The following is a 72,089-nucleotide window of genomic DNA, read 5'->3' as shown; positions in this document are numbered from 1 at the left end:
CTCCGTCTGCTCCTATGAAATAATTTTTTTTTTATTCTGTCCACTTTGGAAGATAACAATATTGACTGTCACAAAGTCTCAACGTGAATCATGGTTGGAATATTGTTATTGAATCCTGAAAAGATAAATTTAAAGAGATTACCCAAGTGTATGGATTTAATTTTGTTGTTTACACTTCAATGGTCCTTTCACCCAGCTTTCTACAGGGAAAATAACATCTGCAGCGATTTTAATATGATTTTTGTCATTTAATTTGGATTTGTATGCTATGGTATACTGGTGCTTATTAGAGCAGTACATTTCAGAGTAAGCCATAATGCAGCAGACTTCTCATTGTGTACGCCTTTTATGCACTGTATAATGCAAAACTGATTTTTTTTTTTACGTTTTCGAATTTGGACTAACATTTTTGGGGGTTTTACGCATTAAACCAAATTATCACGCGTTGCAATCATGATTTGTCGATTGATGCAAATGATCAGACATTGATAAATGTCATAACTTTTACTTATTAAAAAGTGTGGAATCACACAAATACTTATCATATCCGCTTCTGGTTTTTGTTATTCTCAGTTATATCGTTTTATATGAACAGCACCGTCATTAATCATCGCTGGTGTATTCCTTCACATTTTAGACAAAAAGTTGCACAATCGCTGGATAATGAAGTGTCAGGCAGGGAAAAAATTGCATGAATAGATAAAAGTTACATCAAGCACCACCTATACATCAGCATCAGCCACGATCTACTGCTGGATGAAGGTCTCCCCAAGCCGCTACTGCCTCTCATGTTCCTGCGACGCAACAATCCGCCTGGTGCCAGTACACCATCCGATTTATGTGCTCCATCTCCTCGATGGAAAACCTCTCAACATCATTTTTCTTCCATAAACACATTCCTGCGGAGAGAGCTGGTAGGAACGTTGGGTTGCTCGGTCAATGGCCAGGGTCAACGGCAGCGTGGTGTATTCCGCAAATATGGCCGACTGTGAGGGCGGGCACAAGCCGGCGTGAGTAGGTTAAACGTTGAGTTTTATAAGGGCACCACGGGGTGACCAGCCCCTCCCCACCCAGCCCCACCCCTCCCACCCCCACCTAGCCCCACCCTCCCCACCCAGCCCCTCCCCACCCAGCCCCTCCCCACCCTCCCCACCCAGCCCCTCCCCACCCTCCCCTCTCCACCCAGCCCCACCTCTCCCATTTTTGGATGCACGACGGACGGACACAATAATCCCCTGTGGGCTGGTGGAACCAGGTGGTTCCTACCAGTATAAAAAATGTTGAGTTACATCGCAAAAATACAAATGTGTCGTTAACCCACCATCACCCGACACAGCCAATCAATAAGGTTTGCCACGTAAACACATTTATATTTACGCGATCTCACCCAAAAAAAACGTTATTGTGGATATTGGTTGCGAAAGCCTACTTGTTAAACTGATCATTATTCTTGGCATTCGGCCATCCTGCTAGCAATTATGTCCCGACAAAGCCTACTTTTCTCGGCTGATATAATGATGTATTTCACCTGTCCATGTTCTTGAATCCACATGGTTGTCTGTCTCTCGGTCTAATTTTAACCTACTTTTCTCCATGCATCTTTGCACAACTTTTCAGTTTTTGAAAAATTTTCTCTGCTAATTATCACGTTTCATATCCGTATGTCATTGCAGATAATCTGCATTTATAAAAAAAAAAGTTTTCGTATCGTCGCATGAATATATTACTCATAATACAGCTTATAATGTGCACAGTTTCGTAAACCGAGGGTCATGACCCTTAACTTGAATGCGCAATCACCTGGTATTGAAAGGATTCAGAAAAACATCGCATTTATGTCACGATGTTTGAGTAATGCTGAATCTCATTTTTGCGTGCAGGGATTGTATAATGGGAGCAGCAATTATGATGCTTAAATACTGTGGCATGGTAACAATTCCCCCGATTGGTGATTCAAAGTTGAAATTAGATTTGAGTCGATAGTGACTTTTACATTCTCGTTGTGGTGAACGGTAGTGCCTGGAGTGGTGGCTGGGGTGGTGTCAAACCATTGAAGTCCATGCACCATTCTTAGTCGATATTTCCCATCCATGAATATATAGTAGCAATCCGTCACTGTTGGCAATGATATCCCACCCCTTGCTGGTGTTTTATGTCCTCCTTTTCACTCAGTTATAAAGCTTCCTCCACTCCATCAGTCCATATTTGTCTCGAGTCGTCCTCTCTCTCTGTTGCCATTGCTTTTTACTGGATTCCTTTTAGCTGGCATGCAACCCGTACAAATTGGAATGTGATAAAGTTTTACCCATGGCACACCACGGTATGGGGAGTAGAGTCGAGGATGTAATGGATGGAGAAGGGAACAAGGAATGGAAAACGGAAGCGAGAAGAGAAAGAATGTAAAATAAGAGGAAAACCATAGAAAGGGGATGGAAAAACTGAACCAAAGGGCGAGGAAAGATGTGGTGGGTAGCTAGTAAGAGGCTGCATAAGGGCCTCACGATAGATGATTCTAGATTTGAAGCTTTCGTGACTGCAAGGATTCATACTCTTAGTTCTTTCGGTAAAGTCACGTAGGTAAAAAATGAAATTAAAATTTATATATTTTTTAAATTAATTTTAATTTCATTTTTTACCTACGTGACTTTACCGAAAGAACTAAGAGTACGATAGATGATCTTGATAGTAGTCACTGCAGAGAATGGCTACACAAGGGCAGAAGTGAGCTGCATCGACTCGTGTGTGTGTGTGTGTTCGCAGGTGGCGTGGAGAGGGTGAGGGATTCAGAGTGGGGGTGGCAACACATACAAATTCACGTCATTTATGGGAGGCTTGAGCTGATTTAGAAATATAGATTATTATTATTTTTCATAATAAACGTTTTTGGGTTTAGATCGCGTTATTTATAAATGTGTCGTAAACCTCCACCACCCGACACGGCCAATCAGCAAGAAAGTGTCACGTTGACAAAAGACAAATAGTTCACTATTTTAGCCCACCGGTGTGTTGAAGCGTGAAACCACAACATTTACAATTTTTGAGTACGACGTTTCGCTGGTAATTGCATCCAGTCAATGTTAATAAACTACAAAAATAAATACTTGTTCACTCTGATTCACCTCCGAGTAGCTCGGTTGGCTATGTACGGTGCGAAAGAAGTTCAACGTACATACAAACACACAACGAAATGAGTAATATGTATTTTTTTCTTCTAGATTTGAAGCTTTCGTGACTGCAATGATTCATACTCTTAGTTCTTTCGGTAAAGTCACGTAGGTAAAAAATGAAATTAAAATGAATAAAAATAAAACAATAAAATCACGACGTTTCGGATGCAACACAAGTCTCCGTCATCAGGTGGGACCGTCACAGCCAGATTTGCTGCATCAAGTGAGGCAAGGATTCAAGATGATAAGCTCCCCCCCCTCTCCTCCCCCCCCAACTTGTATTTAAGGGCTTGCATCTTGAATCCTTGCCTCACTTGATGCAGCAAATCTGGCTGTGACGGTCCCACCTGATGACGGAGACTTGTGTTGCCTCCGAAACGTCGTGATTTTATTTTTTATTTTTATTAATTTTAATTTCATTTTTTACCTACGTGACTTCACCGAAAGAACTAAGAGTATGAATATGTATTTTGTTCATGATGCATTCCATCCCTATATTTCAACCCCCCTATGCAGAATATCAATAAATTTGCCACTTGTGTTAAATAGTGTACATTTGTTTAATTGACTTTAAGAGGGGGGGGGGGGGCTCACCCCTCCCAAGCGCCCCTGACGCTACAGGGCCGGCGTGTTACAAACCGAACATCTAAAGTCTTGCCGATACGCCAACCCTCTGGGCCGTCATGCTTGGTTGTATAAAACATTGTGCGTGTGTGGGTGTGCCATGTCAATAGTAGCCAAAGGCATTGCTGTGCATTTAATGTGTTTTTTTATTGCATTTTTATGATAATGTTGTGTTTTATTCATTTTCGCGTTAAAACTAGTCTACGCTTGTAAGTAAACGTCGCTTTGCATTGTGATAAAGAGTGGCATTTTTTATGCATCGTTGCAAATTTCACTAAACTGACACCAATTTGCTGTTTCACCAACTCGGTGCTTTAAATGTATGCTTTATTTTAATATATATTTTTTGCCACAGCGCCTACATTGTACAGGGCTCTTTTGTAGACATGTTGCATGTACGATGCGATGCCTTTCATCATTTATATAAATGCATCTCTGAAACATTTTATGCAAAAGTTATACGGGGAAATGGAAATGCAAGCTTCCATTGTTTTCATCATAACAACAGCAACTGATAACTGCATCAGAGGGGATGGTGGTGGGAAGGGACATTTCATTGTCCCATATTCTCAGGCTCTGATGTGGTTCGTAAACATTTTGAACTGATAAAAGAGCTTACTGACAAAAAACTGAGTTTTATTCAGAGGGCTTTTTTTAATCAACAGAAGCTTAGCATTTCAACAGATGGCAACAGCATCCAGGGAATTTGTAGGGCAAGGTATTTGGTTTTCTTGGCGGCATGAAGATTAAGCACCACATATAAATAAAATAACACTCTTAAACGGTCAGCGTACACTTTGCCAGAAATAAAAATAATAAGTGCGCCCAAACGGAATTGTTTTCTAAATTACTCTCGGAAGATAAGAGGCTTAAGTCTCTTCCATTCCAACTAAATGGTGTTGAGGATCGTAATTTTGATGTCCAATATGTCTGTTGCACTGTGTGCGATACTAAATTGTTATCGAAATTAGAATAAGGTTTGCGATATGTGACATCATCGCTACGATGTTGTTGCAATGAGCTAGGGTTGTGCTGAGCACCTTCTGAATGTGTTCAAAGTGCATGTTCACTCCGATTCACTGATATGTGAATTGTGCTTAAAGTAAATTTACAGTGAGCGTTTTGATATTTTTGAACGTCTGTTTTTTTTCTGTTTTAGCTTCAAATATTAGCAAATGTCACTTTGAAAATACAAGAAACCATTGCCCAACGTGTCATTATCGAACACGCGTTTCAGCCATACGCGGTTTAGCTCACGAGGTCTGTATTGCCGGAACACGGGGTGATGTTTCGGCTCTACTCGGTTTGACGCTGCCATGATTGTCATCTTCGCATCGAAAAATAGTGCCGTCAGACTGCTGCTTTCGTTAGAAGGTGTGAATGAATTGACTGTGAGAACGATGTATTTTCCGTGTATATTTCTGTCTATGTTTTGTGTGTGTGTGTGTGCCAGAGGTCGCAACCGGGTACCCGATACCCGTACTCTACCCGATACCCGGCTACCCTGGTGCGGCCGAGTACAGGTACCCGTTTGCGACCCTGGTGCGACCGGGTACGGGTACGGGTAGGCCGTGAGTCACTGGTGAGTAACCGTTTGTCACTCATTTCCCAACGTCTTGTCTCTTCTCACAATTCAAGTTCCTAGAATCAACCCACCCGCGCCTGCAACATGGCTTCATCCCAGAGGTAGCAATCAGGTACCCGATACCCGTACCCTACCCGTACCCGGCCGGGTACGTACGGGTAGGGTACGGCCGGGTACGGGTACCCGTTTGCGACCCTGGTGCGGCCGGGTACGGGTAAGGAATCAAAACCCGTTTGCGACCTCTGGTGTGTGCTAATATAACACATTCATCAACACGCACAACAACACAGGGGGCACACGTTCACCGATTGCCGCACGCATCTTAATATCATCCACTCGTCGAGGGCGTCAGTCAGCAGACGGACGCCGAGATGACGAATCACTGACGTTCAAGTGACAGTGTTAGGGACGAGCGCCTGGCAGGGAATTCAGTATCGGGGCCGTCGGGCATGAGTGCTGCAGTGCGGAAAGAGTAATGGAGACGGGGGTTCCGTGTTGAGATGATATTGAAAACTAAAGAGAGTACACACACACAATAAATGCAGTGCGTTGCATCATCCTCGAGTACAATAACAAGTGTGGAAATCATGTACGTTTTAATTAAACAAAGAGGGAGGTGGTGATAATTTTGGACCAAGGAACACAACCCTATGTTGTCCATCAGGTATATTATTTGTCGAACGCCGCTTTGCCCAAAAAGGCATTTTTTCCAGGAACTTAACTCCTGGATTCGGCGAGGTCTGCATGCATTGATCAGAGGCTTTCATGAAAATAATAAGTAATATTTAAAAATACTTTTTTGAAGACACGCTTTAATGAAATGTACCCTACTCGTAATAGCAGAACTCCACTACTGCAGGAAGTGGCCGCAAAGCTTGCCATAACGTAAGGGGCCGTGGTGATTTACAGCCAACGTCAGTTGAGCGTGGACAATTAGACCCAAGCCGAAACATAACATAAAAATGAATGTTTAAAAATACTTTTTTTTGATAGAATATAGTATTGTCATGACATAAGTATAGCAAGTTTGCAGTCGATACCACATTGGGAAGTGGGTTAAAATTGAGTTACAAGATTTGAGGATACGACAACAACAACAGAGTGAGTTAAATAAAAGCGTGTAATGATAAAAAAAAATAACCAAGAGACAAGCAGCCACGATGGGTTGTGTTTTTTTCCAAAATTGTATTTATATTAAAACCAATGAAGGCCCATTGCCTTGAATGTGTCACTTATTTTCAATCAATGTTTGAATCTTTTTTCTTGAATTTTTTTTTAATCAGTCAATAACCATTATTTTCTACCAAATGGGGTACATTTGATGTACCTGATCAGAATAAATCAGGTAGCATGGCAATATCTTTGTATGACAATATAGCTCCACTGCAACATTTTCACGGGATGAATTGCATTTAAAGATGGTAATTTGGCTTTTATACCGATTTCACTGACTTTTTTGTCACGGTCAAATATCAACTCTGTCTGTCGCCTGATGATGCTGGTTGTAATTACTAGAATTGTAAATGTTGTGGGTTTACTCTCCAACACACCGGTGTGCTGAACTAGTAACAAATTGTTGAGTTTGTTTACGTGACAACCCTTACTAATTGTCTGTGTCGGGTGGTGGTGAGTTTAACGACACGTTTATATTTACACAATCTAACCCCCCAAAAAACCCTCGATTATGGCTTTACTGCCTTGGTCTAATGCAGTGGTGCTTAACCTGGGTGCACGCATTCCCTGGGGGAGCGAGATGCCCTTTCTGGGGGTGCGAGACATGGCCACATTTATTTTTATAAGGTAACTCATCGAAAGACAAATTAAGCACGGGCACTTAAGTACAACTAATTTGTTTAATCAAATCCATGTATTCATTAACATGCATTTTTGTTTTACGATTGAGAACCAAAGGTTGGTTGCAAGGCTGCAGGAAAGGTTAAGGACCACTGGTGTAATGGTGAGTGCACTGGATCTGCAATGCAGGGCTGCATTCACTGGGACCCGTGGCTCTTTTGAACGGTGCCATCAGCAACGCCGAGAGCCCGGTTGATGGTGAGTGGCGTCACGCGGTTTATTGGTGCGCCTTAGAATTTGGCGGGGGTTTTGGAGGCGCTCACCTGACGCTCGGTGCCTGTTATAACGACGCGTTCTGGGCTACTAACAGACGGATCTTAAATCTTAACTTAAAGCTTTCGTGACTGCAGGAATTTATATTTTTTGGGTCTTTTGGTAAAGTCACGTAGGGTTCAAAGAAAATAACAAAAAACTACGACGTTTCAATCACAACACAAGCGGTCATCATCAGGAAAAGGGGGTTAGCTTCTCAAGGCAAATTGTTTAGAAAAGTTTGAAATGGGCGTAGCCCAAATGTCAGCAGCATGGGCGGCGCAGCAAATGTTAATGTAAGTGATGAACGGCGACCGCGAAGGTGGTGGGTTTTCCACAAATTAAAGGGCTGCCAAGTAAAAATTAGCATGTACACCTAGATCGGTGAGTGGCCTCCACGGCGAGCGCACTGAGATGGCTATGTTAATGTGAGAGATTAGCATGTTAATGTGAGAGATTAGCATGTTAATGTAAAATCGCAGAGCTGCTACCACGTCTAGGTCAGTGCGCGAAGGTGGCTGTGTTGGTGTGAGAAATTGAACCTGTTAATGTAAAATCGGAGAGCCGAAAATAACTAACATCGGAAGATGGCAGGACGGGAACATCACAGCCAGTTATCACTTAAACTGGTTGATAACGTCCTTCCAATGATTGCTAAGTTTGTACCCATCTTCTCTAGAGCTCGATGTATTTCCGACCATCATCACCTAGCCAGTGACTTAGAACACGTACACCAAGCTCTCAAGATGAATGGATATTCAGACTACACAACCCGTAAAGCTATCACCTCTACCGTCGGGAAAGAACCATCTGATGACCCAATCAAAACCATCACCTTGCCATACCTAGCAGGGGTCACCAAAAAGATTTCCAAAATCTTGAGCAAACATAAGATCCAGGTTCGATTTAACACAGTACATAAAATTTGTGATCTGATCCCATCTGTGAATAATGTGATCCCTAACATGCAATACCCCGGCGTCTACAAACGGAGCTGTGTCTGCGGCAGTGGTTACATTGGGGAAACTATGCGACATGTCTCGGACCGTGTTCGTGAACATAAGGCAGATCTGAAACACGGTATAACTCGGTCGTGGCTGATCATTGTTGATATGCGGTGGGCTCACGAAATTGATTTCTCTAACGTAAAGGTACTTTGCAAACCCACTGGCTATCAACAAAGATTCGTTCATGAAGCCATCCATATATACAGACACAGGCACAATTTTAGCCGCCCGCCACTCCACTAGTTGTTGAGAGCATCGCTCCTCTGCCCTCCATTGTTGTTTGAGGGCGATTGCCTCCAACTGCCCAGTAGCGTCATTCACGAGCCTCCTCCATAGAGGTTGAGCTTGACACCGCTGTTATCAGTCGTCGGCAAGTCCACTCAGCTCTACATCCTCATGTACTACATCAGTGCATCTCTTTTCCAGCCCGTGTCGTGCCCATTTAGCCCCCTCTATCCGGTCAAACAAAAGCTGCTTGGGCATGCGGTGGCTGGGCATGCGGGCTACATGACCCAGCCTTGTCCGCTAGAGGAGATCCCTGATGGGAATGTGTCCAGATATTTAAATGATATGTGAGCTCCTCACACAAACCAGGCTGGTTAAATTCAGGATGGATCGTAGGCAAGCCAACCTGAATGTTTCTAATCGGTGCAGAGAGCTCCACATTTCACAATCATAGATAAGGGTGAGCATGATTGTGGCTGAGAAGACCCAAAGCTTCGTGTGGAGCTACAGACCAGGTAACTTCCACAGCATTATGCAGCCGAGGAAAATATCATCTTGTCCGACTGATTTGGAGTGAGACCTCTGCTTTCAAACCGAAGCTAATCATGAGCACACTGCCCAAGAATGGAAACCTCTCCACTCTCTCCACAACTGAACCGTCACCAATGGGGAGTTGAGGGGTGGATTGTTTGATGGCACAAAATACCCAGGCATGTGTTTAGTTTTGGTGGGGCTGATGGTAAGACCCCGCCTCTTAGTGGCACGCTCCAGGTTCAGCAGCAGATCCTCCAACTCCTCCTCTGAATGAGCAGCAATCAACAGATGATCAACAAACATAATATCGTTGACCAAAAGGGAGCCATCCTTTGAACACACCCGGGCATCGATCAGCCATGAAAAGTTTCTCAAACTATGTGGTCGAAAATTATGTGAAATAATGTGGGATCCAGAGGACATCCCTGTCGCACCCCAAGGTGAACAGAGAATGACTTTGACTCACGACCACACGGCACACAGAGACAAATTGAGACAGAGACAAAGTTGATAAAAAGGAACAGGGACAGAGTGGGACAGAGACACCGAGTCAGAATGAGCCAGACTAATACTGAGACAGTAAAAGACATAGCGACATGGAGATATGGCGAGGCAGAGAAAACAGAGACATATTTAGACAGAGAGACACTGATAAATAGTGTAACAACTATAACAGAGATACAAGTTTAACAGAGAAGTGAGCAGAGAGCATCAAGATTACAAGTCGAACTTGACTTACCTGCGTGACAGCGATTCAGGGTCACAGTGACCAGTGAGCCCCAGGACTACAAGTCAGACTCAAACTACCTTGTGACAGTGATCCAGAGTCCCAGGGTGACAGCTATACGGAGTAATAGTGAAGCGGTGACTTCAGCTAGAGGCTAACCGATTGCCCAATGCTACACCAACGGAAATTGCAATCCTTTCGCCTTTGTCCGAACACGTCCACCCCCACTCGCCGACACCACTAGCCAAACCCTTGCCCACCCCCACCCCCAGACTCTCCGGAGTAAGGTTACCTGCCAAACTCCAAAAGCCCGACGTGAGAACAGCGGTATTGACTGGGGGGGGGGGGGGGAACAAGTTTTTACCAAGGTACAAAACCTATTTTTCCCATTGCAATGTCATCGTGCTCAGTTATCTAGCCACACGTGTCAAAGCTGTCGCGCCAACGGAGGGACAAATATAACTCATCCACCACCTTGCAGATCGCCTCTCAGGTTTTAGGGTGTCCGACAACCCTGTATAGCAATGAGTGACGCAATCATTCAGCCAGAGGCTGGCTTTTCCCCAAACGAGGGAGAGGGGACAGTTAGAGGCAGAGAAAGAGACCAAGGGATCGGGTTGATGGTAAGAAGAATCCGATGACTGAGGAGGACCTTCTGGAAGGTTGCAGAAGGGATGGGAAGAAGGATATTAAATGGGCGATGCGATGAGAGAAAATGGCTGGGTTGACAAGAGAGCTTCCTTTCAGTGTGTGTATTGTGTTGCTGGAACAGTAAAGTTCCCTTACCATTTTACCTGTAGAGTGACATTCATTTTTTGCCACTTACACAGATGGGGAGCTTTCAAATACCATGAAGAAAATAGCTAACTCCCCAAGTTGCAATTGGGCTGTACCGTACACTTTGTTAGCAGTAAAGTACGGATTGGGGAAGGGTAATTTTTCTCATTTGACAGCCGCCAGTTGCTGAAGTATAATATTTGAGAATGTCGACGTGCATGCAACTTAGTTCAAAGCAAACGGGAAACTCAAATGGAACTTACAAGTCTTAGCAGTATCCATGACAAGTGTGAAGCCATTCACGATGACCTAGACTCCTCGAGAGATGAAGTGTTGACGTCTATTTTGGGATTAATGTTTCGTAGTCATCACCCGTTCCAAAAATTATTTAGAGAATAGATGAAATGTGAAGCGATGCTGCAAAACACGCGCCGTTTTGAGACATAAATATCCTGTAATTGTATTAAACCCTCTCTTCTTTGTGCTTGTGTTAGAGGAATTGCACCTGCTAATGCAGTATTCTGGATTCTGCCGTAGCGTAATAGTCATAACACTGGACTTGCAATCCAGGGGTCTCCAATTCTATTCCATCGCCTGGCGCGGAAATTGAATCAACAGTGCACATTTATTTACCCTCCCCCCACCGCCTTTGCCCACCCAGCATTATACATGGGTACATCCGCAGTAAGCAGATTGGTAGATCCGAATGTGGTGGGATTAAAGTGTGAGTATTGTCACTTTTGCTGAAGACGTATGGCCAGCTGTGAACACCTTTAACATTAAGAGGGAGCTCCCTCTAGCGGAGGCTCTTCCGCCCAGAGTGGCGCGAGGACGCAATGGCAGGGCTGCACCTTTACCCAACTCATATTGTCACGTGTGCCATTGCTACCTGGGCAGGTGTGCCATTGCTACCTGGACACGCCTGCCATTGCTACCTGGGCACGTGTGCCATTGCTACCTGGGCACGTGTGCCATTGCTACCTGGGCACGTGTGTCATTGCTACCTGGACACGTGTGTCATGGCTACCTGGGCACGTGTGTCATTGCTACCTGGACACGTGTGCCATTGCTGCCTGTGCACGTGTTTCACTGCTACCTGGACACGTGTGCCATTGCTACCTGGACGTCTGACATTGCTGCCTGTGCACGTGTTCCACTGCTACCTGGGCACGTGTGCCATTGCTACCTGGACACGCCTGCCATTGCTGCCCGGACACGTGTGCCATTGCTACCTGGACACGCCTGCCATTGCTGCCTGGACACGTGTGCCATTGCTACCTGGACACGCCTGCCATTGCTACCTGGGCACGTGTACAATGAACGCCACCGTGCCAATTAGACAAAGCGCCAAACAGCGGCGCTGATCATGGATTGTGCGCCAAGACGTCAGTAGGTCATCCCATCAGCCCACGCCCGGCACACTTTATTTCCGTTGTACTCTTGGCACGGAGCCATTTCTTTTTGTTGTTGTTGCATCTCATTAAGGCCGTTGCAGCATTCGGCAAAACTTTTGTTTTCTCAAAGGAAAATGTTTTAACCAGTTTTCTGCACAACAACGAGCTCATGGTTAAAAATAGAACGCGGTGTTGCAACTGATGAGATATTGCTTGTGTCCTGTAAAAGCGTGACAATATTGATCGTCAAAGCAGTATAAGTGCTTTGTTCTTGTCTCCTGCGAGCAATATAGAACTGTGTTTGAAGGCTTTTTTGCACATTTATAGATGAGAACAGTTGTACCGTGTTCAATGTTATTTGCCGGTTTTATTCTCCATAATTATTCCCCAATTGTTTTCATCGCGCGTGAATGTTTTGCGCTCCTGTTAATTTCGTTCTTTTGTATTGTCACGCAACTTTAAATAGTCCAAATTGGCAATCTGTTATTCAATAGAGTTATCCGTTTATAGCTGCCCCACCGATGTAAAGTGACCCTGGTCTTGTGTAGCACGTGATTGTTTTCATTCCCAATTCGTTAGTTGCATCGGCCGAGGTGGAACATTCGCCTGGCCCCCACGTTCTTCGCCGAACATAACCAAGACCACGTGTGTAGGTCCGTAACAAAACTCTTGAGATATCAGACCTCAGCTTATGCATCATCATTGAATGTTGTAAGCAAATAACACCAACTACATTGGACAAAGCGTATGTAGAGCGTTAAACGATGTATTACGTGAGATTGAAATAACATGTAGAGACTGAAATAAAATGTTTTCTTGATATTTTCTCACCACTTTATTTTAGTGACATGGCTATAAATGAAGGGGAGCTGACCACTATGTAATGGTTAGCAAACGGCACCGCAGTTGTAAAGTTGGCCAAAAATACCCTCCAGAGGGGTTCTCTTGAAGGACCCTCTGTCAGCAGTGGTGTGAACAAAGTAATTGCAAGGTTGCACCTTTATCTCCATATATATAAAATGCAAAGTTGTGATTACGTGTGTCTGTTCAAAATGTTTAGCGTACTTCCCGATATGCAACAAAATTTAAATTTGCCATGTGGGTACTTTCCAGACTGTACACCATGCAAACATTATAAAAATACACTTTTTTGGGGGGGAGCTCAAAAATGCATATATTTTTGCACGGAAAGTGAGCTATGACGTCAAATCTGTCATGTGACCCGCGCATGTGGGAGCGTAACGCATTGTAGTGTAGTGGTTAGCGCGCTGCGCTACGAACCCGGCGACCCGAGTTCGATTCACGGCCACCACCGGTTGACGCTTATTTTAACTGGTCCTGGACCTCAAACGAGTAACTGGTCTGCTGTGTGAACATCGCCACTGGGGGGACAAAGGCGGCCGGGCGTGGTGAATCCAAGTCCCGGGCGAAGCCGGGTAGGAAAGCTTGTAAATGGATCAGCCAAGAACACCGACCTGTTATAACGTACAAATAATCGTTGGTCTCAAATTTTAAGATTTTTTTTCACAGCGATACACGATTCCTTGCCTATGCCACAACATGAACTTGAGAAGCCAGACCTTCAAAACCTGCCTATTATGAAGATCACACGTAACTTCCAGCCGTCAATCCCAGCCACACTCGGAAATGTTGCAGAGCGTAAGTGTGAATAAAAATGTAATGGTTATCTTCTCTTGTGCTGTCTCCATGGTGAAATTTTGACTTAAAACTTTCGTGACGGCAAGAATTCATATTCTTTGGTTTTTTCGGTAAAGCCACGTAGATAGAGAATATAATGAATAATAATAAGAAGAAGAAAAATAAAGTGAATCAAAATATCACGACGTTTCGATCGCAACACAAACGGTCGTCATCAGGAAAAAGGGACCGCTTGTGTTGTGATCGAAACGTCGTGATATTTTTATTCACTTTATTTGTATTCTTATTTTTTCTATCTACGTGACTTTACCGAAAGAACCAAATAATGTATCCATGGTGCTTAAGTGCTCCAAGTCTCAACGATGCATAACTCTATTTTAACCATGTGTGAATGTTTGACGCATTACAAATGTAAAGTGTATCTTACCAGATATGAGGTTACAAAATAATAATCGCCTCCGCTATATTTACTGTGATTTTTTTTGCCTTTATGTTTGTTATGCGATGTTCGTATTGATGTCAGGTTTATGATGTTGGGTGATTTGGGCGTTTGTTAAACACCTTAAACTTACTGCTTTGTGTCTCAGATCTCCCATGAAAAGAATTTTGGTCTCGGTGGCTCTACGCCTGGTCTAAAGGATAGAGTACAGCAGGGACGTGCAGTCAGGGGAGGCAGGGGAGGCAGAGCCTCACCTGTCATTCTCCAATGAAGATAGCTGATACTAGAAGTAAAAAAAAAGAATACTCAAATGAAATCAATATTAACATTTTTCCACTGATCTGTGTTATAGATATTCATATAAATATTCATTATAAATGTCATTTCTGTACGATTCCAGTCATTTTTATAGTCAAAATCGCCAAATTTGCGGAGCTCCGCTGCAAATACAGGAAGAGACGAGAGGTGAGGCAGCGACGAGCTCAGCCTCTCCTCTGATTGCGCAACCCATCAGTAACTGGACGGAGCGCGGGCAATAAGCGCATGCCTGTTACTATCTCAGTATGTCACCAATGTAATGTTTGTAGACCCCTTCATTTCATGTCCTCGCCTTCCATACTCCAGGTAACTTATTTCACGTATGTGTATGAAGATATTTAGGCTCGCTGGTCTCGTTATGAAACTGCAATGAAAAAGCACCAGGGGAGGTAGCTATCACATCTGCCTCACTGAGGGGGACGTGTCAAACACGCCCCCCTCATTCAGGCCACGCCCCCCTCAGTGAGGCCACGCCCCCTCCGTGAGGCCACGCCCCCTCTGACCTCACCGCACGTCACTTGAGTGCAGACAGTCCCCGGGTTATGGAAGGGTTAGGTTCCCGAGAACGATCCGTAACCCAAATTTTCCGTATGTCGGAAACTGTAAATGTTTTCCCCAAAATCAAGATAATTTCAATTTACCTTAATCTTTGTGCAGCTCGAGTGAGGCATAAGGCTGCCCGCGGTATTCATCCACTACCTTACCGTGCTGCACTACTTGTGCTTACGTAACTAACGCAAAACGAATTCCGCGTATGTAAAATTTTGACATGATTTATGGGAGCATTTCCGTAAGTTGGATATTCCCCAACTCGGGGACTGTCTGTCCATACATAATTATTATACATACATAAAATCACATTTTTGAATGCATATTGGATAAATATGCTAACACGTCAAAAGGGATTATGCACAACAATAACACCGGTCTAAAAAATATGTTATTGCCAATGTTGCCCATATGATTTTTACAGATGTGGGCGTTTGGTATCGTTCAGCTGTCTTAAGTTTTTTAGCGATTGGTTGGGGGAGTTTATAGTTCCGTGAACTTTTGTTACGTGTGTCCTTGGCTGGACATAATATTTTCAGAGCACAGAAATAAGCATCCAACTTGTGGCTCCATTTGGAGCTTATCTTAATGAAGAAAATTTGAAAGCTCACAATATTTCGACTCGTTTTAGTGCCATGACCTACAAGAAGGGACGATGCACATTTCCAGCACAACACGTACTCTGTGACACTTCAATACAAAGCATACAATGGCATCACAATTACCTCCAAGTAATCTGCTAAATTTCAGGCACGCAAAGAAAACGAATACAATAGTCAGAAAATGAGAGATAATTACACACCAGCTGATAGCGGTTACCAAATCGTGTGCCTCGCACGCAATTTTTATCATTGTTTACTGGGTATCCACCAGCTAAGGATGTAATAGAATGACCCAAACCCTTACCTCTGACCTTTAGCTTTATGCACTCACCATACATAACCTTTTGATGTTCAAATGTTTAATGGCATGACCCACGGTATGTATAGCCGAGCATTAATTATTATTTGATATGTTTAAATGTTAAGACGATGGTTTAAGATATTTAGTGAAATTACACTGTTAACGGAAACACGTAAAAATTGGAACTAAGACTAAATATACTGTACACACATCATATAGCGATGCTACCCGAATGCGTAAGCACATTTGATTTGTTAAGTTTAAACAACGGGCACATTTATAAAATCCTTCCATGAATAAGTGGAACAGGAGGGCAAATACCATCAAGAGGGGCTTCTGTCGAGTTCCCTCTCTCGTGTTAGCAAGTAATTGCAAGGCTCCGTATTTACCTTCACACATTATGTATACACTCCACACAGTATGTGTATTATAGCTTGGAGTACATGTTCGCATTTATACACTGCAATTAGTGTAACACATTGGCTTTCGTTACAAATATTATTCGTAATGAAGGTTTTTGGGTTCGATCGCGTAAATTTAAATGTGGCATTAATACACCACCACCCAACAACGAATTATTAAGGTTTGTCCCGTAAACAAAACGTACCAATTATGTACTACTTTAGCATGCTGGTATGTTAGTTGCTACTTCAGCACACCGGCGTGTTGAAGTAGCACGTTTCGTTTACATGACAAACCTTATTAATTGGCTATGTCGGGTGGTGGTGGGTTACCGACACATTTAAATTGACACTGCAATTTGATAATTTTTTATTTTCCATATTTGACAAAGTAAGTATAATTTGTATATATGATTACTGTAATATCATTACTTTTAAGTTTCTGACATATATATGACTGCCTTTCATGTATGCATTTATTCTGCTCCGTAAGTACTACGCTAATCGGAGGTAATGGTGAAAAAGTAAGGAATTCCAATTGTCTAATGCACAGTACCATTAATGTTTCCTCTGTCATAGGAATATACGTCCCAAATAAAATACTCACTGGTCAGAACACTGAGCCTGCACCCCGAGATGCTGATCGAGTAGGCTGGACTGGTTACTCCAATACTGTTAAAGAAAGTGAACAGGATCAGCCAATTCCCGCACATAAAAACACATATTACCTGAACTGAGAAGATTGCAACTGTGTGACTTGGACATTTCAGCTTAATATTTGATGAAGAATCCAATATTTGCAGGGGGTTGAAAGTTGTGTTCTCGTGTCAATAAGGAGGCCTATTGAAATTATTTCGGAATCAAATGAAATTAAATAAAAGCGACCGACGCAATGTACACAACAATAAGAATGATACATAAACAAATGACGTAACATCATAATAAATTAAAAGTCTAATAAAAAGCATAATGAACACACAATAAAAGCATTGGAATTAAAATCCATTCTAATAAGGTACGTTAAAGATTTCGTTTAAAACATTATTATTGAAAATAAGTTGTTACATCATCTTCCAGGGTGATTGTCTGACACAGGGTATTGTACTGCTCGCTGCAGTGTTCCAAATGGTAAAATATTCATGTCGTGCCGTGAAGCTGAACTGCGTTTTTAAATCCTTTATATTAAGTTTGCTTGCTTGCTTAAGACCGTGCAAATCTTTCGGTCGTTTTTTAACCCACTTCCCGTGATCCAATCGAGCTGACATTTTCCACACAGACTCGTTGTGCGTGACAATTAATGTTTGTAGGAAAAAAATTCAAAAATGTTACACTTTTTAGGACAAAAATATTATATTTAATTACCAATTGCTTAATGGTGCAATGCAATCATCTGACCCATAGGTGGCAGCCATCTCAAGCCAGAGGACGAGAGGACTCTAGCCGCCACGCATATAAAGGATTTATAGTGAAAAACTTTGTTTTTACGGGTTATACTTATGTATTCAGTTCGTTGTCCTTCCCCTGCACCTCCGATTAGCACGGTTGGCTACGTACGTTGCGAAAGACGTTCAACGTACATCCAAGCCCATAACAACCCCATGGGAATGTAATTTAGGGAAATAAAAGAAACACGTGAATAATACAATACAGTACTTATAAAAGAAAGATCATTTTCTCCGCATTTGTACAGGGAATTTTCTCAAGATGTGGACTCTTATTCCGATCTAACCATCAGACGTTCTCACATAATGCAACACACAACTTCCACTGAGCCGCACCACAGGGGAGAAATGAGCTAAAGCACTGTTTACTCTCAGAGACCTCAGACTTTATCTCAGCCGGTAAGGCCCATTGGTATCCATCATACATTCTAGATTTGAAGCTTTCGTGACTGCAAGGATTCATATTCTTAGGTTTTTTTCCGGTAAAGTCACGTAAGTAAAAAAATTGTGTTGCCTCCGAAACGTCGTGGTTTTTTATTTTATTTTTATTTTATTTTACTTTTATTAATTTTTTACCTACGTGACTTTACCGAAAAAACCTAAGAATATCCATCATACATGTTGAACCTCTGTCACACCACCGTACGTAGCCAACCGTTCTAATCGGAGGTCGTTGTGGTGCTGAGCACTCTCACAGCTCTCTCACAAGGACGACCACAGGCCAAGAGACGTCTGCAGTGACCACAGTTGCAGGGCATTGCATAGTGAGGGAATGTGAGAACTATTATTTTTTATTTTCTTTCGACAGTATCTCCATTTTCAAGATGGGTGGGGGAGAGGCGGGAATGTATAAAGCACTGCGCATATCAGATTTTTAAAAATAATTTGTATACTATATGATACATTCATGTGAAAAGTATATTCGTTGGTATCATAAAAAAACACAATTCTAGGGTGTTCAATATCTAAACTTATCTTTCATTTTGGCTCGTGCCTTCATCCTTATCTCACCTTGATATGTACTCCTTGAAAGCAAGAGTTCATCATCTGTTCTCACATGGATTCCTCAGGAAGATAAACTTTACGTGTATGTGGTTACATGGTTATGGTGACCAACTTAAATAGTGTCATTTACATCCTTAGACATTTGTAGCTTTGGCATTACACTAACTTGTTATATATCGAGCTGAAAAGTGTCCGTGGACGTTAAGGTACTAAAGGCATATGCTGTTATTTACGAAATTATTACAGCAGAATTTTCCAATTGTTTACTAGAATTGTTGGAATGCTGCACTAATGTCGGAGGTGTGTCCAATTATTACGGTTACAGAGGTTTGGCTTTCTTTGCGGATCTAAGGGAACACACCACAGGGCTTGTCTTTAGTGCCCGGTGCTTTGAAGTCCACAATGGAGTGTTGTGATGTCACGTTAGACATTTGCGGATCCATGGTGGGTGGGTTGTGAACGAGACCGTTCTTTGTGAATGGGCCGAGCTCATATTTCTCTGCACGTTATAGTCAACCAGCATTAATGTGCTAGAACAGTTGCACAATCTAGGCAACCATATAGTGTTAATTGAAATAAGACGCACATTTTCTTGGTTCTTTCGGTAAAGTCACGTAGAAGGGAAATAATAAAATAATACAAAATAAAACATAATAAAATTAAATTCTCGCGACGTTTCGGCCACAACACAAGCAGCCGTCCTCAGGTGAAGACAGAGTTGTCTGAAAGACAGCGCTCCAATCTCATTGGAGCGCTGTGTTTTAGACAGCTCTATCTGTGAGAATTGTATTTTATTATGTTTTATTTTTATTATTTTATTATTTCCCTTCTACGTGACTTTACCGAATGAACCAAGAAGATGAATCCCTCCACTCACGAAAGCTTTGAATCGAAATTTAATACGCACATTGTGAAATGTCGAAGGTGATAACATTTCATTGTGGATTATTAAATCAATGGTTTTACAAACACATGAAACAGACTACAGTTCTAATTGGTTAATATACTATGCCCAGGTGAAAAAAAATCCACTTCACTATACTTATGATTACCTGTTAGTATAACCACGATTTTTTTCACATTTCCCGATTCCCCGCAGGATTTACGCACGGGAAATGAATACATTTCCACAAGAAATGAACAAAGGATACGGAGCAGCAGCCATTACTCTCCGACAGCTGCCACTGGGAGGGTGCCGTTCTACGTTTGAGATCTGATGAAAAAGCCACTACTCGTGTGTAAAGAGCTCTGATGATGAGATGCCATATGAATATATATATACAATATATATTTTTTTTACAACCAAGAGGAAAATTTATATATTTATCGAGCGATACATTGTTGGCGGACAGTTCAAGTGAAGTCTGTCCAATTAAACATTCCAAATATGGCATTGCCATCTGACTAGGAAGGTTGAAAGTCCAAATCCGGGTGAGTGGTTGACTCAGCCCATCATCTCTCCAGTCATTAAAATCAGTACCACTTCGTGGGGAAGTCAAGTGGCTGCCCTATGGATAGCCTCTCCCTCAACGTACGGAAGTGCAATTTCCGCACACTGGTTCAGAGCTGTGAACAGGAAATGAGTACTCCCTCAATGCTCACGTGAGTATTTTCAACATGGAATTGGAACGATAGGTAACAATTAGGAGTTCAGTTCTGTTCATCAAAAGCACGAAACCTTGCATCCAAGCGGCTTGATGAACTTCTCCAGCGCCAGGGGTTTTCATGGGAGTGCGCATGATATCTTTACAGATGTCATAATTTATGGTATCTGCAACCAAGGCACGACATGTCATTGACATGACGAATGGAATTTTTTTTCTTCCCATTTCGCTCTTGTCAAAAAGCCATATACTGGTGGAAACATTCCAGGCAAGGCTTTGTATGGAGCTCTAATTATGATTCAGTACAACAGGACCTTAATTACTCGGTGCGAGATGAATCGCAGTAAATAACGTCACAATGGTTTTAACAAAAGAATGTGGCAAAAACGTGGGTAGTGGATTTAATATATCTGCAAAGGCTGTCCAAACAGAAGGTCATGTGAGCATGGATACAAATAGCTGTGCGTCTGACAATATAACGTGAGGTTATTGTTTTCGGTACATATTATCCTGAAGAGACCCAAGTAAGTGTTTGGTCGTTTCAGAATAATAGAAGCAATTTCCCACAAAAATGTACAACTTTGTGCCAGTAACCGCGTCGGGTGAAAAGCAAAATAAATACACAGACAATACATTTCCTTCATATGTCCGTCTCTTCATGTAAAAAAACAACGGTGTTTGTTACACAACCCGTCGGCCGTACAGCCGTCTGGGAACGTATTGTTTCAAGAGTATCGATCCAATACAAGCCAATTATAGATGGGCTTTGACGTACGGTGTCTCATCAGCAGTCAGGTTTGCTTAAATAAATGCTGGTAAATCTTGACTTAAAGCTTTCGTGACTGCAGGAATTCATACTCTTTTGGTCTTTCGGTGAAGTCACCTAGATAGAAAAAAATATATATATTTTTTTAAATCACGCCGTTTCGATCGCAACACAAGCAATCGTCCTCAGGTGAAAAAATGATTAGGAGAGCTGCACTCTTAATCAATTTGTGGCTGCGGCAGTAGTTACATTGGGGAAACTAAGCGACATGTCTCGGACCGTGTTCGCAAACACAAGGCAGATCTGAAACATAGTAGGACCAATTCCTCGGCCGTGGCTGATCATTGTTTTAATGCTGTGGGCACACACGAAATTGATTTCTCCAAGACGAAGGTACTCTGCAAACCTACTGGCTATCAACAAAGATTCGTTCATGAAGCCATCCAGATATATAAATACAGACAAAATTTCAACCAAGAAGATGGGTACAAACTGAGCAATCATTGGAAGGATGTTATTAACCAATTTAAGTCATAACTGGCTGTGATGTTTCCATCCTACCTGCCGATGTTAGCAGTTATTTTCGACTCTCTGAGTTGCATTCCTCGATGTGGCGGTGGCTACATTGACAAGCTAATCTCTCACAATACAATGGCCATACCAACAGCTTTGGGGTGCCCTCCATCTTCCTTCTCTAACCCCGCCCACTTACCCTTGGCCTGCACCCATCTCAGGCCTATATAAACACCCTGCTTCGGCAGCTCTCTTACTATATTTTTTCACCTGAGGACGATTGCTTGTGTTGCGATCGAAACATCGTGATTTTTTTTTATTATTTTTCTATCTACATGACTTTACCGAAAGACGCAAAGAGTATGAAATGCATGTAAACTACCGATTTTAATGGTAAGGGGCCTAGTTCGATACAACATATAACACACAACTAATCATGAGCATTGTGGGGTAAAAAATAATAAATAAGCAGACTGCACGTTTTAAACTCTACAATAAAAAAAACTAAATTTCAAAGAAAAGCAGGAATAATTATTTTGTGATACTTAAAACATTGTATTAACCATTCCTTATTGAGGCTTACATAATACTACCATTATACGTATACAACGTCGAGTGGTGTTTATTATGTTTTCAAAGCCAAACCAGATGTAATCATAATGATTTGTTTCTGGAAACATAACGTGAACTGAAAATGTTAAGCAATCTCATACAGCCTACTCGATCAAGATCGCATAGCTCTGCCATCTAATGTCATCTTGAAATTTGATTTAGAATAATTCGATTTAGAACAAATTTGTGTCAACCACCATTCTTTATATTTCTTCTTGAATGAAGTAATACCTTGGCGTGACAAAGCATCTTAAGAGCCTTTAAATGACCTGAGTAGTTCTCCCAGATATGAGCACCCACACCAATCGGACACTTGGTGAGAAGCGAGAAATAATGCTCCCTTCACCTACCCGCAAGTAAACAATCCTCATGATCAAGTTGCCTTACAGCACAGCCTCCAATCCCGGCTGCTATTGTTTTCACCAGGCTATGGAAGTGAAGGCGTAGAGGGTGCTAAGATTCACTGGATACATTCTGTTTTACTGGTAGGAACCTCCTGGTTACACCAGCCCACAGGGGATTATTGTGTCCGTCCGTCTGTCCGTCGTGCATCCAAAAATGGGAGGGGTGGGACTGGGTGGAGAGGGGAGGGTGGGGAGGGGCTGGGTGGGGAGGGCGGGGCTGGGTGGGGGGTGGGAGGGGTGGGGCTGGGTGGGAAGGGGCTGGTCACCCCGTGGTGCCCTTATAAAACTCAACGTTTAACCTACTCACGCCGGCTTGTGCCCACCCTCACAGTCGGGCATATTTGCGGAATACACCACGCCGCCGTTGACCCTGGCCATTGACCGAGCAACCCAACGTTCCTACCAGCTCCCTCCGCAGGAATGTGTTTGGCAATTGCTAAATCCCGCAATTGCCGTTCAAGGCTTGTTGATTTGGAGACAAGAACTGGAAGAAATAAATTGTGGCAGAGAGAGTTGGACTAAGTGAGGTGAGAAAAGTCCATACGTTTAAATTGAGAAAAAAAATCATTTTATCCAGGAGCGATGACAGTAATTACAGAGGAGTGGGGGGTATTGGCAGGTGGTGGTGGTGGCCACGCGCCTGTAATCCAGCACTGTGGAGACGAGGTTTGGTGAATCACACAAATGTTGTTAACTCCCTTCCCGCTTGTCTGGCTCACCGTGCCTTCAAGTCGTTCTCTTCTCTCTCTCTCTACGAGAGTAAACGATTAGTGCAGATTATAAATACAAATTATTGTCACTCTCTCTAGGAATCAATCATAAGAGTTGTAGGATTCAAGAGTACGCCTGAGATTTTTCCCGGGCTAAAACTAAGGCAATTAAAATGAAAACCGTGATGCATAACTTGAGTCGAGCAACGAAGTTCTCCCTCACAAAGGCTATTGAAGAAAATAAAATATACTTTCAGGAAATTGTATTGCAAACTGAAAGGCACACTTGTAATCAGTGTAGTGCCATAAGAGGGGAGGGGCTGCTGGGGGCTCTGGGATCCTAGGCAGATAAGCCCTCGGCGCCAGGCGCTAGGATCCCAGTCACCCCAGACGCTTAAGCCCCTTGGCGCCACCAACGGGGGGGCTGTGTGCTCTGTGGGATATATGGGGGCGCACACAACCCCACCCCGCGTTGGGGACGAGGCATAAAAGGGCAGCTCCCTGGCCAATCGGGGCCAGTCGCAGCTCAAGACCCAAGACCCGCAAGCCAGCCAGCTTAGGACCCTGGACCCCCTCGTCCCGCTTGTCCTTGTAAGGGCCGGGACGCTGTGAGGGCCAGTGGTGGGACTCTGGGACTCCTGGCTCTACGCCCTTGTAAGGGCGAGTTCCGAGGAAGCCAGAGTCCAGACCCGCACCTTGGCTCGGTCGGGTCAATTAGCCTCCCCTAGGGTAATTGTAGCCGGAGGACCCCAGAGCGTAGCCAGAGTAGTGTATCTAGACTGTGTACCTAGGCTGTGTACCTAGACTGGTACAGAGTATCAGGACTGTTGGAGTGTTGTATTGTAATAAAGAAGTTACCTCTACAAGTGTCTCCGGAACCCATTACATCAGTATTCGCCGTCTCCGATTTGCCGACTACATTTACAATGAATGCAAATGAATGAAAAGCAATTATGAAAAACTTAACAAATAAGGCTGCAAAGTGGGACAAACTGTAAATGAGCAAGACGTGTACAAGTTCTCTCAACGATATAACTGGAAAACTCAGCATGTGGGAAATAAACCTTGGCCAATCATTGAAGGTGAAAGGGGATAAAAATGATGAGAGCAATATTGAGTTCTTTTGATTTTTTTTTATTTGATCATGAAAAGCAACATACCAGTGTCACTGAAGAAAGTTTTGATCCATGCATATTACCCACTTCAGTGTCATCGTGGACCAGAAACATGGACACTGATAAGATATTAAACAAAAAGCGTACAGAAGTGCACTTGTAATTACATTGAGGTACAAAACGAATAGTGCATGGTTCAGAGAAAACAAATGCACGGTAGATACATTCTATTGACTGACTGGCTCCAGAATGTAAGTCGGTGAGGGCAGCACAAAAGGGATGATGACCAGTGGATGATACTCGTGACAGAATGGCAGCCTCACAGAACATGCCAGAAAGGATGACCATGACTGAGATGGAGTGATGAGATCAGCTCAAAAGAGGGTGGGGGGGATTGTGTGGGAAGTCCTTCATTTAGAAGTGGATAGACCAATGGCTGACGCAGAAGTAAACATTGCGACTCCCTTACAATGCTTAACATTTGCAGGAAGCGGAATATAATAAAAATGTACATGTGTGTGCTTTCATGTGGGCGACTATATTACATTTGTGCACGAAATATAGACATTAATTAATGATATTGTGGTCATAAACTCATGCCCCGGCTTGTTTTCTAGCCATATCGAGATGGGAGAGAGGTGGATGGCGCATGTCAAGTAACTCATCAACATGACAAGAGGCCTGCCCTCTTAAGTGAATCATTTCATACTCTTTGGTTCTTTCGGTAAAGTCACTTAGGTGAAAAAAAATAAGAATAAAAATAAAATATAAATATATAAAAATATATAAAAAAAGAATAAAAATATCTAAATTCTTTATTCTTTATTTTAATTCTTATTTTTTATTTTCACCTACGTGACTTTACCGAAAGAACCAGAGTATGGATCCTTGCAGTCACGAAAACTTCAAATCTAGAATTGAATCAGTTTAAGCAAAGCTGTTCAATGCCCCGAGAATATATATCCGCATTTATATTCCTTCACATTACTGTCAAGACCATTGTTTCACATTAGTCATCTTTCCAGAAAAGAGGTTATTTTAATATACTTGTTTAGTAAACATTTCCAGGATATTGGCATTGTGTATCTTTAGAAATGATCAAGTGAACTTGGACAACTGATATTTGTCCCCAATGTCTATCAAAATTAACTGTCTTCTAATCTTTTTGTAAAATTGAGTAAACTCAAATGGGCTTCATTAATATATATTACATACTTTGCATTGTTTATGCCAAGCTGCCGCTATTGAAAATACAAAAATTGCTTTGCATGGCACGAATTGTTTCCTATATTACAGTTATCAGTGATGGATATAATATCCTATTCAGTATCGAGGCATCCCCACAGGCTAAGTAGTGTGGCTAAATAAATTGAACTTCAAATAGCCGCAACCAATTATTAATGCTGGAAGCGTGGCCACTCTATCACTGCAAGATTCAAAGGTTTCAGAATTTATTGTGCTGAAGATACTATTTAAAAAAAATCTAGTTAAAGGTGTTCATATACGAGCCAATATTGTAAAGCTGCAAATTGCAAATTTAACAAACTGTGAACGATTATCAAATCATCGGATATTAACAGTATTCTTTACATTAAAAGTAAATTTTTGAAAATTGGTCCACATTTTCCATAAAATGTAAACAAGTGAACACATCCATTATTTTTTCTGAAGGGTTTTTTTTCAGCAGGACAATTAGCATAATTCTCTCACCAGGCAATCGCCAAAATTCCCATTCCTGTACTCACCACTGTGTTAAAGGATCATGGACAATCGATCATGAACAATTGGTAAATATTATTTAAAATTTTAAAAATATTTTCCAGACTAATATAGAGCAGGATTTATTCAAGCAGGCAAACTCTGGATTATTTTCAACCTTCCAGGTCTCAACAGTGATATGTTGCCAGATGACTCTATGCAAGAGCCATAATATTAATCAGACCCATCAGCATACACTCCCATGCTGCAAGAAACTTGTTGGATTCATGACACTGTCAATTCCGAAATAACTAATTGTACAGTCTTCTGCATTTTGGAACTGTATTGAATGTAGATTTCCATAAATCTCTGTAAACTACAGCATTCAAAATGCACTACCAACCTATTTTCTAGAGCCCTTGATAATGTTCCATCTTTTATTGAAATATATAATAAAAAATAATTTTACAAAAGAGAATCATAATTGCACATTTCACTTTTATAAATTGATTTAAGACAATGCACAATTTGTAATCGGGGGGGGGGGGGTAGTGGTGGATTGATTAGCACAATGCGCTATGGTGTTGGCATCCCCCCCTTTTACCAACCTCCACCTGACCAGCACGAGGTTAAGTATGGTCAAAAAAACTTCCCATGACCGACATGGTATGGGTGAGGTTTTCATCCAACAGTGAAAGAATTCGGTACCATCACACAGAAAAGTTATGATAACCAAAGGCCTTTATTATGAAAGTCAAGAAAAGAGTGCAATTCTTACAGCACACATTACGTGGCGTCACCTAGTGGTTGCAAATTTAAATTAAAAGTCAATCGGAAATGGTTCACAACCAAACAAAATCTAACTTTACCAGGAGATGATTTCGTAATTAGAAAAGGTAATTCATGAATTCAAATGCATTTAATATTCTACACAAGAAAAATGTATAGTAAGAAATATTCTAACATGTATTATCATGTATTAGCAAGCAATATACTTTTTTCTGATAAGCATTCAATCGGAATTCTACATTACCGTCATTAGTGTTGGTTAACGATAAACCTTGCCGTTATTCTTTCCAAAATAATCACAAGCTCAAAAAGTTGAATTAAACATGTTAATCTTATGTGCTGGGTAGCTGAGCAACATGCAACTTTTGCACCACCTAATGCCACAGTAAAATTTCTTCACACCTTACAGCTTGGCATTCTGCTTCAGAATATCCTCCAGCTTTTGACTCAACATGATGTTCCCCTTCACCTTCATCTTCCCAGAAAAGAAAGCCTGGTGTAAAAAAAAAAGTAAACGTTGTAACACTGTTATGCTACCAAGACACACCATGATATAAAGAACAATGTAAAGACAAAGTACCTTTTGTGGATTAAGCTTTCCCTGGACAATTTCAAGGAAGTCTTCGTCCGAGAGAGTGAAAGTGGTGTCGGCACGTCCCTTTCGAGGATTCCCTTTGTAGACTTCACCGGGGCCAGTCTTGAGGTCAATAGCTGCAGAACAACATGCACTACTGAATACTTTCCCTTTACCCTAAAGTGAAAATGGTACAAAATCCATGGCGTGAATAAAAAAGAAGATATTGAATTACACCAATCTTGTACATTGCCAACTTGGTACATAGTTTTAATGTTGTATTTGTACTCTACAAAAGCAAATGCTTTTAAAATGGTGTGAAAATAAAAACCGCAGGACTCTTCATGAAGCAAAAACTTGAACCTTAATTTACAATCATCAGTACCAAAATATGATAATAGGTTTTTCCCCTATTTTCTTGCAAACCGGTGTCAAGATGTTAAAACACCAAACTGAAACCTTTTACAAGGAATCATGTCTGCATTAACCACAATGCTTGTGGTCAGAATGCATATTATATATATAATCTGATCATATATATTATCAGAGTATGTCAAATGCAACATGAAAGACAGTTGCATAGCTATCGAGTGTGCAGATGGTGCAGATGCAAAGGGGCCCAGAATCCGAGTTATGAAGTTGGGAGGTGGGAGCGGGTGGCATTAGGCAGGGGATCTCCCCTTCATTCCTCGTCTCAGGGTCCATGCCAACCACGCTACGGGCCACTCACTGGGGTTAAAGAACATTAAACAACTAAGTAACTTACTCCACTGTGCCGCAGTCTTGCCATCCTTGGTGATTTCCCACTGAAAGATGGCATTTACTTTCTTCACGAAGTCTGCGCCTTTTTCCTTTATCCGTTTGGCAATTTCAGAAAAGACGAGCTCACTCTGCAGCCCAGTGGCCTAAGTGTACACAAGAAAAGAAGGATCAATGTAGTAGAAGTAAAACAACAATAATTAAACGTTAGAAACTATGGCGATTAAAATTGGCCTCATCAGATGTGTCGAGAATGTAAAACATTTTAACATGCCTTACCAGGTAACTGTTAAAACAGTCTGATTAAGACACACGGGACATTAATTAGCTTTTTCCCATACCGGTGCACTTTCTATGGTCTTGCTTCAATCTAAATCCAAGTAAGTATGCGTTATTATTCAAAATGACCAAAAGCAATGCTTTCAGAAAAGAGCAGTTTCTTGGAATGGTGCCACCGCAAACCCTGAGGTCGACTTACTATTTGAGGTTGTGGAGCAACAGTCGGAGTGTCATCACCTTTGAGGTCCACATAAGCATTGGCCAGAACCACTTCTCCGGTCTCAACCACCTGAGGACAAGGATAAACACTTGTGAAAATAAACACAAACTGGAAGCACCAAGTAAAAATTACCTACCCAAGGCACGCTGATCATAGTTTTTGGCTTAAAACTTTCGTGACTGCAGGAATTCAAATTCTTGGTTCTTTTGGTAAATTCACGTAGATAGAAAATAAAGATAAAATAAATGAAAATGAAAAATTCAAGCAAAAAACCACGACGTCTTGATCGCAACACAAGCGGGCGGAGACAAAGAGGAGGCAAGCCTCCAAATGCAACTGCTTCTAAGAGCTTTCAGAGTGAGCAAAGCTGTGCGGCATAAACGGCATGGGCGGGGCAGCCAGTGCTCATGTAGAAGTCAAGCACTAGAAGTAGGAGTAGTAAAGCGAGTGTGTTAGACAATGGGGGGAGGGAGGGGGCAGAGAAAGGGGGAGAGAGGGGGGGAGAGAAAGGGGTGGAGCAAGGGTGCAGTCCAAATGTGTTAGACAATGGAGGGAGGGAGGGGTAGAGATATGGGGGGGGAGAGAGAAGGAGGGGTAGAGATAGGGGGAGAGAGGGGGTAGAGATGGGGGGGGGGCATTGCACCTCGCTACACCCATCCACACTGCTGATCATACGTTTCACAAAACTTTAATATCTGATATCAGGGGAGGGAAAATATAAATGTCACAGTACACATTGCATATTGCAATCTGTTACAAAGGAGACATTTTCAAATACACTTAGCTATACAACTTAAAATAAATATACATAGCAAAATTACACAAACTTGTAGATTTCGTTTTCAGAACACTACAGACAGGCTTGTACACATTTATATAAAAAATGTATATTAAGTCTTACCGTTAGTGATTTTATGACATGGTTAAGTAGGGGGTGTAAACATGTATAAGTTCATTGATTACGATCTAACCTTAACCTGATGCAACATTACCGAATATTGTTTGTAAGAATCGATGTTTTTAAATCCGAATATATTGCAGTCATTAGTTTACGTGACCCTGCAGCCACGAGAGAAGCTACCATCACCACAATGTTCATGGGTATATTTTTGTAAGTTAATAATGTGACAGACAGGGTTGTCTTTGCTTGACCCACCTTGGTTTGGAAAAAAACACGACTGCCTTCCTTCCACATATCTGTCTGCAGAGTCTGCCCTGGGAGAACCGGCTTGGCAAACCTTGCCTAAAGAGATGGGAATTCATTTTTCGTTCCATTAAAAATTCAGAAACGCTATCAAAAGTGTGGTCATCCAATGTTGAAACATGTTCAGATTTTACAAAACAAAAGTGTCACAATAACAATGTGCACCAAAGCTGGCTTGAAAACTATAATGCAAATTTTTTTCAGTACATGTTACCTTGATGGCCTTGAACTTGCTCGTGTCATTATTAGCATATTGCTTGAGCACGTGACGTGCAGAAAATCCAAATGAGCACAGCCCGTGCAAAATGGGCTGTTTGAAACCTGTGAAGGCAATCACAGTGGAAGTCAGATCATGTCTTATCCATGAATTCATTGAAGAACAAACATAAACCAAAAGCTTATTCATCTATTCTTTAGATTCCAAAAAAGTTAAACGACTTCAGTTCAAGGAAAATGAAATGGGTATGGGATATTTATTTCTACATTGGTCATATAAAAGTAGTGCTTTCGCAAATAAATATTTGCAAGCAATGTAGATCACAATGATTCTTGGATAATATGGCCCACAAACAACACTACATTTTTACATTCTGTGCGCTAATGTGATTCGTGAGTGACCCAACACAGTTAATACTAATTCCCTCTGCTGCTTTCCTTGTATAGACAGTGGAAGCACTTGCCTACAATGGCTGCAAATTCTGGATCAATGTGAAGGGGATTCCAGTCACCGCTCAACCGATACAGAGCAGCCTGAGAGGAAAAAATACACAACATATAAGAAATATATACACAAAAAGCACACAAGACAGAATACATTTTTAAATGCATGCGGATACGTCTAGAAAAAGATTGAGATGTAAAAAATGTATTCTACAGTATTTTTTGTAACCAGTTGTTGATCCACCGAAATAATTGTGCACATGCAACGGGTCAATAATATCAGATAGGATCACTTTACTTGGTCCAAGCTGGTCTTGTCTGTAACGGATGCATCTGGAGACCTCTTCGGAATAGCCATAGTGGGCTGTGGTTTAGAAACACAAAGGAATGGGTTTGAAATTACTTTCGAATTCACAACTTTAAAAAAAAACTGAACAAAGCACTATTAAATCAAGGGTACATAAACACAAACAACACTGCAATAAGAAAGGAACCACTGCAAACGCACTAATTAACAATGTGACAACATCGCTCTCCAGTAATTAAGGCTTACCTTAACTTTGTCAGATGACCGCTTGCCACCAAATCCCCCTGCACCGACTACGAACACCGAGAACTGGTTGAAGCAAATTGGCTCCTTGTTCTCGTTGTAGGTGTACACTGTCAATGCAGGAGGAAGGTAATCCATACATTTGCTTGTCACCACACGGTAAAAAGAGAATCATTGATGCACATGATGAACAAGTACTGCCCTTTGTCAATCCACTGCTGGATGATGACCTCCCTACATTCGACAGGTTGTGGGGATGATATGACCATACTTCACCATGCTGGCCAGTGCCGGTTGGTATAAGGTGGGAAAGCGTAGGTATGGGAGCAAAGAAGTTCAGGGGAAACTATATATTTGGTTGCACTTCCCTCTGCTACCCACTACATAGTCCAGCAGCAACTCATAGCGCCCAGTTGTGCATGGCCGTGACCCAGCCAAGCACTATCCAGGCTCAACCCTGCTTAGATATGGAGATGCATTCCAGGTGATTTAGTCATAAGCAGGCATGAACTTATTCACTTTGAAATGACATTGCCTGAAGATGCAATCCAAATAATTGGTAATGATATAAATAGTGCATGTCACCCTGTACACCATTTCCAAAAAGTTTTTTTTACTAAATTGTCTTAGAATATGATCCCACTCGTATTGTTTTAATTGGGAAAAAAATATATGAACATTTACCATCAAGCAGGAGCAAGCACCCAGATCCTTTGTCCAAAACGTCTGCAATGGTTGCTTCTACAATCATCTTCCCTGGAAAAGAGCACTCATATTTATGTGACAGGTGCGTGAGAAAGGCCATATTTGTCTGGCAAAAATGTACTATTAGTACAGACATTTAAAGCAGCATCTCGCAATATAATTACCTGATGTTGGCAAGGGCTTGAAGATTTCCAAATAATGTTCTCCATGCAAAGACTACACAACAAAAATAAGAAGTTTTCTGTTAAGTCTATCTTTTAACCCCAAATACGATTTTTTTTGCAAAGTAGCGACTTAATATAGTAAAGTACTTTGATTTTTCCACATTTAAAAAAAGAATTGGGCTCAGTTTGCCCATGTCAAGAACTCTAGTACACTAAACAATCCAAACATGTCAGTGATTTATTTCACGTTATTTCCAGTCCATATAAGTGCTTCAAATGTAACAATCGTCATTTAAACTCGTTCCATCAATTCATCAGAATGACACATTCCAAGTTCGTGAAGGCGACAGTGGTCACTCACTTTTGCTGGTTCGAATGAGAGACCTGGCACACTGCTCAGTTGCCCATTCATCAAGATGGCCTGGGCCGGGATGACCCCGAATGTGGGCAGACAGCTGAAATCCTGGTGTCCCTCGTAGAGGAAACCCCTGCTACCATCGGAACTTGTGGACATCCCCACCCCCAGGGAGTACAAGATGGGCTGCAGCCAGGTGTACTCGTACACAAAGGGTGGCATCTTAAAGCCCACAGCTTGTCCCTTTAGGAGAGAAAACCCAACAATATATTAATGTGATCAAAGTACACCTTTCCTGTCCGCGCACGAGTTAATGTGGAGGATGAGCTAACTGAACAGTGAGATGTAAAAGTGTTTCTGTAAATGCAATTCAGTGAATTCGTTTAATCTCAACTTCAAACATAAACAATCAAAGGAACAAGAATATCAAGGTGTACATGGAGCAATTAGACATTCGTTGCAACTTTTGCTTTGTAAAAGTCAGTTTCAGTGTTTAAACAACAGCATGGTTTCATATTTGGTACTGCCCTGGAATTAATTGCTGGATGTGTCCACACATCGCTGACTTGTATGCACTGAACTGTCTCTAATTACATTGGATAACCTGGTGTATATCCCCTTGAAGACACAACTCATTAATCAAATCAAGCAATGTAAAAGCGACTGAGGATCAATTAATTTAGAAAAATCGTCTTTCATTATATGCAGCAGTGTTAACTTTTGCATTAATAAAAGCAAATGATAACGGAAAATAACACTTACACTTTATAAAATAGTGTGTACTTTTGACTCCATATTTATCATACTCGTGCATTATAACAATGTATCTATTTGAACAACCCAAATAAAACAAAGCACAACTACTTTCATATAAAACTGTAGAAAGAATTGTTGATACCAGAAAAAATATTAACCAAAACCAGGGCAGTGTATTTTGGCTCATTACTCTGGAACCTTCTATAAAGATAAAGAGTATGGATATTAGGGTTGTCATACAGGATCAACTTTAGTCCCACTGGCAGGTACAGGGGAAATTCCTTGTTGCTCATCAATCTTCCGAAGCACATCCAAGTACATTATTGTAGATTCTGAAAAGGACCATAGAAATATAATATGCATTACAAAATAAATAAAAACAAACATCTCATATCACGTTATCTTTGCAAGTATTTTTTATCGGGAACATGGAAAATGCAAAATAAACCTGATATTAGAAACCAACGAAGAAATTAACAGTTAATTACTTTAATAAACAATGACACATTAGTGCAAGAGTAAAGTTAAAGCACAATTTTTGTAGACCAACATTGATGGTGCATGTTTCCATTAACGCTATTCCTGCAAGTGAAGACATAGCCAAAAATGCTTTTAAGCGATTAAGTCTCGGCTTCCACTGGGGTCAGACCCATTAGCTGCAAGCAAACTGCACAGCAGAGAAAAAAGGAAATAAGAGGCTTCTATAAGCACAACCCCATAATTCAAAATGTGGACAAAATCAAAGTAGACGAAGGACATAAAACAAGTACATTACCCTGTTTACAGTGTGACATTAAATCAGTTGTGGTCAATGCATACATGACAAGAGAACTACCGTGCAATCCAAGTAATGGTAAAAATCAACGGCCTTTAATTTTATTAAAAGGTGTCCAAAAGCCAAAGCGTACACATCCCACATAATGCATGCACAATGCAGAAAGTGCCCCTCCAGCAACTTAAATAATTAAATGGCTAACATGTATTCTAAGTGACACCATTTTACAGAATGCTTTGTCCCAGCGGGGAGGGGAAGGGGGGTTGGGGAGTGCTTAGGAAAGGGCAAAGGCAGCTTGACAGAAGACTCGGAGAGTGGGGAGTGGGATACACCAACATGGCTCCGCGTGACACCGTGTACTTTCGTCTGAAACCTTTCCATGCCCTGCCCTCCCTGGAGGCCAATCACAGGTGACGGTGCTCATGACATAGTTCAGATTGCACAGCGATTTGTTATTTTGAAAGTAGTAGTGGGTGGGGGATTCACGGGTAATGTGGTGGCAAACAAAGATATATTCTTGATTTGAAGCTTTCGTGACTGTAGGAATCCATACTCTTTGGTTCTTTCGGTAAAGTCACGTAGGTATAAAATGAAATAAATCACGACGTATCGATCGCAACACAAGCGGTATATATTTATTGTGAAGCTGATTCAGTGCCTGCTTGTCTGCACCAACATTAAACGCTATTGTAGTTTCTTCCTCAGTGCTCAACAGATATAAATACAAGCTAATTAAGATGACATTTCAAAGGAAAGGGGTCAATGATTTGACCTGTGGAGGTTGATATGTAACCCGATAAGCACTTTATTATTATAATAGGGTTTTTCCCCTTTTTTCTGGCAACAATACAGGTATTTTCTGGCAACAATACAGATGTTAAAACACCAAACTGAAACCTTTTACAAGGAAACATGTCTGCATTAACCACAATGCTTGTGGTCAGAATGCAAACAAGAAACATCCTCTGATAATATATGCATTGTCCTTGAAACTGATTGGACAGCTTTATTTTGAGCCTCGTCTCAAACGGTGTTAGACCAGAGGACGCCAAAAGGCACTTTATTATTCTTCTTTGTCAAAATGTCAGCAACTGTTTGAGATACTCAAGACTATGAAAATAATGATTAGTGCACAGATTAACACTTCACCATAGTAGTGCCATTCTGTAAAATAAATACGGGATAGCACACTTGTTTGATACTAAGAAGGCATTTTATAACAAGCATGTGATCATATTCACTGGGAATATGGTTCACTTGCCAGTATGGATGTTGGTATAATTCGGAACTGTAATATAGTTGGCTGTTTCCAGGACAGCAGACTTGTCCACAAACTGCCTTTAGAAAATTAATGCAACCGAGTGAGCAACATCACTTTTTCTGCCTTTAACATTGAATGTCACAATTAGATGTCATCTGGAAAATGTAGAAGAGTTCAGTGCAAGTGAATGGACAAGTATTTTGGGAGCAACGCATGCATGAGTTTGCAATTAAATACCATCCCATTCGCTAACCTCATAAGTTTGCGAGTCCTTACCCACCTACCCAGTGATATGTGCTTGGCTCCCTGGACAAAGTCCACAGAACACAACATGCCCCCTCTTGACATGTCATGCCGCACTGGCAAAACATTACCGAATCCCTGAGTGTAGCCAGTCAAAAGTGTTTAGCATGTAATAGAAAGTGATTTAATGAATCTGAATAACAAATATAGACTTTCCCATGTATTATTTATGGTGGTTTAACATATGAGGTTTTTTTTAGAGTTGTCCAATATCACACTCAAAAAATGTACAGACCTTCCATAGGAGTGTAGGAGACCTCAGGTAATTTTGGGATATTAAGCCAAAGCATTTAAGAGACCAACACCTGCATGAATTACCAAAATCAAATTCCTCTGCTTTGCCATCACAAAATTGCGGGAACCTTTAACTGCATCATTACCAATCAGGTGGTGGTTCCAAAAGCCAAATACACACATCAGTAAGCTGAATTTTAAAAAAGTAATTAAAATACTATGTATAATCCATGTTTGCTGTCTCATAACAACTAGTCAATTAGTGGTTTATTCTCATGCATGCGATGATGCCCCCTGCCAGTCTTCTCATTATCGCTTTACCTTGAGATGACTTGGGATGTGTGCTTTCAGTAAAGTCACAGACTTTACCCCAGTTGTCCCGCACTGCTTCGGGTGTCATGGGCTTGCCTTTCGTCCGCAGAATTGCACCGTTTGACCGCTCCCAACGCACTGAAAACAATGACGAATTATACAATGCAGATGGCTCAATGACGCAGCTAAAAGATTCATTGTACTGTTCGTGCAAATCGAATTTGTCCTCATTTGGACAGCAGCACATCGTTATTATATTGTGACATAAAATTACATGTCACTTCAATGTGATGAAATACGTGTTACTTTGAATTCTTGAATGTTAATCAGTCTTAGCAGTGCACGACATGCCAGCATGTTGATAGTGCCACCGTGTGTCTTACTCTGTACACTGCAAGTAACCTCGTCCATACTCATGGTATTTAAGAATGTCCTCTTTATTTTGCAGAATGTTAATCATATTTATCCTCTTAGCTTGTTTTACTGAATAGATTGGCGAGATGACCAAGGTAAAAAAATACATCTCAAAACGTTGAAAAATTAAAGCACTTACATTTTCCAACCCAACCAGCTCCAACCTGAAGTGACAGATAAAATGCTACAATATATTTAGTGCACACTTAACGTCAAAGTAGATTAAAGTCAAAACACTGGTGTGTAGAAGTGATTAAAAAAAATAAAAACTAGCATGTAAGACTGTACATTTTTGGTGTTTAGTGTGTTGTCCTTCCCCTGCACCTCAGATTTAAATGGTTGATTACGTACGCGCACAATATGTTCACCATACATACAAGACAGATAAATTAAGTCAGTTTGCCAACAAAACCAATACAATTCATGTCACCATACCTCACCATAATTTTCTTCCTTCTACTAGATCCTAGAATAGGGAGGAAAATTCAACACCCAATGCACAAAATGCTATGACCGTATCCCATCTGAGTTTAGGTCTTCCCCTTGGTCACCGACACCAGGGTGTCCCCCCTCAAATGCTGGGCCTGTTTACCTGTAATCTAGAATATTTACCTGTACACTTTTCCAAAATCAACAGCAAACATCCCAAATTGCAAACTTGAGTCACATTTAATTAATTCACCTCAAAGATGCTGCCGGTATCCTGACAGCTCTCATGGCAGAGCCACAGAATCAGTGGGGCCACAAACTCTGGCTTAAGGGCATCCACAAGTTCTAGAGAAACAGAAGTGTCAGTGAGCAGTTACCCCTCAGATACACGTAACATTATAACATGTTCTAACACAATCACAAGCACGTGTATACAATTTTTTTCAATTCATAGTACAAGCACACTGGAAACTGGGTGCATGAAGGTTAAAAACTGCATATAAGTATACATGTGCACACTTACACGTTCTTATCAAGAATGTATCCAAAAACATGAATTCCATGAACAGTATATGTTTGGCAAATCATTATAAAAATAGCAATTTGATAGGTGGCTGGGGGACTCAAGAGACCACTGCACTGAGCTGGCACCAGTGAAATTCTGGGTTTGAATCTAGGCAGCTACCGGTAATTAAAATGGGTTCTCAACCCAGTCACCAGGGAATGCACAAAAAAACCCATCGCGTAACATTTGCTTCTGAACTTAACTTGCATAAATGCCAACTCTGAGAACTAACGTATTATCTGACGGTCTTGCGATGAGAATTACACTCATTTGAAGAGATGGTGAGAAATGCTGCCCTCTACTGAGTGGATCAGAGGGCCGATTAAAGGGATCTCAAAGGTAGCTCTGATATCCACTTCTGTGAGCCCTTCTCTAACACAAAGGGTTGTACTGTTCTGCGAGAGATTCGAACGGATCCTTCGTCTCCTGACATGACACAAATAGCATAAACAGTATATATTCTTATTCGTGGTTCTTTCGGCAAAGTCACGTAGAAGGGAAATAATAAAAAAATTAAAATATTAAACAATAAAAATCCTCACGACGTTTCGACTGCAACACAAGCAATCATCATCAGGTGTGAAATCCACATCAAGAAATGTTTATTGTTTTATATTTTTATTCTTTTATTATTTCCCTTCTACGTGACTTTACCGAAAGAACCAATAACATGAATCCCTGCAGTCAGAAAGCTTTAAATCAAAAAGTAAATATTCTATTTATTTTAAAAAAAATCTGATTTTTCAATATTACAGGGCTTTAGAGCATGAAGAAAAATGAGGCACGTGCAGTTTGGCAAGTCCCGTGCACACACCCTGAGGCATGACGGACTGGGTGAGTCGCGAGCCGGCGGTGGGCGCCACTGTGTTGCACTGCACATTGTACTTCTGTCCCTCGATCGCGATGGTGTTGGACAAGCCCAGTAGGCCCAGCTTAGCTGCACTGTAATTGGCCTGGCCAAAATTTCCATAGATTCCCGAAGATGAGGATGTCATTATGATTCTACAGACATATCAAAAGAGAAAATCCAGGTGGGGAAGGGGTGAAAGTTATAAGCATTCAGCATGACTGTATTATGAGCACGTGTTATCATCTTCATCAGACAAAAATCAATCCAAGCCTGGATAAAGGCTTTCCGAAGTTGTCTAAATCTCGGACGGTTCCAGGATGCAACGGTATTATGACTGTTATGCTCATCATTTCTGTCTCCCTTGCAAAACTACTGTAAGACATGTTTAATTCATGTCTATTTGTTTTAATTTTCAAATCATACATGTGCAAAATAAGCCTTCGGTGCCAATTCCTTACCTGCCATATTTTTGATTTTTCATGTGGTTCCATGCTGCTCTTGTCACCAGAAATGAACCCCTGAGGTGAACTCTCTGAATAACATCTAAACATAAAGTGCAAATAAAAATATCAAGGGTACTTGTGCATATACACAACTATTAATCACGTTCAGAATTAAGGTCATGATGGTTTTATTGTTTCTTACCCCAGTCCTGATCGCTAATTCGAGGAAAAGTGCGGTCCCGCAAAATTCTATAAACAAAAGTAAAATGTTATTTTTGTCACACGACATTGACACAAGGACCATACGTATGTTTTTTTTTTATAATATACGTGTAACTGAAGTTGTGAAACATATATGAGACTTACCCAGCATTATTGACAACTACATCTGCAAAACAAAAAATCACATCAATGTGCAGCTTGCTGAAAATGGGAAATATATATCTTACAATTAAATTTAAGTAACAAAAAAAATCAGTGCAAACAAAAATTGTGACTTACCTATCCGCCCATATGCATCCAGGGCACTTTGAATCAGTTTTTCACCATCCTCCACAGAATCTGTTTGGTAAATATTGAGTAGAATAATGAGATGGATCAGAAATGCAGCTTTCTTGTGACATACCAATCCATAATATTACTATACCACTGCCATGTACTACTTCAAGAGTAAATTTTGGTTAATCATTAGAGCATGCTAGCAAATTAAAGGGGTGGGCATGTTTGTGTAAGTATTTAAAATACACACTTGCATGTTCTATGGGTAAACACGTTGGAAGGCCTTTGCAATTATAGGCAAAATGCATTGCAATGGATACACCATGAACACACCATACCGTGATTGGCAACAGCTTTGCCTCCTTTGGCCAGTATTTCTTGAACCACCTTGTCAGCTGCACTTGCACTCTTTCCTTCACCTTTTATATCCCCACCCAAATCGTTCACTATGTAAAAAAACAACACAAGGATGATCACAGCATAAACATTACCAATTATCGTGATCAAAACGATGTGTAAAGATAGCTGTACCATTTGTGAATGTAGCATTTAAATAGTTTTCATGTTTTACATGGTTTAATATTTCGTAAGTTAACTTGGTCTGAAATGTATACTTTGCGATGCATATCGACAGCAAAGAACAGACTGACGTCTGAACTAACCAAAACCCCAATTCCCTGTTGGATTATTTAGCTCAACAAATGCTCATAACATAGTATAAGGAGGATATAAAGTCAAATAAGGCAGGACGGTGCTCTGAACTTGTTTTCTATTCTTGAATATGGGAGATATGGACCACATAGTAAAACATTGTAGTCTGCACTCATTAGAATTGTGCAATACATATGGTTTTGATTTTTCCCCGGTAGTTTTGCGGTTTATACGTATGTGTCAACTTGCACATCCACTCTTTAATATAGGTTACATTTTGTGGTATTTTGCCACTTTACTTACCAACCACAAGCGCGCCTCTTTCCGCAAATGCCAGTGCATATTCCTTTCCTAGTCCTGTAAAAGGAAACAAGATATATATTTAAAATAACAAATTGAATTTTAACACTGTGATATTGCAAAGTCTCTGCAACAGGCCACACATCACATGCCCGGTGTGGGCAAAGGTTCGGATTTTTGTTTCAGTCAACATTTTTGGAGGAAAGTTGGCTTATCTGTCATCACGTACCACCAATAATGTATAAAGACAGCAGCAATGGCAATGCGGTAATAAGCCATACGTACAGCCGAATGGTGCTTTAATCAATGTTATCATGAGTGATTTCACCAAACAAACTTTAATGCAACCGCAGATTTTAGTTTTGAGCGACATTCAGGCCTGACATAAACCTCTAGATAAGGCTGTTTTCCCACTGTCACTGCCCTTCCTATCTTCACTTGCTATCACTGAACTTTGTACCATATGCTTGGAGGTCAGAGCACCAATGTGCCAAGTTTCCAAATGGGGGGAAAGGAACGGACACGTCCCAACTCCGGTGCAAGTTCAACTGCAGCGTTTAACACGGAGAACAAAAAAACACTGCACCACAAGCCCTGCGCTTTTTTACTTTAATTTTACTCAACTGTGCTGTAGGTACAGTGCAATAAGCCCAACACGATAGGCCCAAAGAGAAGTAACGTCAGGGCACAAACGAGCACGAAAGCATCGGCTACACCTTAACGTACGCGGTGCAACATTCACGTCTCGACACGTAAGATAGGGTGGCAATCGCATCAACGTTACATTCAATGTCAAATCAATCCGTAGACTCGATCAGTATAAAAACGCAAACAAAAAAAAAACTTTCGATTCATTATACCATACCTCCACCGGCTCCCGTCACGAGCACGACACGTCCGTCAAAACGCAATTGTGCCATGATTGCCTTTGTTCGGGCAAACTTTAACACGATAAACTTCAGAGGGTGAAGTGTGGACTGTGCTGGGAGACAAAACGTCAGTCGCCGTCTGCACTCAATGGAACGAGAGAGGAGGGCACAGGTTGAGCCGATCAGCTGTTGGTGACGTCACAGGACCAACACACTTTGGAAAAAAATGGGGGGGGGGGGGGAGTTTGAGAGTGAGTATTGTTTTACATTTAACATAGACATTTATAATTACGAACAAAAAATCGGCCTGATGTTATTTGTAAATAATAATTTGTTTGCTTACATTAGATCCGATTCTAAATTACATGGAAGGCGTATACATAGTTTTACGGTACAGTTATACATATTCTTGGTTCTTTCGGTAAAGTCACGTAGAAGGGAAATAAAAAAATATATATTTAATAAAAATATAAAAAAATATATTTTTATTTCCCTTCTACGTGACTTTACCGAAAGAACCAAGAATATGAATCCCTGCAGTCACGAAAGCTTTAAATCAAAATAGTGATACATGTAAGAGGTAGTAATTTCTCCCCCGTCCCGTATAATGGATTTGTCCGCCAGGCTGCACCATTATTCGGTGCAGAGTCCGGCGTTCATGAAACGCGAGTTCACCGACACGAGAATCGGTGCAGATTTGGCTCCTATTCCTACTCTGTTCATTATACTGATAGGAACCTCCTGGTTACACCAGCCCACAGGGGATAATTGTGTCCGTCCGTCCGTCGTGCAGGGAGGGGCTGGGTGGGGAGGGAGGCGCTGGGTGGGGAGGGGCTGGTCACCCCGTGGTGCCCTTATAAAACTCAACGTTTAACCTACTCACGCCGGCTTATGCCCGCCCTCAGTCGGGCATATTTGCGGAACACACCACGCCGCCGTTGGCCCTGGCCATTGACCGAGCAACCCAACGTTCCTACCAGCTCCCTCTGCAGGAATGTGTTCATAATCAACCGTGGGTCGGTCCACTGCTTGATAAAGTCGCCGCAATTCCTCACAACCCTGCGATGTAAATACTCCACCTCGCACCTGCACCCCAGCTCATTTAACCTCCACACCGGATTTCATGCAAAGTGCATCAATACCAGAATCGGTGTCGACTTCACCTTGCACCAACACTACAATGAGTAGCAACGGAGTTCACGCACATTTCAATATATGACAAGTGTTCCACAGAATTATAATAACAAATTATTATAATAATCGGATGTGCGGGGGGAAGAACAAACTAATATCGAAACAATGGTCAAGTTTTTTTAATTCTCTGTCCACCCAATTAGTACTGTATCATGGGTAACACCAGTCGAACAGCAGGCAGATTTAGATTTAAATTTAGGTCTATATTGGCACAGGTGTAAATAAGCTCTTTCGAGACATCCATTTTGTGTAAGTAGAATCTTTATTTCTAAGGTCAACATAATTACAACTTGGAGCGTAATAACAGGTTCACTCGTAATTTCTACTGCTATCAAATCAGCCCTGATGGTTTCCACCTAGTTGCTACATGATCAGTCAGCCCAGATGGTTTCCACCTAGTTTCTCCACGATCAGTCAGCCCCGATGTCCACCTTGTTCGTTGACTGTCCCGCGCCCAGACCGCGGGCCTCGCTCCCCTTATATACCCCCGCAGGGCCCCACCCATATCAGAAATTCTATACAGTACCTTCCAGCCACCTGCTCCTAATTATCTGAATGTGTACCCTCTAGCACTTCGTCTTTACCGTCCCCTACACCTCCCCTTAACGATAAACAGCCGTCTCGGCTTTAACTCAAATTTTCACAATAGGGGACTTCACATTGTTGGACTATGGAATCTCACAAGGGAATTTCCATGGGAATATGGATTTTTTATATTTTCATCTAGGCCAACGCTTAAACATAGGCCCTCGAAACAAGGAGTGGAAGGCGTTACGACCGACAATGACCTCTGCCTATAGCAGGTATGGTCAACCAAGCTTAACCTTACATTTAATACTCTGTTAAAAGGGAACATTTCTACACATGGAAATACACAACCAAGAGGGACACTCTCCTCCACCATCGTAAACATTTCTGTTTATGTGTGTGTGGTCGAACGACACGCTCGTCACAGTGACATTTCTCCCTGGTGTTTGCTCGGATGACTCCATCAAGCCTCCCCTAGCCTCCTGATCTTCATTAGGGTCATGCCTGATTCTTTATTGTGAAATTTCGCGTTGTTTCTCGGACATGGCTTACTTGTCTCGAGTCGACTTCACCTTGGCATCCTCTTGCGATGTGGTCCAGCCTCCCGCAGCAGTAGCAGTTGATCTCGGCTCGATCCCGGGTCCCTCCGCGGGTCTGCCATGGTCGCTGCTGTTGTCGGTCGTGCCTTGGACTGTAAAATTCACAGAATGCCGCTGACATCTCCTCAAAGGTCATTTCCTATCAGTTCCGTTGGCCGTCTGGTTCCTCCGCTCTCCCGTACAATAGGTAGCACAAGGCCCCTCCCTTGGATGAGGCCTCATATCCGCTTTGCCACCAGCACATTCCAGGCTGCCTCGTCTATCCGCGGGAATGCCACCTTAGCGAGCGCCAACAAGGCGCTACGGTATGCCATCGGCGGTTCATTGTCTCCTCGCTTCGGTAGGCCTCGGCAAGGTAGGGTAATTTACCCTTTTTACCAGGTAAAATGGTAAAGCTAAAGGTGTCGACCATGCCAAGGGGTAAGGTAAAGGGTAGGGTAAAGGTAGCGTGGAAGAATTGCCCGATAGGGTAAAGGTAGCGCAAAGTATTACCCTGTAAATACCCTATATACCGCTCGCTAATAGCTTCGTGCCGCAGTCCGTGGCCTCCATTTGAAATTGAAATCATTGATGTCGGACCAGGTGGAGACGGACCTCCTGGTAAAGTTTGAGAACGCGGTGGTTGATTTTGTTATCCAAGTTGCAATCTCTTTGCGAGCCGCCGGGAGCGACAAGTTCAAGACCTTGGTCCACACATTGACGCAGGGATACGAGGGTCCGTCGACCCGCACCGTAATTTGAAGGATTGTCCAGCTCCAACCTGGACGTTGCCATCTCGCTCACCATCGACGGGTGGTCGAACCGCAACCTGAAGAGATTTTGGATGGTCACGGTGCACTGGATCGACACCAAATCTGGTGCGTCGAAATCGATGCTGCTGACGATCCTTGATGTGCAGTCCAGAAAGGGTGTCGGCAAGCACATTGGCATCGCACTGTTTGAACACCTCCAAAGCCTTGGGCACAATGTCTCGACCAAGCTGCACGCTGTCACCAGCGACAATGGCTCTGATGCAATCAGTGCTGTCAAGATGCGGACGCCGGATATGAGCAGTTGCAGGCTTGTCACCATATTTGCTGCACGGGTCATTCGGTCCAGATCGGCATCGTCCAAGTTCTCAAACTGATCAAGTCGACCAATGCCGGACTGCGCGAGGCGCTTGTCAATACCACCAAGAGGCCAAGATCGCCAAGCTCGCCAGCAAGGAGCCGACGCACCAGGACTCGTCGACCAGGGAGAATTAAACGTTTGACATGGGCGACGACGCCATCAAGAAGCGTTTCCTATTGGACATTATCATGGTGCGCTTCGAGGATGTGATCGGCATCGGTGAATTCTCTGAACTTCAGTGGACAAACATCGAGGACGTGACAGCATTCCTGCGAATACCGCTCCAGGTCATGACCTCGTTGTTGGCCGACCGCAAGTCGACATTGGATCTCGTGCTGGTGACAATGGAGCACCTGATCCGTCATTGCGATTGCGGTGAAGCCGCTCTTAGAGCGATCGATGAGTCCTTGACCACGACGGGGATGAAGGCCGAGCTGGTGCGGTACCGCGACATTCTGGTTCAGGTACCCGCCATTGTGGCATCCTACTTGAATCCACAGCTGCCGAAAATGACAGACCAAGACGAGCTGGCTACACTGAAGGCCACGATCCCGCCGACGGAAATCACTGCCCATATGGAGGAGGGGTCGCTGTTCAGCACCATATTCAGCAACGTTGGCAGCTCCATCAACGACGGTGATGAAACCGATTGTTTTCATTGACGTAATGCAGTGGTGGTCTCCCCGCAAAGAGCTGCTCTCCGCCCACTACAAGATGGACTGCGACTACTTGGAAGCGCCAGCGACGTCAACTCCCTGCGAACGCGCGAATAGCGGAGCTGGGCAGGAGTTCACATGCGGTCGGCAGTCGCTGTCGTCGACACTCTTCATCCAGCACTCATGGATCGCGGCCGGCTGCCTGAAGGTCCCATTTAACTGGACCGGAGCGGTGCAGGATCTTATTGCCCGTCATTCGTCCGAGGTTGACGGCATTGACGAACTTGATCAGGTTGTTGATGAGATCGTCATCGACCAAGACGAATGGGACGAGGAGGTTATGAAGGATGGTGTCATCGACAGCCTCAACGCCCGATTTGATAGTATTCTATACGAATAAAGTGCTCTCCCTCGCATTTGCCTGTTATAAACCTTTTTCATGTGTAGTACCTCAGTAATTACTCTGTAATCGGGTAATTTGTATGGAGTAAGGGTAAAAGGTAGGGTACAGGTAGGCTCGTTGCTTTCAAAATTTTACCTTACCTTGCTGCAGACTACGCCACGAGGTTGAAAATCGCTGCCTGGTGCTAGATGAGGGCATAAAATCTATTCCACCTCTTCATATGTCTGCTGTAGTGTGGCACGCTAACTCTCAGGGATGGTACAGAAGGCCGTCAGCACTCCGTTGTCGAGCACCGTAGGTAGCGCTCGAAGGGCCTCCTCTTCGCTCCATCCACTGACCTTGACCGTGGCCTCAAATCTCTAGAAGAATGCTGCCCAGTCACCTCCGGTGGCCAAGAATTATTTTGAAGGTCCCAGCCTGCGTATTCGCTCTGTCAAAGCTCGGGTTGGTTCAGCGAGAGTCTGTGGTGGTTGCTCGTGCGATACATCACCAGCTTGCGGCACCGCTGGAAGCAGCCCCTGCGTGATCGAGGTGGCTGGGGTCCGCGGTGCAGCTCATGACGGCGGCAGGGCAGGTTGATCGGCTCTGGCTTGCTGCGCTGTGAGGGGCGGCGGCGGCTCCTGCTCTGGTGTCTAAGTCCGCTGAGCTGTGAGGGGAGGCGACAGCTCCATCTCCAGAATCCCGACTCTCCGTCTCCGGCCTGGCGATGTCGGCTCATCGCTCTGCGGGGATTAGCGGCTGCCCCGGTTCGGCGACGTCGGCTCCTCAGACTGCGGGGATCGGCGGCTGCTGAGGTCACGCAGCATCGGCTCCTTCCCCTTCCCTCTCCTCAATGATCGTTGTTAACAGAAGACCAATTGACGAGGTAAGGTGGTGCAGTCTTTCAGCCAGCTTCTTCCAGCCATCCTGGGAGCTCTCCTGGTTTGGCGGTTCTCGTTCTCCAGTCCGTGGCAGGGTCTCCACCTCTTTCGGGAACGTAGCTGCCACTGGGGTCCGGCTCCCGCTGGGTTCTGTGTCTCGGGGACCCGGGGCGCTTAGAGACGACGCCTCTTCTTCCACTTGAGATCCTCTTCGGGTTTTTTTACGGGATACCGTAGACAGAAACCCACCGCTGCCACCAGTGTAAAGAAGCTCCTGCGAGACGTCCATTTTGTGTAAGTAGAATCTTTATTTCTAAGGTCAACGTAATTACAACTTCGAGTATAATAACAACTTCGCTCAGAATTTGTACTGCTATCAATCACCTAGTCACCCTGCGATCAATCAGCCCCCGATGTCGTCCACCTTGTTCGTTGATAGTCGCCGGGCAAGCTCCCAGACCGCGGGCCCTGCCCCGATTGGACAGTCTATACAGTACCTTCCGGACAGCTTTTCCTAATTATCTCAAAGTGTACCCTCAAGCACTTTCTCTTTCAGTGCCCTACACAGGTAAAACCTATTGGGTAAATAAATGCAAATTTTCAATGGGGTCCTGGTTACACCATAGAAACATGGTTACAAAAAGAATACGTGACCAAAACAATCAAAAACATTTGTACATGGTCAAGTACCGAATGGTAAAATCGTGCATATAAATGGCACAACTAGCATAAAAATACAAGGCTAATAAATTGCATTACAAGCAAAAATACATAACTTCAAGTCACATTAAATAAAACCTGAAGTTCAAAAACTATTTTAAGTAGGACAAAGATGGTGAGGTTTTGATCCGAAACAGTTTCGCTCGGTTATCCAGGGACTATCGTCTTCGATTGTTGTTGTTTTGCTGCCTTACCCAAAGCTTGCATTTGACCTTGGCAAAATCTGCAGCAATTCATCCACAAGCGCAATTCATACTTTCATGCTTTTATTTATGCTAGTTTTTTTGTGACAACTTCCTTAACTTGCTGACCCGCCCCTACTGGACATATATGAGAAATATATATCTTAATAGCTTCTCAGATTCCTCCCGTAAAATGAAAGATTGTGATTCTGATTTGAGACTGCCACACAAGGAGGAGTTACCGACGCTAGAGACTGAAGGCGGATCGTTATTTTGCTGCTAAAATTTCCACATAAGCCACTTTGTTGAGCTATCATTTGTGGCCAGATCGTTTCTGAAAAATAAGCTAATAGCTCAGTGGGCTTTACCGTAAGACTAAACACATTCCTGCGGAGGGAGCTGGTAGGAACGTTGGGTTGCTCGGTCAATGGCCAGGGTCAACGGCGGCGTGGTGTATTCCGCAAATATGCCCGACTGTGAGGGCGGGCACAAGCCGGATTGAGTAGGTTAAACGTTGAGTTTTATAAGGGCACCACGGGGTGACCAGCCCCTCCCCACCCAGCGCCACCCCTTCCACCCCCCACCCAGCCCCACCCTCCCCACCTAGCCCCTCCTCACCCTGCGCCACCCCTCCCACCCTCCCCACCCAGCCCCTTCCCACCCTCCCCACCCAGCCCAGCCCCTCCCCAACCAGCCCCTCCCCACCCTGCCCCACCCAGCCCCTCCCCTCCCCATCCAGCCCCTCCCTCCCCACTCAGCCCCGCCCTGCACGACGGACGGACACAATAATCCCTTGTGGGCTGGTGTAACCAGGTGGTTCCTACCAGTATTATCTACTCTATCTGGCCTATGTCCTTTCAAGAAGGGCCATTTCCCAAAACGTCGCCGATTATATAATTTTTCTTTTAATACCACGGTGTTATTGATGAATGTGTTGAGCTTATATCCAGTATCTGGTAATGTCGTGGCATTTTTGAGTTTTACATATACACTGGACGGTACTACAGTGGCATTGTATAACTGCGGTCAAACTGGAAAATTGCGTAAACACGCGACAGGGTGTTGATGTGTAGACGTATGGACCAATGGAAATGCCTTTTGCTTGGTGGTTAAGTCACAGTTTACGTAAAAGGGAATGGAATAAATTAGTATTGCATCGTAATCGCCCTTCGGCCATTGGAAGATGGGCCCCTTTTAAATGCCTCTTCTCGAAAACAAAATGGGAATCGATTCCTTTGCGATTTTTCCGTTAATCTAAATCGATTCCTTCCGCGGGCGACTCAGCGCGGATCTTTCACGTTTCGCCAAAGCAATCGGATCGGCGAAGGAATCGCTGAATCGAATTGCATCTTGGATAGATCGAGCGGCTTGCAAGAGGGGGGCTACGTTTCAGATGCTTGTTGGGGCTTTTTGTTCGCGTTACTAAATAAGCGAGCGCGCTTTGTGAAGCCGTCTCAGCCTCCGTGTTGATTTAATTGCATATCTCAAGGTACCAGCATTGTCCCAGTCGCAATCGTTGTGTGTGTTGTGGTGGGGGTCTTCTCTTGCACGCTACTCCTTAGCATTCTGCTGTGCGTGATGAGTGATTATTCCCCGTGGAGATGCCATCGGCCGAAACGTCGCTCGTTACACCACACGATGTCCTTTTTAGGGCCGCGGTGTTACGAGCGAATGTGTTGAGTGTCTGTTGTTTGTGCTCGTCCGCCGACTGCAAACGCAGTCATTGTTGATGGTTGCTTATGCACGACGTCGTGCTCTTTGGTATGTGGTGTGGGGGGGTGGTGGGTTGAGCCTTTTCGCTCAGTGGAGTGGGGATAGTGCGGTGCTCTAACCACAGCGCCACCACTCCGACCCCGATGCAAGTTGTACGCGTCCGAGTTTTGAGTTTGAATGCGAATTTTCGTGGGTTGGATTTGATCAATTCCACATTTGGGCCGTGTCAATTCGCGACCGAGTAAGGTGAGTGATCTGGTCTATTCAGCCCAGGGTCAGGTTATTGTTGTACTGAATTTCTATGCTCCCATGTACTCCGCTTTTACTAACCAGTACTGACCAGCGTGGTGAAGTATGTGAAAAAATAACCCCCCACGACCTACACATCCAGCAGTGGAGGTCAGGTAATTCAGCACAGGGTTAGCTCATTAATTTCAGGGTCCGGTGTTACACGGTTGGGTCATGTTAATTATCCCACTATCAGGTGATTAATCCCAGGGTCTGGTCATTCATCCCAGGAGTCAATCAATGCATATTCGGGTCAGCTCATTAACCAGAATCACTTGTAGTTGTTGATCTGCACCTACATCAAGAAGACTTGAACTTCATAATACATCCAACACAGAAATAGAGTCCAAAAAACACGTACATTTTTTTACTTAACTCGATGTGTAACAATGTTGGAAGTTTTTTTTATATATATTTCAACTCTTAATGTGTTTTGCATATCGTGCCCCAGATTCAGAGTTCTATCTGCTCACTGCCACGATGGCCACCACCAGCAAGCAACCAGCCAAGAAGACACAGCCAGAGCTGTCTCATTTTGGAGCACTCCCAGAGACCAGTGGAGGACCTCCGAGCAAGAAGCCCAAATTCGAGGCTACGAGCAAGGAATTTGATGCGGCCACCACCGCTGCACCCACAGGTACGATTACTGAGCAACCTTCATTGTGCCATTCAATGCTTTCACTGAATGAAGTTCACATAAAGTTGCGTTTTTAACCAACCCGAAAGCCATTCTATTTATGGAACCTCTATTTTATTTGGGGATTCCTCCATATCAACTGCTGTGGCCATGATAACATCTTGGTTGATAATTGTTTTTTTTTACCCTTTTATCTGGCAACAAAACTGACACCTTTTTTACAAGGAGTCATGTTTGCATAGACCACAATACCTGCAGTCATAATGCAAACAAAAAACATAACTCTGATAATGTATGCACTGTCCTTGAAGTTGATTGGTCCACACCCGAGACAGCTTTCCTTAGAGCCTAGTCTCACAGAGTGTTGGACCAGATGACGCCAAAAGGCGGCAAATGAGGTTCCAATGGTGTAAACATCTTGGTTCTTACTCTTTGGTTCTTTCGGTAAAGTCACATAGAAAGAAAATAAATTAAATAATAATAGCATACGACGTTTCGAATGCAACACAAGCAATCATCATCAGGTACAAATGAAAGAGAAAACAAACATAGTAAACGTAGAAATATAATGCAATACAACACAGCGAGTCGGCTAACATAACAGTCAACACCCTACCTGGTTGATTACGTTCTTCCAAAGATTGCTAAATTTGAGATAGAGACAACACAGACACACATAGACAGACACACAAGCAGAGAGAGATAACACAGAGACACAGAGAGAGACACACACACATAGGCACACGGAGGTTCTTGATTCCTATATAATCTTACAATGGCACCTACGATTAGCACGGTTGGCTACGTACGGTGCGAAAGAAGTTCAACATACATCATCACGTACATCCACGTGTCTTCAGATTGCACCGCATGTTATTGGGAATTATCGTCGTCCAACGTTTCGCTCCATGTGCTTCACATATTGGGAGCTTCTTTATTCAGTTCCTCGAGAAGATCCAAGCACGTGGAGCAATGCGCGTCGACATCATGCTGAATAACAGGGTTTCTACAACACCACGACAAAAACCTATGCAGCAGCATTGCCAGCGAAGGCGTCATAAACGGAGATTATTGTACACTGCAGTGTGCACACAAACATGTAAAGCACATGCAAATTGACACGACACGCGGATTTGAAACAAACATATCTGTGTATTATAAGTGGATGTTATGCGTGTGCGCTTACACCTATAACAATAGCCGCCATTCACGACTATGTGGCGGTGACGTCACCACACATGTTCATACTCACATGTTGCTTGCATCCACGTACAACCCCCTTCTAATAAATACATGCAATCGAAACATTCTGGTACCAGTGTACATCTACAAGCGTTTTTGTATTATTTTTATAAGTTAATAGAGCTTGACATCTGGTATTGGTAGATTGTGAATGAAGTTTTTTTTGCAATTGGTTTTGAAGTTTTGTTTTTTAAATGTGAAGTGTACCCAAAATAAACTCCTTAAAAAAAGTTTTTCAAAAAACACAACTTCGTTTAACTCACGGTCGAGAAGTACGTCAATGATGCGGCACCTGCTCCCACATCAACGCTTACTTGAATTAATTGGTTATTTTAGAAATGAATCTTCAATGTACAACTTTTGTTTGTGTGGAGTGAGGGTGCCGGTAACTTACACGAAGCAGGCGCGCCTGAGACGACACGTGGCGCCTGCTTCTTGGGCGAGGCGATTCGAGAGTTTAGGGACCGCGGCGTTTTTGACCGACACAAAAAAACTAAATGTTAATTGCTTAAAATGAGCCGATTAATTGATGCTGATTTTGATACAGGCATGTATTGTCACCGGATCTGAGTACGTGTGCAAAATGTGGAATTGATTGGACAACAGGAAATAGACTAACTTTTGATGACAAGATTTGACCTCCACACAGGAGTCAAGTTAAGTAAAACCGTTGAAAAATGGATGGACGTGATATTTCTTTACAATAAGTATCATACGGGCTCATTTAATGAGCAAAATTTCAGCAATTAAAAATGCATTGATGAGACGATTGCACATCTCTCGAGAGTATCACCCCAATTAACCATTTGACTTGTCTTGTTTAGTCTTGTCCAACAGTCTTTTCTACCGTGACTTGCCAGAAATAAAATGCAATTTTTAACAGTCACTGGGGGATAATGTGATAGCCAATTATACTTTGATCTATTATTGTGTGCAAGTGTGAAGGTGGTGTGATATGATTTTTTTTACTGGAACCAGGGATGCAATGGACTGACATGAACCTGGGGTGAATGTTTCAGCTGAACTAACTTTGAAAGTGAGTGAACTAATGTGACCGGAAACAATGTCCAAGGCCACCTAAGTGCACTGGGAATGTGGCAACCATTAGTCGGTGTACTTTGAGCAATAGCACCTCTCTTGCAATAGCTCTTTACAGCACGTAAGATTAGCCTATTATATGCTTTTTAAGGCAGCATTATTGACAATATATTTCTTCCTGCCTCAGCAGTCTGCCTGCTGTATTTATTCACGTGAAGACGATCGCTTGTGTTGCGATCGAAACGGAGTGATTTTTATTATTATTTAATAATTTTTCTATCTACATGACTTTACCGAAAGACTCAAAGAGTAAGAGTATTATAATTGGTTCTTTACCCTTCTATCTGGCAACAAAACTGACACCTTTTTACAAGGAGTCATGTTTGCATAGACCGCAATACCTGCAGTCATAATACAAACAAAAGAACATAACTCTGATAATGTGCACTGTCCTTAAAGTTGATTGATCCACACCCGAGACAGCTTTCCTTAGAGCCTAGTCTCATATGGGTTGGACCAGATGACGCCAAAAGGCGCACAACTGAAAGACAATGCACCATCAGAGTATGAGAGCTCGGGGCAAGCATCTACACTATGGGAACCTCATTTGCCAGTAAAAATATGATAATTGGTTCTTTACCCTTCTATCTGGCAACAAAACTGACACCTTTTTACAAGGAGTCATGTTTGCATAGACCGCAATACCTGCAGTCATAATATAAACAAAAGAACATAACTCTGATAATGTGCACTGTCCTTAAAGTTGATTGATCCACACCCGAGACAGCTTTCCTTAGAGCCTAGTCTCATATGGGTTGGACCAGATGACGCCAAAAGGCGCACAACTCAAAGACAATGCACCATACTCTGATGGTGCACAACTCAAAGACAATGCACCATACTCTGATGGTGCATTGTCTTTGAGTTGTGCGCCTTTTGGCGTCATCTGGTCCAACCCATATGAGACTAGGCTCTAAGGAAAGCTGTCTCGGGTGTGGATCAATCAACTTTAAGGACAGTGCACATTATCAGAGTTATGTTCTTTTGTTTGTATTATGACTGCAGGTATTGCGGTCTATGCAAACATGACTCCTTGTAAAAAGGTGTCAGTTTTGTTGCCAGATAGAAGGGTAAAGAACCAATTATCATATTTTTACTGGCAAATGAGGTTCCCATAGTAAGAGTATTATTGACAATGTAGATTTGTATTTATGCTTGTGCATTCCTTACAATATAGTTTAACCAAATAATTTGTCCTAAATATGATTAATTGACATGTTTAAAATGAGCCACGTAAGAAAAAGGTTAATTAAACTTCATACACACCTTAATAAATGAATTTAAGACACTAATTTCCGACTTGACAATGGGAAATTACGTGCTTATCACGACTTAGATTGTGTTTAAAAATGCCCTCGTGTTGGTGAATGTGGTAGGAAGTGGAAATTTTGAAGAGCAGATTTCCAAAACCCGTGCAGCTTTGGCTTCATCTGTATTGGAGTTCCGCTTCAACAAGAAGCGGGTACGAGCTGTGTCTAATACTGATGCTACGGCACCGAATGCAAGTGGCATCTTATACTGGATGTCACGTGACCAGCGTGTTCAAGGTATGTCCTTTAGGCTTGCTTACCTTTTACAGTACTTCAAAATGCATTTAATTAAATGGGTCACAATGCCAATAATTTGTTGACCAATATCAAGTATATTCATTACAACTGTTTACATTAAAATAAATGTTGGTTTTGTAAGTTACATTTGAATTTAAATATTTGGACGTGACATGCACAAGGCTGCAGATGAATTGTCTAACTGCATGTTCAGGAAGCCTAGTTGAGAACTACATATTAACATTTAAGGTATAGTGTCGGCAGGAGTGTACTGAACATGCACAAAAACTCACCATCAATAGTACACTGCTTTACGACAAAGCAATACATTAATAATAATTAAATACATTTAATATTTGCACCATTCTTATAGCAAAAGGCTGTCATGAGGGCACTATTTTTCACGTGTGTAGTCGGCCGGTAGGGGGCGATATTGCTGTCGTAACCCAGTTATATGTACAGCAATATCAAGTAAGATCCCTCTGATTCTTCAGGGAGAAGTTGTTTTAAGTAAAGACCCTCTTCACTTGCCCAAAATGTGATTTTCTGTTATGATACACTGAATGATGGATGTGAAGGCGTTTGTTTTTTAACAAAGAACCTTTCATCCTCTCGCGAAGACAACTGGGCAATACTCTATGCCCAGCGGCTGGCCCTAAAGCAGAGGCTTCCACTCTACGTCTGCTTTTGTCTGGTGCCCAAGTTTATGGATGCGACTATTCGACACTTTGGCTTCATGCTTCGAGGCCTCCAAGAGGTTGAAAAGGTACGCGCAAGTCATATTAATTTGGCTTATGTATTACGTGTCATTTCATCTGACATTCTCAGTAATGTTAGTTTTTTATGATTAATAAAACTCAACTTTATTTGTGATGCCTATGTTATTTAAACAACATTCGTCTTTTGTAAGTAGACTAATAAACTATACAATTTTGCAATTCAATCGTCACGAATTGGGTTTACGATTCAAGGATCTTTTGTAGTTTTGTACTTTCTCAGTCTCTTTTTCACCGTCTTGTCTCGTCCATACTTTCACATTTTGTCTCCAGTTGCTTAAAGTGGAAATGTGCACAAAATTATTGTGAAAACAAATTAAGATTCTTACATGGACAATTCAATGCACATCATGTGTACAATTATTTATTCTAATAGTTGACTTTCATGAAGTTACATGTGTATGAAAAGGCACTTTCTTTTTCCAGGAGTTCCGCTCCCTCGACATCTCTTTTCACCTCCTGAAAGGCTATGCCAAGGATGTGCTTCCACCGTTCATAATTGAGAAGAATATTGGTGCTGTTGTGACGGACTTCCTTCCTCTGCGTGTGCCCAGGCAGTGGGTGAAAGACTTAAAGAAAGCTCTGCCGAACAATGTACCTTTAGCACAGGCAAGTGTCTACACAATGAACTGTACTGGTTGTACTTTGTAATTGGCACACATTGTTAACTGTACCTTGAAATTCTATTAATATTATTGATTTATCCATGAGTGTCAAGACACTTTTTTCAGTAGGGTTCTGCACCAGGATGTCCTGCCCACCATGTAGCCCTGTACCCTATAACAATCATGTTGAGCACATACCCACCCAAGCACCTTCCCTACGCTCGGCTATGAAGATTACGGTTTTGATTGAGACTGACCTAGTTTTGTGACAAATGTGTGTACACTCTGCAGGTGGATGCACACAACGTGGTGCCGTGCTGGGTCACGTCAGACAAACTAGAATATGGAGCGAGGACGATTCGCAGGAAAATACACGACAAGCTGCCGCAGTTTTTCACTGAATTCCCTCCAGTGATTAAGCACATATTTCCAGCCAAAAGCCTGCCAGAGGTAACTTGCCACATTCAGATAATATTGTCTATATTGACAATCTCATTTTAACTCTTACCAAAGCGGTGGGGGGTTATAATTTATTTTGTGTATATATGTAAACATAATCAGAGCATAATTAATTTTAGTGCAGCCCTGAAATATCCTGCTCATGCCACTGCTGGAAGAGGGTATTTGGCTTACTCTTGCAAACTGACAGAAAGTCTTGGAAGAGGTGGAATACCACACTTTACACCACCACCTGCCGATGGTTTTTAGTATACTCACATTTATATTGCTGGATGGACAGTTGGGGAGGTTTTAAGAAATTTTCACCATTGTTTCTAATTCCATTCCAGAAATTTAACCAGCATTGCTCTGCATTGCTATATTAAAATTACAGTTTTAAAGACGCAGATTGTGAGCCCAATTCTAATAACTGGTCAACAAAAACAAAACATTTTTTTCTGGCCTGGACTTTTGCAGCTGTTTTAGACTAATTTCAGGGTGCTGATTCCCAATCTGATCTCAGATTTGCTCTATCACATCTCATTTTTATGCTATCGGCATACCCTATTTTCATTGATTTTACCCGAAATTAACTCGGTCACTTTTGATTGCAAGTTGTTGCGAGTCAGTGACTGCTTTAGTGTTAAAATATGGTGCTGTATTTTTAGGATAGTGTGTTTATATCATTTTATGTAGATATCCACATTTATTTAATATTTTTCTTCTGCAGTTTTTATTGAAAATGCAATATTTGATATCTCAAAAACCTGATGTGATAGACAAAAACTGATGCCAGATTTGGAATCAGCACCCCAAAATTGCATTAAAACCGTTGGAATACCTTATGCCAGAAAAAGTGTGTTGGCCAGTGTAATTAATCAAAGAACCTTTCAACCAATCCCACACTGCTTCGGTCATCTTTATTGGTCGTCCTGAGCCAGGAGTGGATATTCCACTTATTTCTGCAATGCTCTATGTTATAAATAGTCATAGCTTGAATATACTGCTCAGTGCTATGCTCGCGTCGGTGAAAAAAATCTGTTGGGAAATTGTGCGCGGGGGCGTAGCTGCAGCGAGCTTACGTTAAAGCTACGTGCGGTCAGAGGAGTGCGACGGAGCAGCCAAGAGCGTCACGTGCTGCTGTGTTGCAGGAGACAGACTGGGAGGCGGCACGGCAGTCACTGGAGGTCGACAACAGTGTGGGCGAAGTGGCGTGGGCTCAGCCCGGCACGGCAGCGGGACTGGAGATGCTCAACTCCTTTATAAACGAGAGGCTGAAGCTGTTCAGCACAGATCGCAATAACCCCAACAGCAATGCCCTCAGCAATCTCTCACCGTGGATTCACTTTGGTGCGCAGAGCAAGTCCCTCGGCAGCAGACTTAGTGTCATATGCATTAAAGTGAACAACTACATATTTTAGTATCTTTTATGTGGCAGTTTGAACATTTCCCTCCCTCAACTCATATTTAGCAACGAAATGACAGTCATTTTGTCTCGTCGGCCAAATGTCATTATACATTATTGCACAAAGGTGCTTCGAATGCCGCTAAACATTTTCAATAAAATCTTTACAAAAACAAATGTAATTGAAATAAAAAGTATCAAAATAAATAACTTTATGTATTAGTGGTGATGATGTGCAGCTTTCAACATGACTGCTTATTCATAATAAAATGCCTCGTAACATTTTGTGTGTAGGTCAGATCTCCGTTCAGAGGTGTGCTCTTGAGGTCAGTAAATTGAAACCCAAGTACCGCGAGTCTGTTGACATGTACATTGAAGAGGCAATCGTGCGACGGGAACTTGGCGACAACTTCTGCTTCTACAACAAAAATTATGACAACGTAGATGGTGTGTGCACTTCAGCTGTCACTGAAAAATAATTTTACTTTCCATGTATTGCTTCAAATTCTGCATGTACCGTTTCGACGAATTTCAAACTTGTTCACCAACGATTGCGATTTTGTTTAGGGGCATATGACTGGGCTAAAAGGTCCCTGGATGCTCATACACAGGACAAGAGAGAATACATTTATTCTCTGCAGCAACTGGAAGAAGCTAAAACTCACGACCCACTTTGGAATGCAGCCCAGGTACAGTGCAGTGTCTGAATGCCCATTTCTGTTTATTGACACTTTTCTTTAATCCCGGTGCATCTGTAACTGGAGCGTTCCGTTTTGTTTGATGGTAACAGCTGCAGATGGTAGTTGAAGGAAAGATGCATGGCTTCATGCGCATGTACTGGGCGAAGAAAATCCTGGAGTGGACGAGCTCCCCAGAGGAGGCCCTCCGCACTGCAATCTATCTCAACGACCGCTACCAGCTGGATGGAAGCGACCCAAACGGCTACGTTGGTAAATGCAAACACCTAATAACACTGTGTAGGTTCTATGGTTGCGCTGTTTTTTATCTGATGTCGAGTGGTACCACATGGTATTCGGCATGTCCATTTCTCTCCATGGACCTTTGCCAGTGTGCTATCACTCTGGTATGGACGATGATCAGCTTCATGGTTTCACCACATATTTACAAGTAATGAGCATGTAAGCACACTCGGACGAAGTTCATGAATAACATTGGCCGGCCTAAATCAAACTCCAGTAGCAGCTGCCAAATTTATATAAACGACAGAGAACCTAAGCTGCTCCATTTAGTTAATGTAGCTCCTAAAACATGGAAAGAAATATCACACCAAATGACATGTGACTTACCCTAAAAATATATCAGCTTAGTGCTTTGTGTTGACACTTCCAGCTGTTCAAGTTTGCCTTGTAACAGTTGGCTTGCGCACGTAATTTTCCGTATAAAAGGTACAATAGAATCTGATTACGATGAGCTTACAGCAGCATGGCAGTGACTTGTGTCGTAATACCATTGATGTCTGTTGAACTTCGTTCGCACTGTACGTAGCCAACCATGCTAATCGGAGGTGCGGGATGTGCATTCGTCTGATTTTCGTTTTTCCTAGTATTTAGCACACGTGCTTATAATTTTGCCCAAACCTTTAATACCTGCTATTGCAACTAGAACTTGTATTTGTACATTATGCATGCAAGTGTCTTTTCCTGGCTAGGTTTCGTGCAAGGCAAGTTTAACACATTCGTGATTTTGATGTTCGCTAGGCTGCATGTGGTCCATCTGTGGCACACACGACCAGGGCTGGGCTGAGCGCGCAGTTTACGGCAAGATCAGATACATGAACTACGCAGGCTGCAAACGCAAGTTTGACGTGGGTGCATATGAAAGCCGTTACAGCTCGAAGAAACTGGGCTTTCCAGCAGAGTAAGAGCCCACAGGTATAGAGACGCTGTTGATGAGACACTAACTGAATCGAAAATAGTATTTTAGATAAGTGACAATATCTTAGTTTATCATGGCCTTTACATGTTTACTTTTTACCCTGGTAAAGCGTAAGCTTTTTTATAACTATCACAACATGTTGATGTGCATGGTTTGTGTACAACTCATAATATATTATTTTGTGTACGCTTTTAGAACATTAAGTGGTTACCACTTTTTAATGTTAGTTTTGTAATATTAAAACAAAATTAGAATGTGAGTGCATGTCGGTTTGCAGTGTTGAAAATAAACATGCACACAGTGCACAGCTTGTATGCTGAAACCGATGTCAAGTTTGATAACATCCCAATACATTATATTGATATGATCACACAGGACGTCATTCGATATTGAATGGAGACGTTTTCATTTACCATTTTGAGATTAAATTTATTGATCAAACCTATGTCACATTCAGCTAAATTCCTAACCATTAGTATGAAACTGGTAAAAAAAAAGCGTTCCTGTACAGCACATATAATAACATTACAAAAATGATTAGTATATTGCTAATAAAAGCAATTCATTCCATTTATTGCTTAAAATGAAAAGGCCAAATGGGGAGACGATCCAGAAGTGATCGCTACAGACTAACTGGCTCCCGTTCAGAAGGGCTGCATATCATGCTGTATTTTGTTAAAGGCCAAGGCACCACTCTGCATTACAGTGCATCTATTCCTCATATGGGAGAAAAATCATTATGCCAGGAGCTTGTGATTCTTATAGATACACAAAATCGATGAAGAACGGTGATGGTCAACCACATACTGTGTACAAAACAGCACTGGGAATAATAACAATGTCATGAAAACATTAAGATGGTTTCTAAAATAAAACCTGGTTAGGCAGTAAAGTTCTTCCATGAGGTTTTCCAAATCATAGAGTAGTAGCCCTGTAACTATGAGGTCTGCATAACTTGTGCTTATAGCTGACCACTGGCCAAAAATTGCACTAAGTATTGTACGCTGAGGAATAAATCAATTCATTCAGATAAAAATAGTCACCTGGAAAGACATCTTACTTGTGCTATTCTGCACTGCACCCTGAGAAGTTTGTGCGGAGCGGGGCGATGGTGCACTCGTAGCGAGCGTGCTCAGAACGCGGGCGAGCCGACCTCCGCAGCTGCTTGGCGGCATGACTGAGCTGGAAGGCAGCATCAGGATGCGTCTTCTCGGGCAACAGCGAACACTCCCGCTCCAGCAGCTCCGCTACGCCGGTCAGCAGGTCCTGGAAGCCGAATGCCAGGGCAGCCTTGCGCAGACGGTTCAATTCCTGCACATGTCACAGCACAAACGCGATGGTTTACTCCGGCGTCCTGGTAAGGAAAATTCCATCGGGATAGTAAATTGCCTCGTGTTATCCTCACCTTGTAGAAGGTTTGTGTTTTTTCTGGAAGTTTCCTGGCATTTCTCAGAATCTTTTGCACATCCGTCTGTTGGAAGAAAAAAAATATCAAACTTGACCTATCCATGAACTTAATTGTATCCAACAATGACATTCTAATCCCCAATTTCAATGCATTCAGTATGGTGACACCGATGCTAATGAAGTGAATGTTACATGTAGGCTCACCTGGAGGCCACCTTGCTTAATCCACACCACGACGTTTTGAGCATAGCTGCGCTTTGTGGCCGGGATCATGGGAAATGGTGTCCGAGTGTCATCCTCCCCATACGGGTTTTCTGCGAAATCTGAAAATAAGACACGTATCTAACCACAGAGCCGTCACAGCAGTGAGGCAGTAATACTTATCTAATTATCCTGATACAATTTGTGTAAAAATGAACTGCACACCAGAGATGGGGCCCAGCTGTGTGAATTTCCCCAGCCATGGTAAGGTATCAAAGCCAGGTTCAAAAACGGACATCATCAGGTTCGACTTCTTTTTGCTGTCAGCTTGCGAGTATAGCATCCCGAACCATGCCGGCCTGGACAAACAAGCAATTAACACAACACAACATACAAGCATCATTGGGAAAATACGGTTGGTTGTTGAACCTAAATCCTAACCATCCAAAGCTGTGATATTTTAGCCATTAGATGTCTTATTGATAATCCTTTCAAAGTTTTTTTTAAATGTTCATTCAACCATCTAAGGACACTTGTTTTTAGAAAAAAATTAAATAAGCCCAAAACAATTACCTACAAATCTTAACATTCAGCATACAAATGCCTAGTTGTGTAAATATTTTAGGCAAAATTATCCATTAAATACATTAAGGGAACTTTTATGTGGAACATTAAGAATGGAGCACTCTTTTAATAAGTCCTTATGTGCTGTGCAGTACAATAATGCACGTGTGTACACCAGCATGTGATGACTGAGTTGGGCCTGTGGGGGGGCTGGCAGGTATAATGATTAACCGGATGTCTACACCAGTCACGTGGTTAATGGCGACTCGGTGAAGATTGCTGTGTGTGACACGTGCTGTTGCATTCTACAGGTAAATGACCCAAAGGTTGTTTTGGTCGTCATAGAAATGTTCAAGACTTGTTCTAGACTTCAAGCTTGGCTTTGAATTGTTAGTTTGTGATATATTCAATTGGAGGGGTTTTAGCACTGTGCATTGTAAAGGATGACATACTGTAGTTAACATTTGTAATTCTTAATTCTCTAACCATAATACTGTTTAGTCTATAACCATGCCCATGCACCCAGAGTATGACAACTTGCATTGCTATTGAGAATAGAACACATGTACAGTAGTAAGTTGTACAATGGTGACAAATACAGTAAGTATACTGTACACATACAGTATAGATAATGGGTGTAAGATACGGATATAAGTGGATGGTATAGATAGACATACAGCTTAGGATTAAAGTAATATTCGAATAGTGAAGTGCAAATGTGATTGTCAAAGACAAAGATGGTTTGTCAGTAGTAGAAGTGGGTTTAAGAGAAAACTGTTAATGAATAACCGGACGTGGACACAAGTCACGTGGTTAATGGCGACTCGGTGAAGAATTGCTGTTTGTGACACACGTGCTGTTGTTGCATTCTACAGATTAACCACAATAAATGTGTTTGCCCTCGATTTGGAGCACCTGCCCAACGTCCTTCATTTTGAGTGTGCAACATTTATATTTGTAAAAAATGTCATGGAGGCCCTCTTAATAGGCTGGCTTTCCAGCTTGTTTTTGACTTGACAACTCACCCAAGTTGCACCAAGGCCACCATGCCTTCCACCTTGAGGCTACCGTGCAGGAGGACACAGAAAGACGGCCTCTTGCCAGCGTTCTGAGCACTTGGGTCTTCATCAGTTTCCTCTACGCCACCTGCCCCACCATCCTCTGACTCTGCAGTTTGGAGAATTTCAGTTTGTCCTCTGTAAATGCTGAATCAAACACTGTTGCAGTTTACCACAATTTTAAATTGAAAACACCATATTTATCAAACTAAAACCTAAAATGTATTACGAAATGTGATCCCATATTGCACACTCCGATTACAGTACCACATTTAATCTGTATGTATGTTATAAACAGCAATACATATCTTCCTATAATTTAAAAGTTTCGAAAAATGCCTTCAATGCCATACATGTAACCACAGAAGTGGTTATAACTGGTCTGCATTACTTTTAATCCAATAATATTTATGTATTCTGTAATTGCCAAGTGCATCAGCAGCCCAAGTCCAGACACCCACCTTTACTGTGTCCAATTGGCAGCACCAGGTGTCGAGAGATAACGGGAGGGCTGCACACATCGTTAATGTCCAGGAAGCCCACAATCTGTATTTCTGAAAGAAAAGAAAACAATGGAACGCATTTAAATTACCATGAAAACCATGAAGAAACTAAATGGCGAGGTCACTTATATACAGTTGATCATCGATTATCTGGCTTCCAACGTTATCCGGCGGTCCTGGGCTAAACCGGCAAAACCGCACCAAAGGCTGTAACCAGTCCGGCGATCTGCACCATGTGCTTGACTTCAGTGTCAAATATTACATGCAGTACATTATACACTGCATACAACTTAATGAAAACACTGCATGTATAGACATTTTTCATGTCTAATAACTGCAGTAATACAAACAAAATATGCAGTGCAATCCAGCAAAAAGTGCGTGTAAATCAGCGTTGGCATCAGTCCTGCAATCGTCAAACACATGTTGAGACAAGAGCGTAGTACGAACATCACCCCATGCAGAGCCTTTGAGATTGGAGTGGTAAGTACGGTACAGTAAATACAGCAACTCCTTTTCATTCTTAATCAACTCGAGAAAAATAGGCATACAGCTTTATATATATTGAGAATGATCTCCCTCTTTGCACTCAATTTGGCATGCAACCTTTCTAAACTGCTCAAGTATGTATTGACTGAAATAAGCCATTTTGTAGAAAAGATACATGTGAAGAAGATAATGTTTGTAACAAGTGAATAATACATCAGCTGGCTCACCAGGCAGGATGTTCCTTGTATCTCCCTCTTCTTCCTGAAGGACTGGCTCTGGGCGTGGAAAAAGCTGCGCTTCTGATGCCAGGTGACCGCACTTCACGACCGTGTGGAATGATGAATATCCCTGCTCTATCAATTTGCTGTCAGCACACAGATGTTCATGTTTGTACAATAGTATGTTTTCCCCCTGGAAAACGTTAGGGACCTCTTTTATTTGAGTAAGGTCCTCAAAAATGGAAGTGGAATACATTTTGAAATAACCTAATTTATAACCGTATAGATTATCCAGGTGTCAATTAAAATAGATGTACAGTCAATTCAATATTACTCTATGCACAGAATACAAGCAATCTACAGTGAAAAAAATTAATTCAACCATTTTATAAAACAATTACTAGAATTCGATGCACTCATTAAATATTATAGCTTTATAACTTTGTTTTAAACGTTCCCTTTTGTACGCCAATTTTTTTCACAATTGCTCGTGGAATTTCTCTTTTTAAAAAATAAAAATATGCTTTTGTTACGGGATATCCATGCACTCAATAATTCAAGCAGTAAAATGGCAGGCTGCCCTTTGGATGCTGTTATTTCTGCATTTTCACAAAAAAGTATTCATCATTAAAAAAGATTCCAAAAAACACATCTGCTTAAATAAATGGATCCAATGATTCTGCAGTGTCTAATGTAAGTGGCAGTAAGAGTGCAAGTCATTCATATATCAGCCAACGTGTAGAGTAATGGCTGCACCAAAAATATAACAGCCTATTATATCACACCTTTGTAAATTAAAAAACATGAGGTCCCAGGCATTTTACAGCCAATTATGGAGGAGTTTAAGTACCTCGGGGTCTCTTTTGCGAGTGATGGTAAGTGGGAGCAGGAGATCGGCCGGCGGATCACTGCGGCGTTTGCAGCGTTGCAGGCACTACCGTTCCATGGTAATGAAGCAGGAGCTGAGTTTTCAAACAAAACTCTCTTGGTTTACAGGTCGTTCTACGTTCCCACCCTCGCCTATGGTCATAAGCTTTGGGTAATGACCGAAAGGATGAGATCGCGGGTACAAGGCGCCAAAATGAGGTTTCTCCGTAGGGTTGCCGAGTTCACTCTCTGTGATCGGGTGAGGAGCTCGGTAATCCGGGAGAGCTTCAGTCGAGCTGCTGCTCCTCCACATCGAGAGGAGCCAGCTGAGGTGGTTTGGGCACTTGGTAAGGATGCCCCCTGATAGACTTCCCCTGGAACTCTACTGGGCACGTCCCACTGGGTGAAGACCCCGGGGCTGGGACACGCTGGCAGAACTATGTCGCTCAGCTGGCCTGGGAACGCCTGGGAATTCCCCATGAAGAGCTCGAGTCTTTCGCCAGAAAAAGGGAGGTCAATACTGCCCTTAACATGCTGCCACCGCGACCCTCACCAGGACAAGCGGACTGAGAAACGAACGACCGATAATAAACATAATGCTTACCTGAACATGACCTGCATGTTCTTGGTGGAAAGGGGACCCTCCATGTAAAACACTTTGCCGTGCCCACCATTCCGATCCACCAACCATTGTAAGTTTTCCAGACAGCCCTGGGCCAGCTGCACAAAATAAAAGATGAGATCAGAATCTAAGAGGTGATGTCTTATTATGATGGCACCCACCTGTAATACAGCACTTTGGAGTGAAACTGCCAACCCAAGGACGTAGTGGTCATCTCCTGGCTTGCCAGGATATGGCAGTACATAAAGTTAATTTATATCTGCATTTCATCGGCATGCACGGGTTTTCTCCTGCATGCATAAACACTCACGAATGCAGTTGGCCAAACATCCCGATATAGAACCAGAGCTTGGGCAATTGTTACGACCAATTCTGGCTCCTTCCCGCTTGTCTGTAGCTTCACGCGCCTTTGCAAAAACTGTGCGTGACATATACTACAGCGCTGAGAAGTAGTTTGCATGAACATTGATATTTTATCGTAACTACATTTGTTTACCTAGAAAGGTCTCACCGAGGCTCAAGATTATCTTTTAAGGGAGTAATGTTGATATTTATGTAATCCTAATGGAATAATTTTAAGGTAATATTTCAGCATTTAGATGTTTGGCCAATACCAGATATATTGTATGTTTATTTTAGCTATGGAAAGAAACCTATGCAGAACAGTGAGAGAATATACAAACTCCACACACGAAGGCACCCGAATCAGGAATCGAACTCAGAAACTCCTTGCTGTGAGACACAAGTGTTAGCACTGCAGCGCCCTGCCGCCGACATAATTATCTTGGGTCAAATGTGTCCACCTTATAGTAAAATAATTCTAACTATACAGTGCTAATTACATCATAAAACAAGGTTGCTACCCTATCCCAATGGAAATCATTTTCACAGCATTTACATAACTAGCGTATTTTTGCAGCTGACAATGGTGACAAAAAAAACTTCAGCATGCACATGATTTTACACCACTTGATTTTAGACAAGTGTTAGCTTACGCATCCAATAAGATTTACTTTTGTTCTTACACGGTCTATATACTGCTCACCTCCTCCAGGGTGGCAATACACATTACGTATAGCTTAGAGGGGAAGGGAAATGGGAGGGGGAAGGCACGATCGTCACCGCGCTGTCCCAGAGAGGCCAATGACTGCCTCAGGGAGCCCTTGCCAATACCCATGCAGCCATCTGTCACCAACACCACCTGTTCGCCACACACAATAGCGTAATCTCACACACTGCATATCATGGGCACTTCACATGACATGTTTTTATGCTGAAAACGAAATAAAATAACTTGAGCACAGCAACATTTAGCTTGCAGTTTAATCTTTAATAACAAATTAATAGATACCAGATAAAAGGGGGAAAACCTATTCTCAAATTCATAGTTTTACAATAACACAATCCCAAAATTAACCTTGGTGCATGTGTCACAAAAATGTAACCAGATGTTATCATCACCTGGCAGATGCTACCAACTCCCCACTCTTCCTGCACGATCGTGCTCACGGTTTTAAGTGCAGCCTCTAAACACGTTTTGTCTTGGTCTTCGACTGTGCTCAGTCCCTCCTGAAAAGTATCACACGCATAGTTATTTCACATCTGCAATCAAGGGTACTTTTCACTCATCTCATACATTAGTAATGTTTAGTACCAAGCATGTAGACCAATATTGCAACAACAACAAAAGCCACAATTAAACCATCCAAACGTACTTGCAGGGAGCTGTAGTCTCGTGTAAATGGTACAATCAGTCTGCAGACGGAGGAAAAGGCGAGGAGGGAGGTAAACTCAAGCCGGTAGTGTGTGGCCAGGTGATCCAGCAGAATGCGGACACCGTGGGCTGCCAGATGCTTCCTCTGCTGCTCTTCCTCAGCACCCACACCAGGCCCGTTGGTGCCACCGGATGGCCGCACCATCGACAGCGATGTATCCAGGAGCACCGCGGTCGGCATTTTGACTCGGCTGTGGCAACTGCACAAAGACGATTAGCACGGCTGGCTATGTACGGTGCGAAAGACATTCAACATACACGCATATGAAGATAAAGAACCACCGTATAGCCTTAACAGGCATTGGGGCAAGTGCTGTTAGCGAGCAACGATGAAGCTGGCACAGCACATGAGGGGGTAGGTGGCCAGCACCTCACCCAGCCGCCCTCGTTTCACCAGGGGGAAATATTTACACACTGCACCGGGTACTCATTTGAGGAAGAGTATACTTAGGGGAGGCCCAGGACGGTTCAGAATAATCGTCACTGGTGCTGGCTGTGAGTGGGTATCAAACTCGGGTCGCCGGGTTCGTGGTGCAGCACACTAACCGCGACACTACTGGCAAGTCAACAATACACCAACTGACACACGAATTTGCAATATGGAGCACTGTAGAATTATCCAACTTTTTATAACATCCCATGGTCTGCAGTGCTTAATGCCATTGAAAGATGATCACACATGTGTGTTAATATCAAGTGTCATGCATGCTGCATATACAATGCAGTATGTACATATAAAAACATTAATACCGAGAAGCATTTTATCTATTTGTTGACCCAAGTGACCCATAAACCTCAAAGGCCATACTTATCAAGTCCGTTCAGCCGGAGACAGTGCGTACCACCCTCTTTGCGTTATTGCTCTGAGACTGCGTTCCCCGTCCTGACCAATTGTAATCGGTTAAAGACGCCGCACTGCTCGTCGTGATTTAATTATACATTTACATTGCTCACGTGGGGACTGCGACATTCTCCTAATTCACCCACCCTCTTGCATGAGGCAAGTCCATATTTTTGGGGAATTTTGCAATGCACAAGGATGATGCCGTGCTAGTAAATGGATGTAACAGGCAGGGACGAGAAAACATCTTTGTCTAAACAGCAGAGCAGTGAAGCCTTCTCCCCACCGAACGACTTTTCTCATCTCACACAAATACACGAGGGGGTTTCGAGTGACATGTTTATCACGATGTGTTATAATGATGCTGGTCCTCACACACAAGTGCAAATTTCGCATTCGCTGACTTATTTGTACCACGGACGGCACTCGCCAGCTGGTGCTCATAATACATCACTCACGATGGTGACACGAACAATGTTTCATTCTGACAATGATATCGATGCTTAACATCCTTGACACCACTATATTGACGATCATATTCCGGTGACCAAGATTATTATGATCGTGGTCATGGCGATGTTGATCACAATGATGATCAATGCTGTTGATCACATACTAATAATAATTTCTAACGTCTTTAATATGTATTTTACAAAAGAGGCAGTCTATATTTTAAGCGACAGCTTGGCGACACCACGGATTAACCAAGTGGCCTAACGTATGTGAATGTTCAATATTTTATTTCATTTGGCAAATATGGTCAGGAATCAGACGCCAATGTCGAGGTCTGCTCGCCACGACGAGAAGGCTTCAAGGACGGAATTCGTCGAGTGTTGCTGTCGAGTGTTGCTAGTTCGGATTGAATGGCCACAAGCGCACGAGTGTGGCTCGTCTTTTAATTGTATCTATGTATCTCTAGGAGTATTTCGTATCGCTGGGAGCCTCTATGTAGTATGTTGAACTTCGTTCGCACCGTACGTAGCCAAACCGTTCTAATCGGGGGTGCGGGCGAAAGGCAACTACACATAAAAATCAGTTGGAAAGAAATTAGTTAATGTATCTCTATGGTATCTCTATGGGTTTCCTTTATGATCCATAGTTTGGGTTGCATGTCCACAATCGCACTCCGATGGCCTGTATTTTAATGTTTTTATTTATGAAGGTACTCAGATTGTAAATGTTGTGGCTTGGCTCTCCAACACACCGGTTAGTGCTGTACTAGTTACACTACAATACACTACACTATACACTAGTATAATACACTATACACTAGTATAATACACTATACACTACACTATACACTACACACTAGTGCTGTACTATTGACGAATTGGCCACGTTCTGTTTACGTGACAATCCTTACTAGTTGGCTGTGTCGGGTGGTGGTGGCGGGTTTTCACGACACATTTATATATTTACGCGATCGAACCCCCCCAAAAAAACTCTATTATGAATAATGCATCAGTACGTTAATATTAGCAATACAATTAAACACCATGAGGGTTCCATGAGGGTTTAATTACACAACAGGGGAAAGTTGAATTGATGTTATATTTTTATTATTTTATTATTTCCCTTCTACGTGACTTTACCGAAAGAACCAAGAAGAAGATGCCGGTAGTTAAATTAATCACCAAGATAGTTGAATTAAACACCAAGGGCTGAATTAAGCACTAAGAGCGAGTTGAATTAAGCACCAATATAGTTGAATTAAGCACAAATAAAGATGAATTACTCACCAATAGAGTTTAATTAAACACCAATATAGCAGAATTAAACACCAATAGAGTTGAATTAAACACGAAGAGAGAGAGAGAGAGTTAATTGAACACGACGAGTCTGCTCCAGCGCCTTGCTGCGGCATCGGCCACCAACTCACCGCTTTAAACTCCTCTCGGCGCTCTCTCTCGCCGCGGCTAAGTCGAGGGGGAAACTGCGACCATCTTAGCACGAACAAACAACAACAATAGAGACGCGCCACGCAACTTTCGACGTCGTTTAACGCGACGTTCCAAGCCGCTGCTGCCGCTGCCGTAGTCGTCGTGGGGCCTGGCCCACAGGGGGGCCCACGGTGGTGGTGGCTACAGGCCGGGCCGCGTGACCTCTAACCCCGCCCCATACCACGTGGGGCAGCCCCCCCCATACCACGTGGGGCAGCTCCCCCCTCCCCCCTGGGGGGTTGAAGGCGCGGACGCGATGTCAGTCGCCGAGGTTTTTAACCTCCAGATGGTGTGTGTGTGTGTGTGGCGTTATCAATCGATTTGTGAATCTGACGTTCATGCGTGTCATTCACGTGCGGGGTTGTTGTTGTTGTTGTTAATACGGCAAAGCCACTCACTGAGTTTTATGGCTCTTTTTGTTGTTGTTGTTTTTAAAGAGGGTCATGTTTTTTGTTTGATGTTTATCCAGCCAGCTGATTTTTTTTTGAGTGCGTGCGTGTACACTGTTGTGGGAGGACCTTGGGGTTAACTCGGTCTCAAATGATTACCTGGTGCGATGTGTGTGGTCAACATCGCCACTGGGGAGACAAAGGCGGCCGGGCGTGGTGCTGGCCACCCACCCCCTCGTGTGCCACAGTGCCGGCCTTCATAGGTGCTCGCTAACAGCACTTGCCCCAACAGTCTGTTAGAGGCTATACGGGGAACCTTTGTCTTTGTGTCGGGAGAAATCCCACGACGAGATGAGATCACTCAAATGTCCGCACAGATGGATTCATTAATGTATCCCCTGGACAACTTTATCTTCGCCGGGCTTGGGAGTTTCAGCGCGACCCCTTGACCCTTACCTCCAGTGCTAACACTGCAATATTTTGCTGTCTTTTCTTGGATTTTCTGTTTGCTAATAGTCACATATTCACTTTAAGATGTTTTCTTGTTCTTGTTTTTTGTTTGTTGCGGTTGCACCCGATTCAAGAGCCGAATGGCTCACAGGGCTATACCTAATAAATTAACTTGAACTTGCAAGCGTGAACCTGCACTCATAACTTTAGAATTCTTTAAAGTGTTTATTAATTTACAAACCGCTGTAATGACTCTCCGGCACGTGTTATTCCATAGGAACGTGGAATTTTTCATTTAAAAAAAACAGCACATTCTGTAACCTCAATGGCACACCGTGTCACATATCTCTGTTTTACTGGTAGGAACCTCCTGGTTACACCAGCCTACAGGGGATTATTGTGTCCGTCCGTCGTGCATAAAAAAATGGGAGGGGTGGGGCTAGGTGGGGAGGAGAGGGTGGTGAGGGGCTGGGTGGGGAGTGGGAGGGGTGGGGCTGGGTGGGGCTGGGTGGGGTGTGGGGCTGGGTGGGGAGGGGAGGGGCTCTCTCTCCCACCACACAGAAACAGCCACATGAAACTCCGACCAAAACCATCACGTTACCATACATAGCTGGCGTGACCAAAAAGATCTCCAAAATTCTAAACAAACATAAGATCCAAGTCCGATTCAGTACAGTGCATAAAATCCGTGATCTGATTCCATCTGTGAAGGATGTCGTTCCTGACTTACAGTATCCTGGAGTCTACAAATTGAGTTGCATTTGTGGTGATTGCTACATTGGAGAAACGAAACGTCATGTTTCTGATCGTGTCCGCGAGCACAAGTCAGATCTGAAACACGGCAGAACTGATTCTTCTGCCGTGGCCGATCATTGCTACAACTCGGTGGGCTCTCATGAAATTGTCTTTTCCGAGACCAAGGTTCTCTGCAAACCTCCCGGCTACCATCAAAGGTTTGTACACGAAGCCATACAAATATACAAACACATACATAATTTCAACCGTGATGATGGGTACAAACTTAGTAATCATTGGAAAGATGTTATCAACCACGCAAAAAAGACTTAATCACAAATTTTTTGGACCATCTTATCTGACAGGCACTATTTTTTACTGTACTTTACCGAGTGTTAACATCCCCAGTTATTTTAACAGTACTCTCTTCATTGTTCAGCCAGCATTGGTATAAACATGGGCATTTTTGTTCTTTTGTCTATCATGTGTATCAGACCCCCCCTCCCCCTCTCTCTCCATTGTGTTGGCGTGTGCAGTAATTGGCCGCTTGCGCACAAGCGCTTCCACGTCCGTCGCCCACCCTTTTGGCCTCGCCCCCCCCCCGCCCCCCTCCTCCCTCCCGATACGTTCCATTCATTGGCTACCATAGTCTGATGAGCTCCCCCTAAGTTTGTACCCATCATCATTTTCGTTCTTTTGTCTATCATGTGTATTAGACCTCCCCTCCTCCTCTCTGCCCATTGTGTTGGCGGGTGCAGTGGCTGGCCGCTTGCGCACAATCGCTCCATTGTGTTGGCGTGTGCAGTAATTGGCCGCTTGCGCACAAGCGCTTCCACGTCCATCGCCCACCCTTTTGGCCTCGCCCCCCCTCCCTCCCGATACGTTCCTTTCATTGGCTACCATAGTCTGATGAGCTCCCCCCTCCCTCTCC

General features: G+C 42.7%; 3 protein-coding genes across 4 annotated transcripts; 1 reads left to right on the top strand and 2 right to left on the bottom strand.

Annotated features, from left to right (window-relative positions):
- Window positions 1–26,988: 26,988 nt before the first annotated feature.
- HSD17B4 (hydroxysteroid 17-beta dehydrogenase 4) lies at window positions 26,989–41,389 on the bottom strand. The gene is made up of 24 exons (XM_078862092.1): window positions 41,200–41,389; window positions 40,338–40,391; window positions 39,722–39,829; window positions 39,387–39,446; window positions 39,252–39,273; window positions 39,088–39,134; window positions 38,901–38,985; window positions 38,407–38,594; window positions 37,281–37,372; window positions 36,738–36,762; window positions 36,194–36,322; window positions 33,540–33,631; window positions 32,550–32,786; window positions 32,189–32,240; window positions 32,004–32,075; window positions 31,323–31,429; window positions 31,068–31,133; window positions 30,790–30,859; window positions 30,324–30,430; window positions 30,062–30,148; window positions 28,885–28,974; window positions 28,414–28,552; window positions 27,654–27,784; window positions 26,989–27,566 (listed from the first exon to the last, which is right to left on the bottom strand). The coding sequence occupies exons 1-24, from the start codon at window positions 41,252–41,254 to the stop codon at window positions 27,477–27,479; spliced, it is 2,205 nt and encodes a 734-aa protein (XP_078718218.1). The 5' UTR covers window positions 41,255–41,389; the 3' UTR covers window positions 26,989–27,476.
- A 7,398-nt stretch (window positions 41,390–48,787) lies between these two features.
- On the top strand, window positions 48,788–59,376 carry LOC144935446 (deoxyribodipyrimidine photo-lyase-like). 2 transcript variants are annotated; one of them, XM_078862089.1, is made up of 11 exons: window positions 48,788–48,944; window positions 49,908–50,093; window positions 53,810–53,980; window positions 54,601–54,746; window positions 55,183–55,365; window positions 55,653–55,811; window positions 56,951–57,149; window positions 57,499–57,651; window positions 57,772–57,893; window positions 57,995–58,154; window positions 58,923–59,376. In XM_078862089.1, the coding sequence occupies exons 2-11, from the start codon at window positions 49,937–49,939 to the stop codon at window positions 59,084–59,086; spliced, it is 1,614 nt and encodes a 537-aa protein (XP_078718215.1). In that variant the 5' UTR covers window positions 48,788–48,944; window positions 49,908–49,936; the 3' UTR covers window positions 59,087–59,376. The 2 variants fall into 2 exon arrangements, with proteins under 2 accessions (XP_078718215.1, XP_078718216.1); XM_078862090.1 differs by lacking the exons at window positions 48,788–48,944; window positions 49,908–50,093 and adding an exon at window positions 52,345–52,371.
- Window positions 59,377–59,384: 8 nt separating this feature from the next.
- On the bottom strand, window positions 59,385–69,762 carry LOC144935447 (integrator complex subunit 14-like). The gene is made up of 12 exons (XM_078862091.1): window positions 69,524–69,762; window positions 66,745–67,003; window positions 66,491–66,598; window positions 66,075–66,230; window positions 65,012–65,127; window positions 63,550–63,686; window positions 62,792–62,884; window positions 62,298–62,439; window positions 60,934–61,067; window positions 60,712–60,830; window positions 60,506–60,571; window positions 59,385–60,411 (listed from the first exon to the last, which is right to left on the bottom strand). The coding sequence occupies exons 2-12, from the start codon at window positions 66,982–66,984 to the stop codon at window positions 60,166–60,168; spliced, it is 1,557 nt and encodes a 518-aa protein (XP_078718217.1). The 5' UTR covers window positions 66,985–67,003; window positions 69,524–69,762; the 3' UTR covers window positions 59,385–60,165.
- Between the last annotated feature and the right edge of the window lie 2,327 nt (window positions 69,763–72,089).

Source organism: Lampetra fluviatilis, chromosome 13 (genome assembly GCF_964198595.1).
Source record: "Lampetra fluviatilis chromosome 13, kcLamFluv1.1, whole genome shotgun sequence".
NCBI lineage: Eukaryota > Metazoa > Chordata > Hyperoartia > Petromyzontiformes > Petromyzontidae > Lampetra > Lampetra fluviatilis.
Note: the sequence above shows the minus strand (reverse complement) of the source record. Positions and strands in the feature narration are given on the sequence as shown.

Excerpts from the sequence above, each read along its gene's own strand:
- HSD17B4 (XM_078862092.1), bottom strand. The coding sequence starts at position 41,254 with ATGGCACAATTGCGTTTTGACGGACGTGTCGTGCTCGTGACGGGAGCC. Across the intron at positions 39,447-39,721 it reads CAAAGCTGTTGCCAATCACG|ATTCTGTGGAGGATGGTGAA; the intron begins GTATGGTGTGTT and ends TTTACCAAACAG. Across the intron at positions 36,323-36,737 it reads AGCTGGTTGGGTTGGAAAAT|TGCGTTGGGAGCGGTCAAAC; the intron begins GTAAGTGCTTTA and ends CATTGTTTTCAG.
- LOC144935446 (XM_078862089.1), top strand. The coding sequence starts at position 49,937 with ATGGCCACCACCAGCAAGCAACCAGCCAAGAAGACACAGCCAGAGCTG. Across the intron at positions 50,094-53,809 it reads CACCACCGCTGCACCCACAG|GAAGTGGAAATTTTGAAGAG; the intron begins GTACGATTACTG and ends TGAATGTGGTAG. Across the intron at positions 57,894-57,994 it reads CACTTTGGAATGCAGCCCAG|CTGCAGATGGTAGTTGAAGG; the intron begins GTACAGTGCAGT and ends TGATGGTAACAG.
- LOC144935447 (XM_078862091.1), bottom strand. The coding sequence starts at position 66,984 with ATGCCGACCGCGGTGCTCCTGGATACATCGCTGTCGATGGTGCGGCCA. Across the intron at positions 62,440-62,791 it reads GCCAATTGGACACAGTAAAG|AGTCAGAGGATGGTGGGGCA; the intron begins GTGGGTGTCTGG and ends TCCAAACTGCAG. Across the intron at positions 60,572-60,711 it reads TTAAGCAAGGTGGCCTCCAG|ACGGATGTGCAAAAGATTCT; the intron begins GTGAGCCTACAT and ends TTCTTCCAACAG.